Source organism: Helianthus annuus, chromosome 16, assembly GCF_002127325.2.
Source record: "Helianthus annuus cultivar XRQ/B chromosome 16, HanXRQr2.0-SUNRISE, whole genome shotgun sequence".
Classification (NCBI taxonomy): Eukaryota; Viridiplantae; Streptophyta; class Magnoliopsida; order Asterales; family Asteraceae; genus Helianthus; species Helianthus annuus.
In genome coordinates this window covers 29,260,865-29,332,953 of record NC_035448.2, presented here as the reverse complement: position 1 = coordinate 29,332,953, position 72,089 = coordinate 29,260,865, and the positions used below count along the sequence as shown (strand labels likewise).

Below are 72,089 nucleotides of genomic sequence, written 5' to 3'. Positions count from 1 at the left end.
AATTTTAGGTTTATATCCCGAATAAATTTACTAAATGTGTGAAAACCTATCGACACATCATTAGTGAGATTGTTTAACTCATTTAGACTTTACAAATCTTTAGCATACTGTAATTGTCTAGCCGATGTACTATCATTTTCCCTATATACACAAGCTCTTTTTTTATTTTATCATGTTTTTGTATTTTTGCATTTTTTACTGTTTTTGTATTTTCTGAAAATATATCTATCTATACTACTCCCCCTAAATACCAAAACACGTAAAAAATCGACAAACCATTGCAGATTGTTTCTCGTCTTCATCCGCAACAGTATTCTCATCAACGCTCACAATGCCATCCAACACCGAAAGCAATTTCATACCATTAAGTTTTAACAAATATTGAAACCGATTTTTATCAAAAGCTTTGGTGTGCAAATCAGCCTTTTGTTCGTCAGTGTGGATTTTCTCAATTCGTATCAACTTTTTCTCGAAACAATCGCGAATAAAGTGATGACGAATTTCTATATGTTTAGTTTTAGCGTGATGTACTGGATTTTTAGTGATATTTATTGCGGCCTCATTATCAACAAACAGAGGTGTGTTAAGAAACTGCAAACCGTAGTCGCGCATCTGTTGCTGTATCCACAGGATCTGAGAGCAGCAACTGCTAGCAGAAACATACTCCGCTTCACATGTAGATAACGCCACAGACGTTTGTTTCTTACACTGCCAGGTAACCAATCTAGGTCCAAAGAACTGGCATCCTGCAGTTGTTGGTTTGGTATTGACTTTGCAGCATCCGAAATCCGAATCGGAATACCCTTCGAGCGTAAAATCGCCTTTTCTAGGATACCACAACCCCAATGTGGGTGTTCTTTTCAAGTAACGTAATATCCTCTTGACAATGATCATGTGCGAAGCTCTCGGGTTAGATTGATATCTTGCTGCGAGGCACGTTGGGTACATGATATCAAGACGTGAAGCAGTTAGATACATCAAAGAACCTATCATGAGACGATAGAATGTTTCATCAGCCCTGTCTCCGGTGAGATCTGGGTGAATCCCATGATTAGTCGCAAGTGGGGTAGCAGCTGGAGTAGAACTTGATATTCCAAATTTCTCTAGAATATCATGCACGTACTTCGTCTGATGAATGAAAATTCCCTGAGGTAGTTGTTCAACTTGTAAACCCAAAAAGAATTTCATCTCCCCCATTGATGACATTTCGAATTTTTGCTTCATCACCTGTTCGAAATCTTTGCACAATTTCTCATTTGTTGACCTAAAAATTATATCGTCTACGTAAATCTGTACTATCAGAAGATGACCATCAACGACTTTAGTGAAGAGAATGGCATCCACTTTTCCACGTATGAACTGGTTAGCGAGTAGGTGTTGAGACAAAGTATCGTACCAGGCTCTCGGTGCCTGATGTAGACCATACAACGCTTTGTCCAGTAGATAAAATTTGTTCTTGTGGATTGGGTCAGTAAAGCCCGGCGGCTGACTGACATAAACCTCCTCTTTGACCTTCCCAAAAAGAAACGCCAATTTAACATCCAACTGATATACTTTGAAATTCTTCCAAGACGCAAATGCTAGGAAAATTCTGATAGCCTCTAGTCGTGCTACAGGAGCATAGACTTCAGTAAAATCAATCCCCTCCTGTTGACTAAAGCCCTGAACAACGAGTCGAGCTTTGTTCCTTACAACCACTCCTCTGTCATCTCTCTTACACTTGAATACCCATTTTGTATTGATTTTCCTTTGACCATTCGGCAAATCCACAAGCTTCCACACTCCTAACTTTTCAAACTGGCTCCCCCTTAGTGTCTGAATCACCATGATTAAAAACTGGCATGTTTTCAGCTTCTTGATTATCATTCACCTCCGGCTGATTTCCAGGAGCAACTTCATCATCATGTTCACCAGCATTGCTAGGACCTGCTTCATCACCATTTGAAGTTTCCTGAGGTCTTCTAGAATACTCCACTGGGAACCTGGGCTGCGACTCATACTCTCGCAAAATATCCAGCTCATCAAAGAAATCTTCTTCTTCCTCTGATTCTTCTCTCATGTCAAATGAATCCCAAAGTTTGTCATAATGATAACGCCATGAATCACCAGGATTCTGTGGCGGCATAGTGTAACCTTGGCATTCAACATTTGCAGCTTCAATAATCCGCTTCTCACTTGGAACGAAGACACGTAGCAATGGATTGGCATAACCAACAAATATTCCTTCAATGCTCTTCGGACCAAACTTTCCATGAGGCTCTATAACTGTACAGGGTGACCCGAACGGTTCTAGATACTTCAAATTCGGTTTGCGGTTATTGATTAGCTCAAAACACGTCTTGTTGAACTTCTTGACAGTAAGAACCCTGTTGAGAGTATAGCATGCGGCGGACACAGCTTCAGCCCAAAAATTAATCGGTAATTTTGAATCTGCGAGCATAGTTCTAGCCGTCTCGATTAGCGTCCGGTTTTTGCGTTCTGCTACTCTATTCTGCTGCGGAGTGTACGGAGCACTAAACTCATGCAGTATACCTCTTTCATCACAAAAATCTTCCATCTTACTGTTTTTGAATTCAGTACCATTATCACTTCGAATTCTACTGATAGGCCTCTGGTACAGATTCTCAATCCTTTTAAACAACGCCATTAAACTGTCAAACGTTTCGTCTTTCGTTTTGAAGAACGAAACCCACGAAAATCTGGAATAATCATCAGTCACGACCAAACAGTAGTAATCTCCTGTAATACTCTTAACATTCACTGGACCAAACAAATCCATGTGAAGTCTTTCCAATGGTCTTGAGACTGAATTGACTTGCTTTGTAGGGTGTGACTTTTTCTTCTGTTTACCTTTGACACAACTAATGCACTCCCCTTCCAGATGAAAACCTTTGACATGAACTCCTATCACCAAATCATTATTCACCAAGTGATTCATCTTCCTTAGGTGAATATGCCCCATTTTCCGGTGCCACAATCTTGATTCTTTCTCAGTTGCTCTGGACACAAAACAATGAGCCTGACCCGTGGTTGTAGTAGCTACGCTCATGTCCAACACATACAGATCATTGACTCTTGGTGCCCTCATGATGATCCATTCCTCAGGTATCACAAATCCCGGTTTCAAGATCAAACATTCTTTGTCAGTGAAGTGAGTAGTATACATTCTGTCACAGATCTGGGAGATACTCAGCAGGTTGTTCTCCAGCTCAGCGATGTAGTTAACTCTCTCAAACGTTACGATTCCGTTGGATAAAGTTCCTTCACCTATAATCTTTCCTCCTTGATTACCCGCAAAACCCACGTAACCTCCATTAATGTTTCTCACATCATACAGCAATGCGGTCTTCCCTGTCATATGTCTCGAAGCTCCACTATCCATGATCCATCTGGATACAAGTTTTGGAAGATCCTGCACATAACAAATCATCACTTAAACAACTTCAAGAAAGATGTCGATTCATGCTTCGCGATCCAGGAAGCTCCGGCAATTCAAACTGTTTAGTCAAACATGGAGTCCACCCAGGCCTCATCAGCCTTAGGTGTAACCTTGACTCTCGCAATTTGAATTTTGAAATTTTCAGCCTTGAGAGGTGGAAAATTTGCATCATAATCAACCGTAATTGATTCTTCAGCCTTTTTCACCTCCGAAGTTGAAATTTTCTTTTCAAGTTTTGGCTTCCAAACTTGTTGAGATAATGCAACCCTTTTGTAAAATTTGTTGTTTTGAATTACCAACTTCTTTACGGGTTCATTTTCCACACTTTTCTTCTCAACAACAATTGGTGTTTTACCCTTCACATCTACTTTCTTCTGTTGAGTCTTCACAATTTCAGTCTTAGGCTTCACACTGGTACACTTTCGTGCAATGTGACCAACTTGATTACATCTAAAGCAAGTTCGAGTGTCAACATCTCGACTTGTGCCTTCAGACTGAGACTGAGAAGCTCTTTTCTCAAAGAACTCTTTGTTTGATTTTGAAAAAATTTGTTTCTCTTCATCAGCAAGTGAACTCGAGCTGTTCACAAACTTTTTTTTCTCGACAAACCTCTTGTTTGGAACATTTCTTTTCTGATATGATTTACCCCCCTGATAACCACCCGACCAGCTGTTTCTGTTGTTATTATAAACACGCGGTGGATTAACAGATTTCTTGTTGTAAACTTTTTCTTTCTGAAACCTCATTTTACTTTTCTTTTGACTCAGATTGTTCACTGCTAACAACTCAACTTCGACCAGTTTGAAAACATTTGTCAATTTGTTCATGTTTACATTCTCGATCGGAAACTCTGAATCCGAAAACAACTTATCCGAACCCAACATCTTGTACATGACAAGATTTGATTCTTCATTTAAGTTGTTCTTGGACTTTTGTTTCGGAATGTATTTGTCCAAGAAACACCCATCTTCCTCAGTAGTGTCAGTATCCGGTTTTAGCACCTTTTCAACAACACTTTTTACCACATCATTTTGGACACTATCGTCATTGGAAAATGTGAACGTGACATCAATGTTCTTCGGAAGTTTAACTTCACTTTCTTCCTCGAGTTCAACCAACCCAGATTGCTTTTTCGTGTAGTTATCCAGAATCGACGGTGGAACTTTGTGAAAACCCACCCCGGTTCCATCAGAATACACGTCTTTGCCAGCTTTGTTTTTCCCGATGGGTTTGGGAACAATGTGCTGCAACACAAAGCTTGCGGAGCTATACCTGTTAAGCTTTAACTGGATTCGCTCGTTTTCAATTTCAGCCTCTTGAAATTTAAGTTTCAATTTAGCGATTTCATCCAGTTGTTTGTTGATTGATTCTTCTTTTATTCTCAGCACTGCTTTTAGATGTTCGTTTTCTTTAAAAGTTTTACCATTTCGATCATCACTATCTTTCACTGTGCTTTTCAGTTTTTCAAATTTTTCAGAAATCTGACGGTTTTCAAGAATTAACTTTTCATTTTCATTTTTAACCTTTTCATGTTCATTTTTATCAGTTTCAATTTGAGCAGTTAATTCTTTAATCCGTTCAGTTGAAGCTTTAACTGTTTTGTCACGCGCAAGAATCTGATTCTCAACGCTTCTGACCTTTGCTGTCAGATCTTTAATTTTCTCATCGTTGAGATACGTGACAGTGTTACAAAATTTGCAATCTTTGTTGCAATTTTTGCAATCAGCATTTCCTTCGATCTTTTTACCTGACGCATTTGTTGACGAGTTTGGATTGACCTGGCCTTTTGACTCAGACACGGAGTTAGAGCCTACCTCAAGTGCTTTAGCAGCTAGAACTTTGTCAGCCATTTTTCCCAGGTTCTCTGCAGTCAACTCCTGCGTTGTATCGATAATGCCGGTATCAATCAGCTTTGCTTTCTCGATCTCTTCTTTCTCCTTTTTCTCTTTCTCTTCTTTCTCATTTTTCTCTTTCTCTTCTTCTTTCATTTTCTCGGTTGGAGTTCCCCCCCATTTGTGCTGCCAATACTCATCATCTTCTTTTATCTCCTTGATGATGGCTTCCAGATCAAGCGTTTTGTCATCAATCGCAATATTACCATACTCATCAAGATAACACTCCCTGTCCGGATCCCATCTTCTCGCTCTTCTAGCTTCCAGATAGATACGAGAAATTCTAATGATTCTGTTTTCAGCAATCATTTTCCGATAGCTATACTTCTGCTCTTCAGTACGATCATCTTTCCACGGAATAGGTTCATCGTTTGTAGCCATGAATGCGCAACCAACCGCATCTTCTTCCGATAAAACATCTTTACTCCAATCATACCCCTCATCATCATAAATCACCGCAAGAGCTCTAGATTACTCTCTGTTATCTTCAGACTGCTTCAATCTAGGCGGTTCAGATTTATTCTGGTGATAAATCGCCTTCTTGTAATAATCATCTCTGAAAGGGTTTTCCGACTCATCAGCATAAGCATTTCTGCATTCTCATTTAAAGTGACCCTTCTGCTTACACTTGAAACACGTCACTTTGGATTTATCGAACCCCAGCTTGGTAGATGGACCACCAATCGTCTTCCTGCCGGTTATTTCCATAAAACGCTGTGCTCTACGAACAGCACTTGCCATAGCCCAACGAATATCAATTAGCTCCATTTCTTCAGGATCTATTTGGTCATAGTCCTCTTTCGTTAGGTTGGTGTTGCCGATCTTCCCAGCTACTAACCCTTCATATGATTCCAACACCGACGCCAAGAAGACCATTTGTTGCTTAGCCGACTCCTCGTCAAAATTCTGAGCATTCTTCAAATCTATTGCGATGTTGCATGAAAATTTTGCATCAGAATGACTTGCAGAAGATGAAGAACCACTGTGATAACCACTGTGGTTTCCACTGCTTTGACTTTCTTTGCTTGCTGTCGACACATTCTCAGCAGAAAATGCAGTTTTGGGAGAAGTTGCTTTTGGCATCATGCTTTTCGGATAATATAGATCCAAATTCTGCTGGTAAGATGAGTGAATGACTTTGTATGTCTTCTTCAACTCCAACTCGTGACTCTCGAGTTTCTCAATCAACAAATCTAACGTTAACTTTTCTGGTGCCTTGATGGTATTCTTCAACATCAGCGCATAGTATCTCCAATCCATCTCGTCCGGTAACGAATCGAACAATTTATCGATAAGCTTATCCTCAGGATATGTGATATCATGTCGTGCTAATTCCAGCTTCAGATGACCAAATCTTTCTATCATTTTACAAACCGACTCGTTCTTTAGACATCCAAAAAGATCAAATTCTTTTCTAAGAAGTTTTCGTTTGTTTTTCACAATTTCCTCGCTTCCTAAACATTTTGCTTTAAGTTTGTTCCACAGATCTTTAGCGTTTGAATAATCAATCAAAGAAATAATGTCTTCTCGGACAGATTGGAACAACAAAGCCACACATTTTTGCTCGGCTACAAATGCATCAATCTCTTCAGCCGATCTTAACGCTTCACCATTTTTGTTTCCATTTGCATAACCGTTCTTCAAACTTTTCCAGCTAGGAAATGCGAACGCCATCAGCCAATCTTCAAACTTCCTAGACCACCGACTGTACTCCTCGATAGCCATAAGCTTTGGGGGTCTATTGAATGTTCCAAAGGCACTTTCCGATTCCCAAGCTTCCTTTTTCTTTTCTTTCGGAGGATTCTCATTTTCTTTGCTTGATGAAGTATCATCGTTTCCGGAATTTCCCGTGAATGCGTATATGTCGCCGAATGGGTTCAAGAAAATATCATCCATCGTGAACGTACCTGCAAAATCAATCAACACTTAGAAAAATTTTCAAGTTTTTGAAAACTGTGACAAATAAGCGAAACAGTATGTGACAGATAAGTGAAAGCTGCAAGTGAAAGATAAGCGAAACTCCAAGTGTGTTTATAAGCGGAACCACTTGTTTGACAAACAAGCGAAATATCAGTAATCTTATAAGCGGAACTATCAAGTTGTCCTTTCAAGCGAAACCTACAAGCGGAAGTAGGTATTTCAAGCGGAACCTATGTCGTTTCAAGCGGAACCCTCAAGCGGAACGACCAAATAAGCGGAGCTAACTGGTTATTTCAAGCGGAACCTTCGATTGTCCGTATAAGAGGAACCTAGTTCTAACCAGTTTTCACCATGTTTTAGTCTGAATTTTAACTTGAAACTTTCTAGGATTTGATATTACTGTATTTCACACACTATAGTAAAAAATCAGACCATTTCAACCGTAAGAACCATTTCAAACTGAAAAAGTATGAGAGAAAGTGAGTAGAAGTGAGAGAATTCTGCAGATTCAAGCTGTAGTAGTATGAACTCCTCGTCCTGAGCTCTGATACCACTTGTTGGCCCATGTTCCGACCCTGAATAGTCAGTAGAGAACGTTCATCTTCAAGTACGAAGGCGGAATCATCGTAAATGAAGTAACAACAGCTTTCCTATTCAATTCCTTTCCTTTTATTGCTTTCTGAAGTGAATTTGACAGAGTTTCGGTAACAAAGCAATCACACAGTTCTGCTTCAATGTACAATCACTCCTCAACAGGTTCGCTTCAAATGACTATTTATAGTCTATGTGGGTTCGCTTGAATGACATGATCTACAAGCGAAACCTCCTTCAAAACCCTTGAAGTGATACCTCTATGACACATAAGCGGAACCTTCTATGAGTGTACATACAAGCGAAACTACAACAAAAAATATGTTTTTGACTTTCTAACTCCTAGTTTGACCTACATTGACCTAAGACGTGATGTAGACGTAGTCTACAGACATTCCATGCATATACAGACGTACATTTATCCATTGTTGACATTTTGAACACTTATATTCACATATTTTCCATGTTTGTCAACTTTAGTCCTTCTAGAGTATTCTTTCACACGTTCAAAGCTTATGACACGTGTCAATACATTATAGGACGTGAATTTTCGAGGTGTTACATCCTCACCCCCTTAAAAGAAATCTCGACCTCGAGATTTGTTAAAATGCTGGAAGTACTTTTTGTCGCATAATGGACTTAACTTCTATAACATATCTGGAGTCCTTCTAAGCTCCCAAAGTGACCCCTATATTAGGTGCATGTATCCTTTTGGAGCTTATTAACCTGTCGATCCTTAATCGATACAGGATGCTCATCACATCATAAATCTGCATATCATTATGCGATAGTGCTCCTTGACTTATTGGTGAAACACATCCTTCTGTCACTAGTGTAGAATGTATTGCGAGCTTCGCCAAGCTCCTTAAATAGGTTTTAGCTTATAAGCTACTTGATCTTGATACATTCGATTTCCTTCGAATGATTCTATATATATTCAGAGCTTAACTAGCCTGATAATTTAACAATTTGGCACACCCTTCCTGGGTGATATCTTTTTGTTGAACCTTATTCCTTAACAAGAATTTAGGAGGTTTGCTATTTTCATTAATCCTTGACTTTTCTGCCGAATATTGGCATCTTACAGATGGTTATGAATTTGCGTGATCTTATTTGTTGTTTCCAATGCAACTTTTAGATCCTGATAATTGGACTTACCAATCTATTGTCCTAACAATAGATGTTTAACATTCCATCTATACAAGGCCTCCAAAAGGGCAGCCTTGATGCTTATAAATCAACTATTATGGAAAATCTTATCTTAAGGTGAGCTGGTTATTCCAACCACTGCTTAATTAATTTTTAAGGAATAGCTAATCCTCGTCGTTAGTCGAACAAATCGATGATCCTGGGCAGCTGATGGTGAATTCTTAATTGTTGCCTAAATAGGGTTGCGGTAATCAATGCCTAAGCAAAATGAACCGTCTTTCTTATTTAACAATATCAAACTCTCGGAATATTGAGTTAGGCTATATGAATCCTCTATTTTAAAACTTACTTAATCGAGGTTTCGATTCCTCCAATGATGGTACTAGCTGTCTTGGAGATTTCATACTATTACAGCCCTAAATGGAATATAATTCCTAACTCTACTTGCCACTAGGAGGTAAATAGGGTAATCCTTGCAGGAGGTAATCAAGACACACGGAGGTTACGGAGATTTTCCAAATCTCGGGCTCTAGTTCATTCATTGCCTAGATAAGTGGCATACTTACGTTACGAGTCCACAGATTTAATCAAAGACGCTTACTTGGAAAATTCCATTCTGGATATCTTCTTTGAATACCATTAGTTAACTTTAGTACCATATGACCATTGGAATATCTTTGTGGTCCCATGCATTAAACCTCCATACTGATCAGGCATGGAAGCAATTTATGGAACATGTTAAGATACACCAATCCTCATATGGCGCTTTTGTCATACCATTTGGTATTCGCAATCGATAGAGATCAAAGAGATATCAAATACATATGCGGATGCACTTCCTCTAGAGAGAGGATGCCTCTAAAAATTTTATGCCTGAAGGCTTCTGATAGGAACAGAATAAATGGTTCTTATGATTTCGCCTGTAAGTTTTACCCTTCACTTAATAACTATGGTTCTTATGAAAGATTTTAAAAGTTTGCTATACTTATAGTTTATGAAGGATTTGGAACAAGTAGCATTCGACTCTTTGAACCTTTTCACGATCTCCTTCACAACTTTTCCAACAGCTGCGTCTTAGCATAGTTTGAAGAACATCCTTGGACTTCCTAAGGTTTACAATTGTAGTATCATTAGCATGCATCGCATCATCAATGGCGTGATTGACTGATGTCTTATCCGAGTTTGTCATACTCAAGATTTGGTTCCTATTACTAAATGAATCAATTCTTGGTTGCGATCTGACAACTGCTATTCCTCATCCTCATGGCCTTATATACTAACCATGGTTTCATTAAACCATACAGGCCAATATAGCATTAACATTCTTAATGAATGTTATTTAATATATATTAATTATACTTAGCCTTGGTCACAAAAGACCATTAATGGTATTTAAAGTTTGGTCCAAATCCATCATCTTTTTTACAGGGAATCAAAATGTCACATCTGTCTTTATTATAGTGATGAATTTGGATAGCTTGAAAGCTTGCCATAAGGATATCAGAAAAGAGTGATTCCTAATAGATATAAAATATCAATCTAAGATTTGTTGGAGCATTTTCTATCGTGTCGTCGGCCAATTTCTACCTCGCATTAAATGACCGGAGTCCTAATCAAGCGGAGATAACAGTTCTCAACATTTATCATTCATTATAGCATCATATGTGCCAGCATCAAATAAATTTTTGCATAAACTGTTTGATAAGGAAAGGTACCTGCTATGTAATTGTCATTCTGCACCATCTCCTGGGCGTTCATCATGTGTTTGTTTTCTTGGCCTCTTCGGGCTTCTTCTGATTCCTAGGGCAGTTGGTCTTGATATGCCCCTTCTCGTTGCAACCATAACAGGTTGCGTCTTTCAGTTTCTTGCAATCCAAGGTTTTATGTTCCTTAGACTTGCAAATCCCACAAGGTAGAGGCTGAGATTCAAATCTGCATTTCCCGAGGTGGTATTTTCGACAGGTTTCGCACCTGGTCTTCCCACCCGACTGCTGGCTGTCTTTCTTAGACCCGGAACTCTTCTTATCCTCAGAGTTCCTCTTCCTATCGGAGTGATGAGAATTCTCATCCTCCCTTTTACGCTTTCCATCTTCAGAGGCTTTGACAGCCTTGTTTCTGACCACATCGAGTGTGAGAGATAGCGACAGATCTGCCGCTGACCTGAATGTAGTAGGTCTTGAAGCCTTAACACTGGCTTTGATTTCTGGGGCTAAACCCCCAATGAAGCGAGCAATTCTCTTGGGTTCTGGTGTTACTAGGTAAGGAACCAGTCTGGACAGGGTATTGAAACTGGTGAGGTAAGCTTGACAATCTAAGTCTGTCATAACCAATGATAAGAAATCTGACTCAATCCTCTCAACCTCGTGTTGAGGGCAGTAGTTCTCCATAATGAGAGCAACAAACTGTTCCCATGACATGTTGTAAAGTGGGATCTTCCCAGCAGCTTGAACGAGAGCCTTCCACCATGCTAGTGCCTCTCCCTTGAACGATTGGGATACATACTTCACTACATCCCTCTCAGCACAGCCGCTGATATCGAAAACTGTGTCCATTTCATCCAACCAGGTCATATAATCAATTTCCCCTTTCTCCCCAGTGAAATCCCGGGGTTTGCAAGAAACAAAGTATTTATAGGTACAGGACTTGGTACGTGGTTCATTATCGAACACTATCCTCTTGGATGGAACACTGTGTTGAATAGATGAATGTCGATCATCATCATTCTTTGACTCATCTTTCTTTGAGGGTGGCTTAATATGAGCCTCAGAATGAGTCTTGGGGGCAGACTTAGAGTGGGGTACAGATGAGGCTTTACTATGAGTCCCACTATACTCCTTGAATTGCTCCTCTACAGCTTTAGATATAGCTGTATCAATCAATGTACGAAGTTCTCCTCTGGTTATATTAATCATATCATCATCGTGGTTTTCCAGAGGATGACTGTTCATCTCATCAGAGTCAGCCATGTAGTCTTAATTACTATAAAAAGAAAAATAAGGGCAAGGTTTATTTAGAAGCCCATACATTACTATCGTTCTTGACGATTTATTAACCATGTTTTTAATACACATTTCAGTTAATTTGTTAACTATATAATTGTTCAGGATCTTTATCATAATCCTAAATTTTAAGTTAATAATAGCACAGAAGGCCTAGTCACGTAGACAAGTTTAATTTTTATAAGCCATGATTTCAGAGAATCAAGGCATTAAGGTTTGAATCAAAGTCCATTACCTTTTCTTGACAGGGAGTTGTAGGCTACCACTGTCTTTAGTCTCAGAGGACGTTAATTATAGCCCGTAGGCACTCCATCCTTAAGGGATGATTATTTAAATAAGGGAATTTAGAATAACCCTTTTTTTAAGAATGACTTATGTGATTTTATCGAATCACATTTGTCACGACCCCCGACCTCATCTGGCCGGAATCGGTGCCGTGAGCAGTCCAGTGGTACCGGTGATTATTTTGAAAAACATTGCAGCGGAATTTCATCAGGACCGTGAGTTAGGAAAAATATCAGAGTTTAGAAACACCGGATTTTATTTAAAAAGATGGAATAAATTCCATGTTTTACAAAGGTAGCTTTTAATAAAAATAATATTTCTTAATTTGAAAATAAGCCACTTCTTGAAGTCCTTCAGTGTCGGATCCAATCGTTACTCCAATCTATTGTAATTACCTGAAACGCGTTTTAAAAAGATTTGGTCAGCAGGGAAATACTGAGTGAATTATTCTAGTTACTGGAAAATGACACATTTATTATAATTCACAGTGGTAAGATCTTTTACAATGTATCCTGATATCAACCAACTACCCACAGTACTTTACCACTCGATCCATTGGCCCATACGTCCAATGGTATCTGTGATTATGGTCATATCACCCAATGGCTGCCCCAATGGTGACGATTATCAAGTAATGTGCACAATACCCCACATACCGGCTGTAATTTGGTGATTCACATAAACTTAATCACTGTAAGTTATAATTCTAAAAATACTTTGGAGTATTGTAAACGATCACAAACTGTGATAAAAGAATTTATAAAAAGAGAATAACTCACAAATCATTATGCAGGATTGAGTTAACAAACTTCTTGATTCTACTTCTTTCGATAATTAGGCATGTACTTTATTATTCTGGATCTTCTGATGATTTAATAGTTTGTTTGATTGTAAGGGTGTAGTTGGGAGTGTTTTTGGTGGTTTAACAGAATAGAATACGTGTTGGTGTAAAACCCAAATCAAACCTTAACGGTAGTCATGAGATTCGAACCTTAACGATTTTCACAAAAACCGGGTTAATGATCAATACAGCAGTTACGATAATTTCCCGAGATCAAATTCTCACAATGAATGACCAAGTGCAATACTTCAACTCATTTATCAAAGTGACAAACGACAAAGTATAGTACTTCAACTCGTATATCGAATTATCGACAACGACAAAGTACAATGCTTCGGCTCATTTATCGGATTACCGACAAACGATAAAGCATAGCCCAATGTGGGCGGCACTTAAACATTCTTTGGATATATTGATCGCTCGGGAACTGAATCGTAATAGCGATCGAGTAATTATTGGTTAGAACACCAACGTATAGAGAGAAGAAGAAGAGAAATGAGCAAAGAAAAATGAATCCTAAGCTTCTTATTTATAGCAAGCAGGCAGGCAGCTCAATTTCATATTCGGTCGATGTGGAATCAAGTGACGTGCTTGCTAGCTAGCTTGACGTGCTAGCTAGCTAGCTTAGTTATATTAATTCAGCTGCTTAACTCGTTTTTCTTGTATAACTTTTAAAATATAACGTTTTATAAAACGACGAATATGTCTTTAGAACGAGCATATTTTTATCTACGTTTTAACCTAAGTTTCATTAAAACGGAGTAAGGAAAAAAAATAATATATTTTATTATTAATATTAAACGTTCTTATACGACCTCATATATATCTATTTTTAATAGACCTTACTTAGCTTAATTAATCTTGTTAGCTTAATTAATATTGATTAACTGATTAATTAATCATACTAAACTTAATTAGGGTTTCCTTATTGCATAATTATCATACTAAATATTAATTTTAGTGAGGGTTGTTATATCCTCCCCACCTTAATAAAAATCTCGTCCTCGAGATTTGAACTATGATATTTTCTTGGGGTTATGTTTCTTCTTTTATTTAAGAGGAATAATGTAGCGTGGAATGGAATCAAAAGATATTTTGAGGGGTATGAACATTTTAAAAATAAAAATGATTTATAGAACAATTGGATTTAAAATGAACTTACTTTAATCAATTGAGGGAGATTCCGATTCGATAAATATCTATTTGTGAATGGGAGTATGGAAAATGATTTGTTAATGATTATCCGAAAATCAATATCGTTTACTTAAATGGTACTGGACAACATGATTCAGTGTATTGTAATCTGAGTACATAATTGTACCAAGAATATGACAAATCAAACGAATGACTCATGAATAGGGTTTAACACAGGCTACAACTCTATTCGGATGCTACAAAGCGTTTGTAATGATTTGAAAGAATTCAATAATGATGACCGAATAAATTCACCGTTTTCGAAATTGTGAGTTTCAAGGAAGCGAATCTAAATTTTTCAAAAGATGAGATATTCCGATGAAATGATAAAGTTTCCAAGGTGATTATGTTTAAACCAAAAGATATATGATCTATAGATTTTTAGAATGAATGTGAAGAACTTTTTGGAATTAGTAAAATTCTTTGTCAGAAGAAAACTTACCTTGATTGGTACCTAAGGAAGACTTAGAATTGACGGGTTCAAAAGGAAATAAAAATGAATTGTCAAATATTTGAGGTATGAAAAATCAATGTGCTGAGATGAGTGAATTTGCAAAGATACACCAGAAGATGATAAAGTTAGTGTATTAGAGTTCCAAATTGTTTTAAATGGTGAAATAATGTGATAGTATACTATTAGTGACTATATTTTTCATGCTATGTCCTAGATATGGAAATATAATAAAAATAAGTTGTTTTGACATGACTAACCATTATATTATATTTGTAAAGCCAATGTAATATATATTATTTGTTTCGCATTTTTACTATATGTAAATGGTTACCACTTTCAAATAAATATTATTTTAGTATTTATTATACTATGTAAAATAACTTATATTTATTATGTAATATAGATTACAAAATACTATAGTGAAGTTATTATATTTACAAAATATTTTAGTATTATGATTTTGTAAAAGAATCACTATTATTTATAACGTTTAAATGAAAGTTGTGAATAAAAGGGGTAAAAGTATTTGTAAAATATTTTATATAACACTGGGTCAATTCTATGTGATTACTTATTTTTATTTTGAAACCATATAGCGTTGTAAAATGTAGTTACAAATGTTGTGGTGACTATTCTTTATGTATTACAATGTTCTTCTATCCCAATGTAGTTGCTGACTACTATATTATTCTTATATGGTTATTTTCTTGCTAGAGTGTTATAGTACATAGTTATCACAAAATATGTGATACATAATTATTTGTATAATTTTATTCGTCCCTCTAATTCTGGTATTGTTTTATAAAAATATGTCTTCTCTTTTTAGTACAAAGTAAAATATTTTTATATATAATTAAAATTTACTAAATAAGTATGATGACTTAATTAACTAGTCATTATCACGGCGGATATTGGTTAGTGCTGCCTTGTTTAAGCATAGGTGGCCAGTCCATGCCTAACTAAGGCTAGGCTATTCAATACATGCCCTTGATAATAACTCTAGTATCTAAAAATAATATTAACACTATTACTATTAATATATTATTACTAATAATAAAACTAATATTAATTACCAATAACAAATGCATAAACTTAAATGAGAATATACTTTAAACAAAAATATAATTTCTTTACCTTAATGGTTTTAACAAAAAAAATTTAATTACAGAAATACTATATTGTAAGTTTCTATATATAATCAATTAAGTTTATACAATGTTTTTCGATTAATGATGATAAGGTAAGAAATATCACGAAAGGCTCGATTGGTTGTAAGGACTACGGAATTTAGGACATGAAATGGTGGATTATTATCTTAGCACATAATTGTGTTAAGATTGCTTTTATAAAATAAATTAATAAAGCGGATTCAATATAAATAAATAATTAAATCTTAGATTAGCGCAATCTTCAATTTTGTGAAAATGTCATCACAAAGTGATCGTGATCAAAGAGATGATTTGATGAATTTGAAGACTAAACAAGCATATTATGGTTTAAGAGAATTGAAGTGCTTGTTAGGACTATTTTGAATATGATGGTTTCAATCCATCATATGGGACTTCGAATTGAGTACATATTGTGAGCAAGTTCACACAATTGAACTTGGTGTAAACAAAACGAGTTCATGTATTAATAAGAAATTTTGGGATATGTTTACAACAAAAACCATGTATGCTAAAGGAAATTGAGTTTTTCAAGAAACTTATTGACTCAATATCAAAGAGTCAACGTTTTGCAATAAACGTGGTTTATAAATGCAAAGATTAAGTATAGTGATATGATATTTGAACTTTTGATAAAAATAATAAATTGGAATGAAGCCCTCCAGTGATCTTCATAAATCAAATGAACCACATACGCAACAACAGTGTATGTGTAAGGTGTGGATTTATCAAGAAATGAAATAGATCAATATTTGCTACTATGGAAGAAATCCTCATGGTATGATGACTATTAGAGGAAGTAGGAACGGAAGTCAACTCTTTATAGGCAGAAGTCAGAATTGCAACGAAAGAAATATAAGAACTTCTTATTTGGAGTTTCGTGTGATAACTATTTGTTAAATGACATTATCAGAGAATGTCGAATGAAGTGAAATGAAATAGGGAATGTGCAAAACTATATGACTTCTTTTGTAGTACTAATAATTATGACTCAGGTTAGACTATGCACCGATGTTTGTGAAATGTTGTTCCAACGTACCTCAGCGAGATTTTGATTGTTTTGTAAGATCATGTGGCAAAATACCGCTTTTTGATTAGTAGTACTTTCACCGACGGAATTAATATTGGTGTTATCGTGCCTAATTTATATTTTTCAAAGGTCTTGCCTTGGAAGTTTGTGTGTGATAAACTTTGACGTCTGTGGACGTAAAATTTTAAGTTTCATGTGTTTTCTTGTGCATTAGCACAACTTTAGATGGTTCTTACTTGCGTTCATAATTTATGGCGTTAATAATTTATGGCAACGCATTGGTAATTCTTATATTTTTGATGGTGTCCCAACTTAATGGGTTTCCAGTATTATTTTGTTGCATGAGTTACGAGGTAGATGATCAAACGAAAGAATGTTTGATATCAAAATTAAAGATATATGCGAAAGATTTCTGATAAAGAAATCTATATACATATGCTTGTGCTTTATTCTTAATTGACTTTTGGAATTCCTTATAGATATACATATCTATATTATATATTTCATATGTTGTAATATACATACCTTTCATAGGGTTAAATGTATATAATAGATTCATATTCCCAAAAACCAGTTAGATATTTGGTCATGATACTATTTAGGGAAATCTTGTTACTGGTTTGACATACCATTTATCCCGTCTTGTCCGGTTCGCGCCGGAGCGGTAATTTCAGTATATCCGGACAAGCTGGAGAGTCTGCTACTCTATATCCAGTTTTGCCGGAGAAAATTTCCTATTTCCCATAAATAGTATCTTTTTCAAAAAGTGCCTTTTTTATTAGGGCTTTAATCCAGAATCAAGGAAATTTATATTTCCATAATATATTTTTATTCTTGACCAAGTAATACCAATAAACAAGAATAAATAGCAATTAAATGCTATTGCCTGCTAGTTGTTATTCTTATTGAATACCAATTATACTTATTTATACTCATATAAGAAATTTTATCTTGAAGCTTATATTAAGACAAAATTCTTAAGTTCGAGTCTAAATATCATTCAGAGTGCTATCAAATAATATTAAGTTTCTAACTTTCCGTTTAAGCTTAGGTATTATTATAACACCTATTTGCGTAAACAAGTGGCTTAGCTTATACTAAGGCATCTTTTCTTATGTTCAAGTCTAAATACTATCAGATGTGCTACCAGTTAAGTTAATAGCAATTTCCTAACTCTTATATTTAAGCTTAAGTATTGTTATCACAACACTTATAGGCTTAAAGCAGTGGCTTAGCTCTGATACCACCTTCTGTCACGACCCCCGACCTCATCTGGCCGGAATCGGTGCCGTGAGCAGTCCAGTGGTACCGGTGATTATTTTGAAAAACATTGCAGCGGAATTTCATCAGGACCGTGAGTTAGGAAAAATATCAGAGTTTAGAAACACCGGATTTTATTTAAAAAGATGGAATAAATTCCATGTTTTACAAAGGTAGCTTTTAATAAAAATAATATTTCTTAATTTGAAAATAAGCCACTTCTTGAAGTCCTTCAGTGTCGGATCCAATCGTTACTCCAATCTATTGTAATTACCTGAAACGCGTTTTAAAAAGATTTGGTCAGCAGGGAAATACTGAGTGAATTATTCTAGTTACTGGAAAATGACACATTTATTATAATTCACAGTGGTAAGATCTTTTACAATGTATCCTGATATCAACCAACTACCCACAGTACTTTACCACTCGATCCATTGGCCCATACGTCCAATGGTATCTGTGATTATGGTCATATCACCCAATGGCTGCCCCAATGGTGACGATTATCAAGTAATGTGCACAATACCCCACATACCGGCTGTAATTTGGTGATTCACATAAACTTAATCACTGTAAGTTATAATTCTAAAAATACTTTGGAGTATTGTAAACGATCACAAACTGTGATAAAAGAATTTATAAAAAGAGAATAACTCACAAATCATTATGCAGGATTGAGTTAACAAACTTCTTGATTCTACTTCTTTCGATAATTAGGCATGTACTTTATTATTCTGGATCTTCTGATGATTTAATAGTTTGTTTGATTGTAAGGGTGTAGTTGGGAGTGTTTTTGGTGGTTTAACAGAATAGAATACGTGTTGGTGTAAAACCCAAATCAAACCTTAACGGTAGTCATGAGATTCGAACCTTAACGATTTTCACAAAAACCGGGTTAATGATCAATACAGCAGTTACGATAATTTCCCGAGATCAAATTCTCACAATGAATGACCAAGTGCAATACTTCAACTCATTTATCAAAGTGACAAACGACAAAGTATAGTACTTCAACTCGTATATCGAATTATCGACAACGACAAAGTACAATGCTTCGGCTCATTTATCGGATTACCGACAAACGATAAAGCATAGCCCAATGTGGGCGGCACTTAAACATTCTTTGGATATATTGATCGCTCGGGAACTGAATCGTAATAGCGATCGAGTAATTATTGGTTAGAACACCAACGTATAGAGAGAAGAAGAAGAGAAATGAGCAAAGAAAAATGAATCCTAAGCTTCTTATTTATAGCAAGCAGGCAGGCAGCTCAATTTCATATTCGGTCGATGTGGAATCAAGTGACGTGCTTGCTAGCTAGCTTGACGTGCTAGCTAGCTAGCTTAGTTATATTAATTCAGCTGCTTAACTCGTTTTTCTTGTATAACTTTTAAAATATAACGTTTTATAAAACGACGAATATGTCTTTAGAACGAGCATATTTTTATCTACGTTTTAACCTAAGTTTCATTAAAACGGAGTAAGGAAAAAAAATAATATATTTTATTATTAATATTAAACGTTCTTATACGACCTCATATATATCTATTTTTAATAGACCTTACTTAGCTTAATTAATCTTGTTAGCTTAATTAATATTGATTAACTGATTAATTAATCATACTAAACTTAATTAGGGTTTCCTTATTGCATAATTATCATACTAAATATTAATTTTAGTGAGGGTTGTTATAACATTTTTGTCAAGCATGTAAATGATGCTTTCAAATGTTAACAAGGTTTTGAATCTCTTATATAGGTTTTACTATCTTGGCCATGTCTGCAATTGACATTTAGGCTAGGTTTTACCTTTAAGATTCTTTTAATATTTAACGCAGAACAATCCTAAATTGAAATGTTAACGAGGATCTGAATCTAATTGTGGAACTACCGTCTTGGCCTTGTCTTAATGTGACACATGGCTAGGTCTTGTCCTTATAATGGTAGATCTTATAATATAGGAATGATATTTTAAATATAATCGTTCCTTTAAAATTTAAACAAGTATATGGTTGCCCTAAACGGGACTTCTACTGAAAATGACTCGCCCATGCAAGGGCTAATCAGAAAAATAACAAAGGAACCAAATAAGGACAAAATAAAACGAATTAGGATTTGTCCTATATAATTGTCTAGACTCAAGAATGTGCAACTGTGTAACTGAGATTAAATACAAAGGCTAGCGTTTAATTCACTCAGTGTTGGCTCTGATACCAACCTGTCACACCCCGATATTTTCACGTTTGACCGGTGGGCCCGGTGGGGAGTATCGTGACGTAGTTGATATCATCATAGTCAAACAACACAATATATAAATGCACAACGGAAGCAAAAGATAAATATATTACAATCCGAATATAAAGTAATATCAAGTATTACAACGGAAAGTAAAGGATCCACAGGCGGATCTTAAAACATAAACATTGTTCAACAGACTTTAGACGCCTAGATCTTGCAAGATTCCTTATTAACGCCCTGAGCTTCCAGCCAATTACGTTCAGTACCTGTCACTTAACCTTTTTGGAAAAATACGTCAGTTTACACTGGTAAATACACTCAACCGACTCATTTGAAAAGAGTTTAAGAAAATTGATTTAGATGCACCAGGCACAAAATATTTTGACACTTTGATTAAAATGCACAAGGCAAAATTAATCTTTTATAACTTGGGACAATTATATAAATAATCTTGTATACAGATTTACAGGTTCGTTATACGTTCAGGGCCCGATGTTGAAACCGAGTCAAGATTAACAGACACGCCACAAGTATAAGCCCACAAGAGAGTGAGATACCGTTTCCCTTTAAGCAACTTTCAGTGTATGCCTACACCCCGTGCTTAAGGCGTGACCATTTTATAATACAATGATGTCAAGGATATCCGAGACATGGTCATTAACCCCTAAAGGCTTTTATTTCAAACAATACAGATTAAAACGGGTTAATTCAATAATTTAATCACAATACGATTAAACATTCAATACCCGACCAAGCGGTATTATTATAATACCGTATCCCAAGCCCGTATAGGGAAAATAAGTTAAGAGTATTTACCTGAGCTAAATATAAATTCAATCCCAGCCGTATATCAATTCAGCAAGCACAAGTACTTCTACTGGGGCTCTTAATCTGGAACGAAGGTTTTTAATAACCTATTAGATTTCTAACGGGTCTTTAATTAAGCCTATGCTTAGACCGGTTAGTTTTTTAAAGAGGAAGATACGGTTCAAACGCATGATAAGGCGAAGACCGGTTTAGAATGTGGTTTTTGACCCAACAAGCTTGTATGCTTGTTTAATATGGGTAACTTACACACATTCTGGATTTTGAGACCAAAAAGATATGGTTTGACCCGTTTCGGCTAATTTATGCAAACTAGTCACATAAGCCGATCCGAACGCGACAAGCGCGTAACGAGTAACCATAAGAGTCATATACAGGTTTCCTAAGTTAATATGCCTTAAATATGTTGTGATATCAGTAGGATACCTTCCAATATGCCCAAAACGAGTTTAATCTCAATATAAGCCCCGAAGGGGTATTTTGGTCATTTACCTAAGGCATATATACTACATGTCATACAACTAACTAAACGTCGTGACCATAAGGTATAACCTCGGAAGGTTATTCCCTATATACTATGGTCACCTAATGTGTTTGGTCGGATCCTAATGATCGACCAAACGGGTCGGGTTCGAAAGTATAAATGATTGTTTAGATCGCTTACCTTACGACCCTACATAAGCACTAAACTAAAAGTGACGAGCTAAGCATGTTAAAACATGCTTAACTAAGTTTAGAAAACAGGTTTGGTATCAAAACAAACGGTTTTGATACCTAAGAGTAGTTTGGTTACAAAATACGCAAGAATATGCATTTTGGCCAAAACTACGACTCGTCACTGAGCCTAGATAACGTGGTAATCAGTAGGTATAGTCACTAGGGACTATAGCCATCGTGATTACACTCACGTTATGAAGTTCAAACGAACTTTGCATTGACCATAAACTGGTCAATGCAGAAAGTCAAACAAAGTTTGACTTTAACGCTAAAACGAATAAAAGAACGAAGGAACACTTACAAAGGGTCCCCGAAAGCTAATCTTGATCCAAGTAACTCAGGTATGAAACAATGGCTTCAACTTAGAGCATTCTTAGATCAGATTTGTGGGTTTTGAAAGTGAATGGTTTGGGTATTTATAGTAAATGGACAACCGTTAGGATCGTTTCTAGAATACCGTGCTTTGATCTTGCCCCCACACTTGTTGCAACACATTGGTACCCAAGTTTGGCCCCCCAACATCAGGGATTAACATGTGGCATTGGCCTTTGGAGTGTTTAGAAGCTATTTACAATTGATTAAACAACTTTTTCTGGTCTGAAGGGGCCTCGCGTGACGCCAAGGGGGCTAGGTGTCACGCTAAGGTCCTTCTGATCAGCAAACAGTTTCCAAAGCTTCCATTTCAGTCCCCGTTGTGTATTAAGGCCATTTCCGACATGTTTAAGGCTCGTTAAGTTAACTTTAAGGCCCTAAAATGATGCCTAAACATTGTGGACATGAAACATGCTCAAAAATATCCCGGATGTCGGTTCGTTTGGTCGTACGATTGCGATGTTCGCTTAATTACGACGGAATGCGCATAAGCACGAAAGACGATCCAAATTGCGTGACGAATGGGTTTTTCTTATGCCAAACACTAAAATAAAATATTTTAGTGCTTACATAAAATTTTGGATGTCCAGGTGTATTCAGAACGTAAGTTATGCGCGAAAATGCAAACTTATGCACTTTTTGACGCTTTTAGTCCTTGAATGACCCACAAGTTTATTTTAGCACACTGAACCCCTTAAAGCCTATTTCTAAGCTATGTAAAGGATATTTATGGTATGTTTAACTTATGGTCATGTTCTGGAATGTTCGTTATAGTTCAAATTGGTATATTTTCGCAGTTTGTCAATTTTAGTCCCTGGTCCTTCTACACTTGATCTTAACATGATTTCTTGCACTTTGAGCCCTCTAACTTGACTTTTAAGGGCCTTAAGACATAACCAAACTTTGTTAAGTCCTTGGGTAACTTTATGGTTACCCAAAAAGTCATAAATTTCAACGTTGACGCTTTTAACCCCTCGTATACGAATATTGTCATAACTTTCTCATATGATAGCGAAACTTGGTGAAATTTTTATCATGTATTCTAGTGAGCATAATTGATCGTTACAAAGCTTCGGGTTTGCTAAAAGGTCACTCAGAGGTATACTTTAAACATGCTGACACATTTAACCCCTGTAGTTTGTAATCTCTCACTTTCTTTCATAATTAGCTTCATATGATCCATGAATCATTCGTTTAAGGGTATAAACATCATGTAGGGATATTGTAGGGTACATTTATCCATTGTTGACATTTTGAACACTTATATTCACATATTTTCCATGTTTGTCAACTTTAGTCCTTCTAGAGTATTCTTTCACACGTTCAAAGAGTCACACCAAATTAACCACGCTTCCGCAAAGCCAGGCTGTCAACATTGTTCAACAAACACAAACATCAACATAACACAAACACGGTTTAAGGACTGTGACTCAAAGCTTATGACACGTGTCAATACATTATAGGACTTGAATTTTCGAGGTGTTACATGTGTGTGTATGTTTAATGTATGAGAATGTTGGTCGGAATAAATGAGAGAGGAGTAAATGAGAGAGAGAGAGCTTTAAATGTGATACCTTCCGAGAGCCTGCCCTATCTTCACCCCTTTCTCCCCTTATATAACTTCAAGACCTTATCCTTCATGTGAGATATTTCCATAAGATGATCCGACGGATTCTAGCAACCTTTGGGGGGCTCAGACACGTGTCTGGCCCCCAACGGTGAGATGGCAGCTTCATTAAATGCTTCCGGCGGGGAAGTACAAGTTCCAGCCAAAGATCCTCTTCTAATCGAGCATTAAATGCAGTCAGTCTCCTTTGATTCTGATTTCTCGCTCGTTTAGTAAAAGGAGAACCTTAGTGAGCAAGATAAGCCACTGATGGGCTTATGTCTTGTTGGGCCTGCACGATGATAGCCCAAAGCGGGTAAATGGGATTTCCCATTGGCCCGTCGTAAGATGCCAATGCAGATGTGAAGAAAGTTGAGACACCAACTCTATGCCTTTATCAAGATGAATTGGATAATGAAGATTGTTTATTTCGTACCAACATTGATGAAACTGATGATCAAAGATGACATTGCGACGATACATGGGAAAAGACCTGTTTCAGTTCTGGACCGTTTTGCCCATCGTTTTCTTACATGCATTGATCGATCTATGGCTGTAGTTGTGTCCAAATTTAAAGCTCGAAGAGCTCTTTTTGTCTTGTTTTTTGTATTGTACGACGTTACAAAAAACAATTAGATATGTTTTTGGGATGTTTTTATTTTCTCAAGGTTTACATTCTGAAATATTTTTTGTTTTGGTAGTTTTGACTTCCTGGACAACTTTGATTTGTCTAAGGTGCTTGTCATTGTTGCATTTCTTGTAGCTTTAGTTCTTGATATAACTACAAATGTAGATGATGTCATTTTTGGTAGACCCAGTTTTGTTTATTTGTTATTTATTGCTTAATCTTAACAAATCACATGAGAGTATCAGAATAGTAAGATTATATATTTTGGTGGAGTGTTTAGAGGATCCGAAATGAAACGCATCTGGTCGTCATGATGGTAATAAAAACTCGTTATTTGATTCTATTATTTCAATGCCTTTTGTTATGGAAAAAGGGAATATGTCATAGAATAGTAACCAAGTTTCAAAAGTGTTCTAATTAGGTCACTCGTATCGTTTTTGTCCCATTTAGATAACTTAACAATCAAAACGAGTCATTTCCTTTTTTCTATGTGTCAAGAAAAAAATGAAGAATAAGATGTTGGGTCGGATTATTTTAATATATGAAATTATATTTATTAAAAATAAAAACACTTTAATTACATTAAAAATTAAAAAAACAAGTTACGATTCACGTCATCACTCAAAGTTAGCATCAAATAAAAGGGAAAAAAGAAACAAAAATCCACATCACCATGGTTACTTACGAAATGGATGAAAAAACCCTTAATTTTAATGAAAAATGAATGTTGAGTGACCTGATTGAAACACTTTTGAAACTTGAGTGACCTAATTGGAACACTTTTAAAACTTGGTTACTATTCTACAAAGTTACCCCTAATAAAAACTCGTTATTTGATTCTATTATTTCAATGCCTTTTGTTATGGTGTTTAAGTTGTTGCAGTAAACTTAAATTTGCTTGGTCCGAGTGGATGAAGAATCCACTCCTTTTCATGTAACCGTTTTTTTTTTTCCTTGAGGCTAGTCTTTTGCTAGCCGGGCGTGTGGTTTTTATATAGTTGTCTTTAAAAAAAACTTTAGTCAGGCTTCATGCAAGTTTATTACTTACAATGTTTTAAAATCCGGTTTTTATACCATACCGGATTTGACTCAGAAACGGTTTAACTGGGTGTATCGGGCGGTTCAACCGGGTATACGAAGCGTTTAACCGGTTCTACCGGTACAACCGGCTGGTTTGAACCGGTTTTTAAAACATATTTACTTCTTGATATAGATATTAGTTTTTTATGTATCTATTTTTATATAGAAAAGATAATATTTTTTGTTAAATAGTTATTTATTTATATTATTGTCAAGTAACTCACCGGTAGACCGGCTTGAACCTAATTTTGAACCATGCTTTGGCTTGTTATAATAATTAAAAAAAAGAAAAGGAAAAAAAGGAAAGACGCTAGAAGGAGGGCTTGAACCTCCGACCTTGTGGTTAACAGCCACACGCTCTAACCAACTGAGCTATTCCAGCTTTTCGAATTATTACAACTTTATTTATCATTAATATCTGTGTTTTAAATATACACATTCCGGTTTAGATTTAGCCCTTGTAAGATTGAGAGAATCGTAGCCCGTATTATTGTTCTCCATCTCTTCGACTTGCTAAACCTTATATCAACTAAAATTTTAAATGTACAAAGTTTAGATTGTACCATCTATATATACTAAAAGTCAAAATTAGTTCCTCATTTTCATTTATAGAAGAACTAAAGGTGTATTATTGTTTTGGCATGATATTTGACATTTTGACCATATGAATCATCTCTGGAAAGTCTCGAAATGTTGGATGTTTCAGTTAATAACTTTACAGGTTTGGTTACGACCGCTTTAGGTGATCTTGAACCTTTAAATAGTTTGAATCTTTTGTTGAATCGGTTCGTTGGGGACTTGCTAGGGTCGGTGGTGAAATGTGTTAGCTATAATTTGTTCACGGTTGAGATTCCGGATTGGGTGTTTAGTTTACGATTAAAGGGTGTAATTATAATTTGTAGGTATATGTGGAATGGTTTTGTTTTAAATGAAACTAGAATATATACCCGCCGCGCGTTGCGGCGGCGAGCGGCGTAAGTAACTCAATTATTCGATTGCAATCTGGTTTATTATACAAAGTCTCTGACCCATGCACTTGTTGTAGATTCTACAGGTGGTGAAAAGCCCAAGCATTGATGCTGGTAGATGTGGACTTGGTCAAAGAATTGCACATTGTAGCATGTTTAAAATTGAAATTTAACACATACTATTTCAAGAGTTTTCTTTACAAAATCCATTAATGCTATGTAATATCCATAAAAATTTAGAGTCCAACCTGTATTTTTATTAATACTAATATACTATGCTTTCTAATTCGCCTTCTAAAATAATTATTGCTCCTCCCTTGTCAATGCTTCTTCTTCAACTTCACAATCTCTTCCTGAGTTCGTTTTTCTTTGAAACCATCTCCCCATCATCATCTCTGAAAAATTAAACAACTTATTTAAACTTGACTGTTCAAGTAAATGGGCCAAACGGAAAACTGTTAGCCCGATAAATGACCCTCATTTGACCCATTACCCAACCCGCAAAACATCCATTTTTCCAAGTCCGTGCGATAAAGAAAATGCGAGTTTCTCAAGCGATGAAGAAGATGCAAGTTTCAAATGGAAAAAAAGTGTAATCATACCTTTGATTCCATTTCCGCTTCCTAGTGACTTTCCTTTGAATCTCAAAATCATCAAACACTCTGCTTTTTTTCAACATTATTGTTATATAATGAATGTTGTTTAAATGATTAACACACCATAACAATCAGCAAAAGCAATTATCACTCACTCGCCACTAAGAACACGTTCTAAAGCAATATCACTCACACGCCACTAAGAGCTCTAAAGCATCATCATCTCTAAACAATTTTTGCAATTCATTTTCTTGACCGCATCATCAAATTTTAAATAAAAAGAAAAGTAATTAACAAAAAGTGTGCGAATTTTACGGGTAGAATCACTGCATCATGCGATGCGTGCCTAGCCTCTGATGTGACCAAGGTGTCCAATCTGCTCATAGATTAAAAAAGCATTGTGAGTTTCATAGTTAAGTTAAAATCAAGAATAAATATTGTTTAGTTGAATTATATGCAAAAAAGATGAAGTTTTACTCTTGGCATGTTGTCAGACATTAAAAATCTTATGCTTTGGTAAGATTTAGTTTTCTGTTAGTCTACTATTTCCATATTATATTAGTTTTCCACTTTGTGTTTTGAGACAAATAAACAATAGAACTATCAGAATGAAAATTTAATGATCTAAGTTAATCCAATCTAAAATCTTATAAATAATAGGAAACCAATAGAATGGTCGACTTCCATTTCAGATTCTATACTTTAAAAGAAAAAATATATATACCAAGTGATACTGGCTAAAAGAATGTTAATCGGCATGATTTTTTAGCAACAAAGGAACTAAGCTTGAGTATTTGAGGTTGTTCATCAAATCAGTTGCAACGGAAGTTCAGTGACCAACTCATATTCTTTATTGTAATTTAACAAACACACAACATAATTTTTTTTAAAAGACAGAATTAGGACCAACCATACCTTAATTTATCTTCCGCTATCCAAATCATCGTCATCGGCATTCCAATAAAAAAACATTCTATACTTCATCCATCTTCATAAGATGAGTAATAATCTAATTTGCACAAACAATTTGTATGTAAACAAAATATATGAGCACATTTTAAAGGAGTCAACAAAACAATCAGATTCATAAATTAGAACTCTAAAAATCATACCGGCAAAGAACGACGACAAGAGGCATCTAGTTTTGCACAAACAATCTATATAAAAAGAAAATTACATATGAGAAGAAACAATCGAATTAATCATAAAAATAAAGACGATTGCGGAGCCGTAGCCAATGTCGGTGGAAGTCTTTGCATTGGAGAACGGAATGTATTTAGCCAATAGACACACACATACATACATATATACACACACACATGAATAGAAATGTCAAGAAAGAGTTGTGCAAGCTACTGTCGCTAATATAATAAAGACAGAATTGAAATACGAAACACATAATGATTACATGTATTTAATATTTGTTACAATGGAAGGGAAAAAAGGTTAAGAAAGTCTTATGAATTGATGCCAGTTCCCAAAGATTTGAAAAGATCAAAACTCTTTAAACACTTGATTAATTAGTTAACAATCCATACTTCTAAGGATATACTGATTCAATGTATCACATTTTGTACTCCTCATATACATAAAACAATCTTTTAAAGCTTAGAGTAAAACCCCAAATGCAAATTTATCAAGACAAATTGTCGAGCAATTGGCGTGCATTAAGAAGAACCCAAAAGAGAGGCAAACTTTAAGCACATATCATATAATAAAGAACAAACCATAGATTATGATACTGAAACTAAGGTGTAGAAAACCGTCGCTAACCTAAACAAACAAAATCATAGAAGAAGCAGCATCCAAAACCACTGCAGGCTACCAACAGAGCACATCGCTCGATCCCCTTTACTTACGTCTTTTCCCTAACAGGCATATGCATATGTCAATTTTTTAGCTGCAAATACATTCATATCTCGAGCAATACTTGAACACGATCCAAACAGAATTCATTATAATCAGATTGGTTGAACAGTTGACCAAAATCAAACCAAATATCTAGAACTTTGAAAGAAATAATGAATGATTTACCTGCTCAAACTCTTGGATTTCGGCATCTTTGTAGAACCCTAGCTGTAATGTGTACAAACCATAGGTGTAAGGTGGAGGATGTAGTTTACCGTGGTTTGTGGTAGTTTGCAGTGGTGAGAGACATCCATCTTTCTCTCTTTATTTGTTTCATTTCTTGAGAAGATAGCAAGGAAGATGTGTTTTTAGTCAGTAAAGATTGCTTTCCAAAACCACAGTACAACCCATGATTGCATTATTTACAACTTATATTGCATCATATAATCTTTTTTTTTAACCACACCCAAAGCTAAGGGTACAATCACCCTTAGCCTAAAGAAGTTAAAGGTTGATGTAATTTTGCCTATGTGTCAACTCCTAAGGTATGCCATGTAGGATATGCTGATGTCATAATCTTTATTACACATTACAATTAAATCAGTTTTAATTAACAAAATTTTGGCTCCATATTCAAAATTTAAACATGGCTCCAGATTCAAAATTTAAACAACAGACCTATAAAATGCTAACTCTCTCTCTCTCTAAAACTCATTTCAAAAGTTTCCAATCCAGAACTCTCTCTCTCTCTCTCTCTAAAACTCTTCCGTATAATATTTCTCCTTCTCACATTCATAACCAAAATATCACATTCTCCAATCAAATTATCGTGAAATTCGGCAAGAGTTTGAGCAATCAGATCGAGGAAACGTTTCCGGAATGGAGAGACAAGTTTCTCTCCTACAAAGACCTCAAAAAACGCTTGAAACTCATCAAACCGGTGGAGAAAATGGGCCACGACGGTAACCGTCCGGCGAAGAGGTTGCGGATCTCCGACGAAGAGTGTCCGGTGGCTGCTGTGGTGAGTTGTGGAAGGAAGAAGTTGATTTCGTGCAGTTGTTGGAAGAGGAGGTTGAGAAGTTTAATTCGTTTTTCGTTGAGAAAGAGGAAGAGTATATCATCAAATTGAAGGTATCAAATCTAGATTTGTTATAATTCTGTTAGTGTAGATGATAGATCTGTAGTTGTAGCTACTTTTTTTGCCCTAATTCTGTTATATGCTTTATTAGGTTATGTTTTGATTAGAAAATTAGTGTAGATGATAGATCTGCAGTTGTAGCTACTTTTTTTACCCTAATTTTGTTATATGCTTTATTAGGTTATGTTTTGATTAGACAATTAGTATGTTTAGAGTTCAATTTATGAGAGATAGTGTGCTATTTGAGCATGACAATGCAATAGATTGAATTCATATTTCATAGGTGTATATATGTGTATAGTTGTATGTTGACTGTATACATACAAGTATACAACCAAATCAGTGTCTAGATAGAGTGTTACTTTATCAATCACTTATTACAGACATGAAAATTGTAAAACATATGTTTAGAGTATACAAGTATATTGACTGTATACATACAAGCAGTGTTGCAGAAATCGGCCTAGGTGGCCGATTAATCGGCGCCTAGGCACTAGGCGGCCACTTACTGCCTAATTTTGAGCTAGTCGGTCAATTAATCGGCCATGGTCAAAGTCGGTCAAACGCGGTACCTAGGCGGTCCTAGGCGGTCAAAAATCGGATTAATCGGACTATATTAATCGGTCAAAATCGGTCCTAGGCGGTCAAAATTGGTCAAAATCGGTCAAAATTGAACCATACTATCTGAAACTTGAAGTATTTATGTGAATTTTGAAGTATTATTTTTATATTATTGGGTATATATATATAATTTTGAAAAAGATACATATAAAAATCCCATTCCGATTAATCCCGATTAATCCCGGTTAATCCCGATTAATCCCTAGGCGGTACCTCACCGCCCGACTAGCGCCTAGAGCCTTCTACAACATTGCATACAAGTATACAAACAAATCTGTATGTGTATAGTAGGTCATGTTTCAATTAGACAGTTAGCATGTTTAGAGTTCAGTTTATGAGACATTGACAATGCATGAGGTTGAATATATGTATCTTAGTTAATGTTAAGCATGTAGTGTGTGGTTGTGTGTATACATAGAGGTTTAAAACAAAAACATATTACATGTTATTTCTCTGTTTATGTGTTCAGTTTATCATTCACGTATTGCACACTTTAAGACTATAAAATTTTTTATCATGCTGTTACATAACAGTGTTCATATTAGCTAATTTCACTAGGTTATGTTTGGCAGAGTATTATGAGCTGAAATTACTAATTACTAATTTCACTAGGTTATACCTCGATCTTACAAATGGTGATGAACGAGTTTTTGATTGAAAATTACTATGGTTGTGAGTAACAAGTTGATTGTTAATTTAGGTAATGGGGATTTCTGTGTCATCATTATGTATCTGTGGTAGAAGAAGAAAGAGTTTCAGGTATGAGTTTCAGTTTTATATATATATATATATATATATATATATATATATATATTCGTTTGGATTGCTGTTCATAGATTTCGAATTAAGAGTTATTAGTTATTATAAAGGAAGATATGTTCTTGCTTATAAAGGTGAAGTTAGAATTGATGACAACGTTATTGGATTCACCCAACGTCGGGCCTGCTCTAAATGTTGCAGAAGATGCTTCTAATGCGGTTGGGTTTGTAGTTAATGATGATTTAAGTCAAAGTCAAACTAGTCTGAGAAAGAAAAGGCAAGTTACTTGAACCATTATAGTGTCGGTGTATAACGTTTCAATATGCCAAGCGTGGTGGTGATTAACGTTTTGGTTGAATTTTATAGGCGTAGAGCGGAAAATGCTGGAGAGTCGGAGGCTTGCAAGCGATGTAACTATAAGAAATCCAAGTTTTTGAAGTTGTATGTTCTATAAGTTCACTGTGTTAATTGTGAATATGAAAGCATTATTATTACGATATTAATGTTTGTGATTGTAATCCTGTTGTATATAGGATGTGATGTTCAGGGAACTGATACATTCTAAAGGAACCCGAAACTGCTGGCTGCTAAATCGAGGGAACAATGTATCAAGGTTATAATGTTTTAAATCGTCAAGTTCTTTTAAGTAACCTAAATATGATTTTACAATCTGACACAATTGCATTTTCGCCAAATTATGTAGTCTTCGCTTATGACAGCAGTTTTGAAACCACTGTTGAGTTAAAATAGTGGTTTGTGGAGAAAAACAGTGGTTGTTACATCTAACTCAGAAGCCATTTGTTCAAACCACTGTTTAACCCAACAGCGGTTTCAAACATCTGTTTTCTCCATAAACCACTGTTTTAACCCAACAGTGGTTTCAAGCCACCGTTTCAACCTAGCAGTGGTTTAACCCTTGTTGGGTTAAAACAGTGGTTTATAGAGAAAACAGATGTTTGAAACCACTATTGTATTAAAACAGTGGTTTGAACAAATGGCTTCCCAGTTAGATGTAAGTTTGGTTTATCTTAACACTGGAGATTACAATTTATTATAATTTATAATGGAAATTACCAAATTTTCTTGTCGCAGGTATGCCTTCAAGTCGCAAACCAGTTGGATCAAGGTGTGTCAAGATTCTGCTGATAAAAATATCGACATATGGTTTCCGGTTGGAAATTTTTTAATATATTATATCTTTTATTTGTAGGCGGTCCGAAACTTTCTCAAATCCTCTGAATCTTAGGAGAAACGCGTCTTCGTCGACTAATATGGAAGAGCTTGCTACAAAATGTCCGACAAATCCATGTAAGTTATTTATCTAAAACAATCCATGTAAGTTATTTATTTGGTTCATGAACGAAGGTTTCTGGAACAGACAACAATGAATAACTTTGTGTTGATTATTGAAGAGAATCGTTGATTATTGAAGATAGATTTTAGGACAAAGAGGAACAAAATAATTTTTTGTTTCATCAAATTGATCTCTAATGTGTATCATCTGTAAAATGTTAATGACTTTAGATAATTATATTGGTTTATCTATTCATTATTTGACCAGTTGTTTGGAAGCTTGATTAAAGATGGGAAAATCAAGACCATGAACAGAACTGAAGTGCTAAAAATAGTTGGCTTATTTATTACATGTAAGTTTTACATTTCTTCTAGATTTGATGTTCACGATACCTGAATTTATGTGTTTGTTGTGTTTTTACAGGGTGGACTTCTATATTGACAGTGATATAGGTTAGTTTCAATTTGTTTCTCAATTGGTAATTCTACTACGTAATGTCGTGTTCAAGTTATGATTGGAATCTTTAGATGATTATGCCAGTTCTGTTTTAGCTAAAAAAAAATCTAGCACATATCATCACTGATGTGATATTTGATTGAATATAAAACCATTTTTGGGTTTGCTTTGCGGTATGTCTTGATGGTTTAGTCGTCATCAAGGTTTAATTGAAAACTTATGTTGGTTTGCTTTGTGGTCTTTATATTGATATTGAATGCGAGTTTAGATATTTGGAGACTACTAAAATGGTTGAAGTTTAGGCAGTTTTAGACATAATATTTTGAAGACCAGCATTAATCAATTGTGTGAAGCCCATAATATTTTGCTAAACTGGTCTAATAGGTTGCTTGAAGATATGTGATGTGATAATAGGCAGGGGCATTTTAGTGTTTTTGATCGAATGGGTGTCAACTAGCCGGAAGAGCTCTTAAAATTCAGTTGTGAGTTTTGCATCTTCTTTAACATTTGCATCTTTTGTCTTATGATTATAACATGAGATATAGCTATAGGCATGATCTTTGTGCAGAGTAATAACAATGTGTCATGAAAACATGGATTTAATACATAAATGACTATAAAGGCATGTTTTGCATAGTATAACGATCTTTCTTTTTTAACAGCGCCAACGTATGCATATTGTCTTAAATAAAAGCATTTACATTCTACTAAAGGACATGATGGTGTGGGTCACCAAATGTTAATGCTCAAGAAGACAAGCCAGCTTTTGAAACAGGTCAGAACACCTTCTTTTTCGACTTGTGAGGTTTTAAAGTTGTGATCTTAGTAGATCTGATGGAGATAAAAATTAGGCTGGCAACTAAGTAAATCATGAAGGAGATAAAAATAGTTTCGGAACGCGTTCTCACGTGGATACATACGTGTATGCTTTAATTTTATATGTGAACTACTCAAACAAGCATAACTAATGCTTTTAGCTAATTTGCCAACTATTCATATACGTCAAATCATTAATTTTTCGTTAGGTGCTAAAATTAAAAGTTCAATTTCTTACAGGTGAAGGAATATGACTCAGTCCGTTCTAGAAGCCGCAGTCGAAGCAGAGGCAGGGGCTATAGCAGGAGTTGAAGCAGGAGCCTAAGGTTGGAACAAATTTTATTGCACAATTCATATTGTATTTTTTTTTATCTCGTGAAAATTATGGGGTTTTCCCCATCAATCATAGTCTGGTACACTAAGTTCGATCACCAGAACTGTTTTAAAGGTAACTTTTTGTATTCAGTTCAAGTCTCTAAAATGCAGCGAATTGACATTCGGTTCCATCTTTCAGATAGATTTGGTCTAGATTTTGTGCGGAAAGATCGTTGGCGTGGTGCTGCTCAACGCTGATGGATTCTTGTGTGTTGATTTTGTCATTTATCTAGATTTGGGGACTTTTTAGGTTTAAATTGATTTTTGATGTGATTACATTAACGTAGATACACTGGCTGTGTCTTCTGGATCTGATATGTTTGGATTTGAGCAGCAGTAGAGGAAGCAACGAACTGATAAAACGGGGAAAGTGTCACCTAAAGAGAAAATGTCAAAGACTTCAAGTATGTTCATTCTTTTAATTTCTTTGAAATATATTGTCACAAGTTTCTAAATCAAGATATCTTTACTGCCGCTTTCGATTTTGACTTTCAATGAATAATGATGGCCCTGGTAGCCTTTATTATTGTCTCATAAGTTGTTAAATTTAGTGTTTCACATGGATATAGTTTCTGATAATTTTTTTGCTATTACTTCAAAATAGTAGAAATTTAAGTAGCACCAATAGTTGAAATTTAAGAAGCACTAATGTTGTAACGAGTAGGCAAACAAGCAATAGAAATATGTAGCCCTTATAGCAATAATGTAAATCTCAACAATGCTATGAGAAACTTTACCCAAAAAAAAAACAATGCTATGAGAAAGTATAGCGATGTGAAAACCGACACTTTGAGTAATCACTTTCAGGTCAATGATCTTGCCGATGCAGAAGTGTTTACGGCACTTTGAGTAAAGTAATCGATTGCGATGTGAAAACCGACACAACTTTATGATTATCAATTACTTACCTTATTTCTATATCAAACATGTACACTAAAACAAACTGTCTTTAACATTCTTTTATAAAGATATGTAACTAAATGCAAATAATTTAAATAATATATTATAATCTGTTTTTTAGTATTTGATTTCGATCGTTATTAAACATACCTGTGTGTCACACGGGTGTTACAACTAGTTTATAGTGTATAATGTATAATATAATGTATGGGTAAAACTATGGTGGTAAAAGCACATCTTGTATGTAAAATTTGTTATCTGTGTGTGATTGACATATGTAGTAATGAGTGTAAGATGTGTTGGTGAAAGTTAAATGTATAGGTTAAAGTAACTATGCGATGGAAAAAGTACCATGTGGTAATATATAGTGTAGGTTGAAGTATAATTGCTTAGGGGAAGGGGCACCCCTTTGCGCCACGTCACTCAATCTATCCACTACTCTAAACTACCTGATTTAGTGGCGCCACTACCCTGAAATATGGACCCTACCATTTTAACCCCCCTCCCCCCTCTCTCCATACACACAACTCTCTCTATCTCTCTCATCTTTCACACTTAAACCATCGGGTAGTACTTAACCCACCCCATACCCGCCCGCCCACCCTACGCGCACCATCGGCGGCGGTGTTTGGTGCGGGTAGGGGGTACCCGCTACCCCTTAACTCGGGTGCCTCGTCCCCCCTTAGGTATAATTAGAATATGTATGTATATGATGAAAATGTATTTGGTTGAAGTGAAACGTACTCTTGGACATATCACGACTTTTTTCGTCTTTATTGTTTCCGATTGATGTAAAACACATGCCAATGTCAACTTGGGCATATCGCGAGCTTATTTCTTTGGGTTTTCCGTTCGGTTGCTATACTGAGTGACGATACCGTAACGAACCAAACTGATGACGATATATGTTGAGCCACGATTATGCGAACCCATAGTTGCATATTCATTCTGGCTTGTGTATCTCACTTGAATCTCATAATTATGTGTCTTATATCTAATAAAATTACATGGGAAAAGATCATAGTATGAACTTGTAAACATTGATCCCTCATGAAAAGTTTTTCCTGAATCGTTCATGCTTCCAGATCCACCATCAAAACCTAAATCGCTTGTTATTAACTAATCCATAGATGATAACAAACAAATATGTCCAACGAAAAAATGTAAAATACTGAAATTGTAGAGACGATTATAAATGAGCGTCCGTTGTCAGGGTGAGCATGGATTTATTCAGTTTTGGGCTAACCAAACCTAAAACGGATGTTTCAGTTCTTATATTATCAATACCGATTGGTTTGGTTAATTATTGAAAAGATGGTTAACAACGAGTTTGGACGTTGGTGGATCCAAGATAATTTCAACTAATAAATCCAATTATATATTTGGCCAAATGAAATATTAGCAATCTTTTCTAATTTCCAAAGGTAAAAGAGCGACAACTAATTCGCATTTATAAAAAAGTCATAACAAAAATTCTCAAAGATATAACATATTATTTATTTATATAATAAAAAAAATAAACGTGGTTTTAGGTGGTGCTAAGTATTGTCTTAAATTGCCCAAGAGTCCATTTCAACCACCTTCTATGCTATCTTCATATTATAGGTTGTTAAGACATTATGAGGCCCATGTAAACCTTGTAGTTTTTAATTATTAATAGCTAGTATTAAGCACACCGCGCTGTGACGGGGGCGAACACCAATGTCACATTATTGTCAGTGATCACCAACACTGAAGTTGCGGCGTGTTAATGCGAAGAAACTAAACCGAAACGTAAAACATATAAAAGAATAACTAAGTCGATCTATGACCCGCGCGTTACGATAAACCTGTCAAACGAGAAAAATAGACGACGTTAAAATGTTTAACCACACACGCACGTTACATCACGTTAACTCACAAAATTTAGAACGGAACGTAAAACGAAAATTTTGCGAAAAATGAAAAGTATAAAGGACCAAAGTTGAAAGTAAAAAATTCAATTTTTTTTAAAAAAAAACCCTCAAAGCATAAGTTACAAAACCTTTGTGCCTAAAACGTGTTGAAAATTATAATATTAGAAAACTCAACCTTTTCTAAACAAGCAACAAACTCAACATATGCGCACCCCCTTTCCATCGATTCATCTCCACCCGCGGCAGTGGCGAAACCAGAACGATTTAGTTAGGGGGTCATCGTAAGCTTATATTCTATGCTGATTCAAATTAGGGGGTCCATCTCTAAGTTTGTTCTTCAAAAACTCAAAATTTATAAATAAAAATTCAAAAAGTTCCAATGACCGGAGGGTTAACGAACCCTCTTGACCCCCCTCTGGTTCCGCCCCTGACCCGCGGCAATGAAGTGGTACCGATCAACTTTGACCATTTCGTTGGTTGATAAGGTTACACAATTCCACTCACATGATTGATATTACGAACCAACTAGAAACAATGATTGATATTACGATTATAATTCCTGTGGTATGTTTGGAACTCTGTAATTGAAGATAATACCCACGATAAATACCGATCTTTGTCTCTATCTTTATGTGTTTTAAATGAGTTGTAAGATATTTTTTAGATGTGTCTAAACTTCATGCATGAAGTAGAACCAAATACCAAAATAAAACAAGCAATATGCAAGTCTTTCGCACATATATAACTTTTTGTCAAATAAACGTATGTTTTTATGATGTTACGGTTACAAAAGGTGATATGAGACGTATTGTTTTAAATACCGGTATGAATCGGCCGGTTAAACCGGATATCGGACACGAGTCCGGTACGATAAACGCCGGTAAAACCCGAATACGGTATTTTTATATACCGACGGTAAATCCGGTAGAAGCGGTCCAATTCATTGAACCGGTTTGCATTATCTTAAGATTTGATTCTCTTATTTTATTTAAAATTTTGATATCAAGGTATTATGACCTTCCATAATTCCAGTAATTAACCTAGTGTCTTCTATTCCAATATTTCATTGTTGTTGAAACTGCTAGCTACCTCGTACAATGCAATATTGTTTATAACTAATAAAAATACTTTTAAAATGCTTAATATTATACAATAAATTAGTTGTTTTTAGATAAAACTATGACCAGTTACATAAATCCTAAATGAGATTGGAGTGTTTTTCGAGATGAATTTGTATTTTATGGAATAATTGGGTTAATTAGTAACTTGGTTCAACCACCTGCTACAACCCGGTTCAACCGATTGAACCATTTCAGGAAACACAACTTTGGTTTCTCCATTTTATGCATTTTTCTACATTGATAAAAATAAACTCCTTAAAATAACTAAATAATCGACTAAATACAATAATATATACATGTTATAAATCTAACCACAATGACATTTATGTGAATGAAAACAAGGAGGTGATCACCAATTCTTTAACTAAAATATTGTTCAACACATCCATAAACATAATCCATTCCAAGTTTCTTTTCCAAATTAACACAAACAAATAAAACAAAACTAGATCTAAGTTGTGTGGTCTACTAGTTTATCGGGCCTGAACCGTACTAAATTAAACCATAATTAGGGGCAGAATCAGGGGGGGTCAAGAGGGTCAGATGAACCTGGAATTTATTGAATTTTTATATATAAAATCAGAGTTTTAAAGAAACAAACATAAAATGGAACCCCCCCCCCCCCCAATTATAACATGTAAGAAAATAAGTTTATGATGACCCCGACTAAAAAACTCTGGGTCCACCACTGACCGTAATGTAAAAAATATATAACCACGGACCAAACCCGCTTTCTAAAGTACATAAATGTGAAAGGGAATCTCTTTAGACACCAAAAGGAATCGTAATCAAACCAAACCAAATCGAACCGTATTACATTTTGGTTACGAATGAATTCCCTCTTGGAAACCGATTTTTGTCTATACCTATATATGTATATATATTTATTAGGATGCAATGCAAATATGCAATTAAGCTTGGGTTATATAATATAGATATAGATGGGAAAACATCCTCTGGCGTGACAATACCGGCCCCTATTAAATGTCCGGGAATTGTCCCCGTGACATCTTTTCCTGCTCCTTCATTAATTCAGATTCCAACTCCCCCCACTCTTTTCCTTAATTCCATTGTTTGGGTGGTTGGAATCATTAATTCTACTCCTTCAATGCTACCACCACCAACACCCTTCCTTCTTCTTATTCCCATTCCTATTTATTTGCTTTTTATATACTACTACTTACATCAATATATGTATCCTTTAGGAACTAAGGTTTTATGCTTTTGTTGAAGCAGTCGAACGAGATATTGGTTCGGTTCAATAAGAACATAATGTTCAAATGGCGTGTTGAATGTTGCTTTCTGATTGAGCCGTGCCAATATCACGTGCATGTTGCTTCTTATCGTCTTGATTTTTTTTAGACTATTTGTGGTTAGTTTGTATAAAAAGGTAAGATGACTAGTCATTTCATTTTCTCTTTTTGTTCTTTTTATTCATAGTCATGGTGATATGGTCAAGTGTATATATGTTGTGTGTTTATATGTTATAATCTTTTGCAAGAGAAGATGAACTATGATTAGTGGAATGTATATGAAAATGGTGGGGGCGCCCTTTTGTGCATTCTTCTATTTTATGTTTTTCGATATGAAATTAGAGTTACTAATTGTGGTTGAAGGAATTTGTGTTGATAGCAAAAGGATTCGGATAGAAAACATCAAATAATCTCGCATAGTTTTTTTTTTCTCTAGTGAAACTTATATATATTTTTTAATTCACTGGCTTGATCTCAACCTTAGAAGAAAATTATAATCCAAACCCATGTTTTAAAATCTAGTTTTTATGCCGTACCAGATTGGGCTAAAAAACGATTTAACCGGTTGTATCAGACGGTTTAACCGGATATACCGGGTGATTAAACCGGTTCTACTGGGCTGCTCAACCAGTACTACCGGCCGGTTTAAACTAGTTTTCAACCAAACTATAGGGTTTTCGTTTATTGAACCAGTTTAAATCTTTTCTCATTTTTCATTCTTGGCTTTTGCTGAAAAGGGACGTAATTTCCAAAAATAAAGTATAATTGTATGATATTTTAAATTTAGTAACATTTAGTATAATTGTATGCTATTTTAAATTTAGTAACATTTGCTATTTTAAATTTCGTAACATTTTTTTAATGTGTGACTTGAAACTAATATCTTCCTCTCTTATGGTGTTTTAAGGTTTTATCTTTATTAATGGACCACCACCTCATTGGATTGTAACATTTTATCATTGATCAAAAGCTAATGTAAGATAGTTTTTTTTGAACGACAAATTTCTTTTATTTTTATTTCCTGTCGTCTATGAGACTCTCAATGCCTTCCCCTCTCAAACCTAAGTGTTTTAATATATTTTTTTTTAAATCCGAATAATATAGAGATATCAATTAAAATTGGATTCTTGCATTTAAAATGCATGGAAGTAGACACAAACTACGATATTCATTAAAGCATTTGAAATTCTTCCAAAACATTAATTGTTTTATTTGTTTGTTGTTTTTAAATAAAAAAGAAAAACCAGAATTATGTTTCCTTTTGTATTTTTTTTTTTTTTTTGGAAAAATTACAAGTTTTTTTCTTTATCTTTATACCACTTTTCAAACGGTGTCCTTTATTAGGTATTTTGTTGCAAGTTTAGTCCTTTACACCTAACCCAGTTAAAAAACCCTGTTAATTGTTGACAGACGGTGTCCTTTACTAGGTATTTTGTTGCAAGTTTAGTCCTTTACTAGGTGTAAAGGACTAAACTTGCAACAAAATACCTAGTAAAGGACACCGCCTGTCAACATTCGTTAAAAAGGACACCGCCTGAAAAGTGGTATAAAGATAAAGGACAAAACTTGTAATTTTTCCTTTTTTTAACTAAAGTTAAAACGTATTTATGAAGTTCTTATGGGGTTGTTTAAAGTTAAAACGTATTTATGAAATTCCTAGGGTGAAAGGGGTGGTCACCTCTTGAGGAGAGGTAAACTCTTCACCGGAGCCGTTCCAATGTTTCTGGAGGCCCTAAGCGAACTACAAAGTCAGGGCCTTATTATTGGTATAAATGAATTGAGATTGAGATTTGAGACACCGAATAACCAGAGCGATGATTTTTCCAAATATCGGCCCTAATTTCGCTCAATCCGCAATCAATTTCACATTGATAAGCCTTACGGGCCGGCCCTGCTCTTCACTCATCCAATCGCATCTTGTCATGTCAATTCCACTCTCTAAGTCCCCTCTTGCATTAAAACATAAGGGGTGATCATCTTTTTTGGGAGAGGTAAACTATATTTTTTTAAATTTAAAAAAAAATTGTGATTGGTTGAAAAGAGTGAGCCTCACCATTATCAAAGTCTTCCTCTTCTTCCCCTATGCGGTGAGTAGTCACCGAAATTAACATCCCCGCGCGGTGACTTTCCCGTTGGCGGCCGTGTTCCCATCTGTAAAATATATATATATATATATATATATATATATATATATATATAGGGGGCTGCTAGAATGAGAACCACCCCGAGTTGTAAGAACCGCGAGAACCACACCATCCGGGTCGCCGTTTACCATGATTTTTTTTTACAACTAGATGTGTGTATTATAAACACAGCCGTAAAAAAAAATTTTAAACGCCGCGGCCAAGGGGGTAGTTTTTTACACCACAAGTTTGGTGTTTTTATTTTTTTTTCTTTTTTCTTTTTTTACACCAAACTTATGGTGTAAAAAACTACCCCCTCGGTCGCGGCGTTTAAATTTTTTTTACGGCTGTGTTTATAATACACACATCTAGTTGTAAAAAAAAATCATGGTAAACGGCGACCCGGATGGTGTGGTTCTCGCGGTTCTTACAACTCGAGGTGGTTCTTATTTTAGCCCAATTCTATATATATATATATATATATATATATATATGGGTGGAGATCATTTCAGAACCATTTATTATTTCAGAACTTACTTTACAACCAATCATTTAGTTTAATTTAATTTCCTTTTTATTTTCTTAACAAAGGGTATCAACGTAATTTTAAGTATTCGAATATATCCTTTGATTTAAAATCTCCTTAAATCTCTCTACTTTGACGAGCACTTGATATTACCTTTTGGCTATTATTTATGTGACGTGTTGGTTCATTTGGAAGGCAAGGAACGAGAGAACTTTCAAAAACTTAAAGAGACAGATAGATCTTGTGCGGGAAGAGATCATTTACAGCCTGTTTAGTTGGGTTGTGAACAGAACCAAGCATTCCACGCTTTCTTGGGATGAATGGGTCAGAAGTCCCTTGTCTTGTTTTTAGTTTTTCTTCATGTTGTTTTTTCTCTTGTTCTGTATTGTTGCCAGCTGCTAGCTACTTGCTAGTATGCTTGGTTTTTTAGTCTTAATATATTCTTGCTGTGCCTTCCAAAAAAAAAAAAAAATCCATTACTTCCTAAATTATCTCCTTTCTAACAGAAGGAAAAAAACAAAACAAAATAATTCGATTGGTTTCATCCTACTAATTATCACTTTTATAAGAAACTTACACATATACATACTATCGAAGAAAAAATAATGATGTTGTATATTTGTACATTACAAATCTCGTAAGATATCATGAATATACATTCAAATTTTTGTTTGTAGTTCAGATTTTTACACCAACTTTTCATTGTTTGTTGGTGCTTTAAACTTTTTATTTTTCTTTAATAAAGTAATGTGTTTTTTTAAGTTACATATATGTATACCACATATTTACATATATGTTGTTTTAAGTTACATATGTGTATTCCGTATATGTAAATTTGTTTTTTTTTAACATATGATATTCATATATGTAATACACTAGGTTAGAACCCCGTGTATTACACGGGTTGAATAAATGTAACTTTATATATTAAATAATAAAAAGTTATATCTTTATAAAACTCGTATATTTTACGGGTTAAATAAATGTAATTTTATATATCAAATAGTAAAAAAAAGTTATATCTTTAGAAACCATGTGTATTACACATATTAAATAAATGTAATTTGTATACTAAATACTAAAAACGTCGTATCTTTAAAAAAACCAGTATATAATCGGGTTGAATAAATCTACCAAATGATAAAAAAATTACATTCTTAAAAACCCCGTATATTACACACGTTGAATAGATCTAAAAGAGTTATATCTTTAAAAACCATGTGTATTACACAGATTAAATAAATGTAATAAATACTAAAAACGTCGTATCTTTAAAAAACCCGTGTATAGTCGGGTTGAAAAATCTACCAAATAATAAAAAAAAATTATATCCTTAAAACCCCCGTGTATTACACGTGTTGAATAAATCTAATTTTACATAGCAAATGATAAAAAAAAGTTATATTTTTAAAAACTTCGTGTATTACACGGGTTATATAAATGTAACTTTGTATAGTAAATAATAAAGGTTAAATTTTTAAAAACCCCGCGTTTTACACGAGTTGAATAAATATAATTTTGTATAACAAATAATAAAAAAAGTTTATATTTTTAATAAATTAGGATAACATTTAATATTAATTTATTATTTATATATTTAATATAAGATAAGTAGGAAAGATAGGTATTTGTTTTAAAAATATATTGAATTAACAATTTAGATTTGAGGATAATATTTTATTAAAGTATGATAATATTTTATTAAAGTATGATAATATTTAATATTAATTTATTATTTATTTATTTATGTAGTTAATATAAAATAAGTATATATTTGAGGATGCCTTCAATGAATGACACGTGTCCAAAAGTTGGTTTCTTTTATTATAGTAGATAGATTATTTAAAAGAGGTTATATTCTATTTGTTGACAAATTTTACGTTTTTTTACCAAGTAATATGTTTTTTTAAGTTACACGTTATGTAAATTACTTCATATGTGTAAACTACTATAAACATAGATTTACATATATGTAAGTATTGTATCTTTTGCTTTTTACACTAGTTTTCGTTTTACTGACTCAATGTTCAAAGAAAAATAAAGTAAGCTTAAAAATAATTAATTGACACATAAAATAAACTTAAAAATAAGAGAAAATGCCCGGATAGTTCATGTGATTTCGCCTTTTTTCACCTATAGTCCCCAACTTTTTAAAATTACCTGAATAGTCCCCAAGTTTTCATTTTTTGTTCCCGGATAGTCCCTGCGTCTAACTTCAGTTTGTTTTCTCTGTTAAGAGTGTGTGAAATGACAAAAATACCCTTTCCTTAAAAGGCCAAACCATAGGGACTATCCAGGCATCTTCTTCATTTTTATTTATAAAACCCCCCTCTCTCTCCCTCTCCACCATCACCCTCTCTCTCCCTCTCCCCCACCTCCACCATCACCCTCTCTCTCCCTCTCCAATTCCGGCGAAAGTCCGGCGAGACCATGACGGCCGGCCACCGCCCGGCGGAAGCGACTCACGACGGTGGAAGGGTTTTCCGGCCGTTTTTCACGGTGGAACCAGGGTGTACCCCCCTTAAACCGCACCTCCCGAGTCCTTTTCCAGCGTCTGTTTTCCGATTCAAGCAGCGGGGATGACACTTTCAGCTCCGGCAGCCGCGTTTCAACAGGTTCACTCCGATAACAACTGAACTCGTCATCTTCTTCATCTCGTTTTTCATTATCCTTTTGGGTGCACCCCTTTTCTGGTTCCTTACGTGATTTACAGGTGGTGTCGATAGTGGTGGTCGATGGAGACGACGATGGTAGATGGTGGCGGCGTTCCGGTAACAGCACCGCCGCTCGCGGCGGCTTTGGTTCATACGGACTTCAAGTTTTGGTTTCATGTAGTTCAAAGCAGGGTCTCGTCGGTCCAGGTTTGGAGTCTCGGCTAGTGTCTCGGTTTGATACTAGGTTCAGTTTCTACTCGGATCAGATTCAATGTTCGGTTCCAGTTCGAGTCTCGGTTCAGTTTCTGACAAGTGATTCCGGTGCAGGTTAGTCTTGGTTCAGGTTTTAGTTTTGAGTTTACTCGGTTCAGTCTCCGGTCAGTTTCATTTTAGTCATTTTTGTTCGATTCGTTGCAGGCTCGGTACAGTGGTGGTGACTCCGGCTCGAGTGGTGATTCGGTTCAGTTTAGGTCTTGGTGCTACTCGGTTCGGTTCCGGCTCGGGTTGATGGTGGAGGGTGGAGGAGGGTGATGGTGGGTGGAGGTTGAAGATGAAGTGTGGTGGTGGGGTTTTATAAATAAAAATGAAGAAGATGCCCGGATAGTCCCTATGGTTTGGCCTTTTAAGGAAAGGGTATTTTTGTCATTTCACACCCTCTTAACAGAGAAAACAAACTAGAGTTAGACGCAGGGACTATCCGGGAACAAAAAATGAAAACTTGGGGACTATTCAGGTAATTTTAGAAAGTTGGGGACTATATGTGAAAAAAGGCGAAACCACAGGGACTATCCGGGCATTTTTCTCTAAAAATAATTAATGAACACAAAAATAATCAGGAACGATAATATAGGAGATATTTGTTTTTTTCAAAAATTGTTTGTTACGATAATGCCCTTATACCATTTCAAATTGACTTAAATTTTTCTTTTAATTACAATTATACCGTAATCTATTTCCATCCATTGATTAAAAGATCTATGGCTTAAAATGGTTCTTAATAGTTCCTATTAAAATGTTGGTACTGCAAAGAACCCAACCCGTATATATATATATATATATATATATATATATATATATATATATATATATAGTGGAGAGTTCAAATGAGAAGAAATTTTTTGTAAGAATAAAAAAGAACAAATTTCAACCAATAAGAATGATTCATTTTACTTCATTTAATTTTTGTATTTAATATGAGTGTAAGGGTATATTGGTAAAATTAGATAGATCATTAATTGTTAGTTTTTCTTTTTAATAGCTAACTAAATTAAATTTGTAACTTATATTCAAAAAAAAAATATATCTTTTCAAAGAAAAAAATTAATTTAAAGTGTAGGATAAATTATGACGTGTGTTGGATGAATTACGAGTTGTGTAGGATAAATTTCAGTATGTGTAGGATAAATTTCAAAAACGTGTAGGATAAATTTTGATGTGACTAGGCAAAAATTTTAGTGTGGAGGATGATAGTATTTATGACTAATTAATTAGTAAACAATAATAATAAATGAGATGAGAGAAAAACAATTTAATGTTTTACAATTGTACCCTTTGTTCTTTTTCTTCTCAATTTAATTTTCTTCTCAAATGAACCTCCCCCTATATATATATATATATAGGGAGCCGCTAAAATGAAAACCACCCCCAGTTGTAAGAACCGCGAGAACCATTTTCCACCAATCAGACTTTGCCAACATAAAGGGTAGTTAGGTCATTTACTCCATATGTCATTTCTTATCTCTCCTCTGTCACTTTTAAAAACCTGACCATTCTCTTTCTTCATTTAACATCTCTTCTCTCTATTTCCTTATTTTACTCCTAGATCTTGAAACTTAATCTCTCATCTCTCTCTCTTAATTCTTTCACTCCATCATCTCCCCAGATCTGTTCACCACCCATGAAATCTTTGAAGTTTTGTTCACCATCATGAAATCTTGTTGCTCTCTGTTGAAGATCTGTTCACCCATCAATCCGCCGCCCACAACCACCCTTCTCCGCCGCCCACAACCACCCTTCTCCGCCACCCACAACCTACCGCACCACCTTGCCACCGCCCCTAGACATGATGAAGGGAAGAAGAAAGGGGTGGCGGTCACCACGGTCGATGACGGCCGAATACCGGTGAGATGATTGGGTGTTTTAGCTAAAAATGATGGGTTTTCTTTACTAAATTGGTAAGAATTTAAGCCTTTGATTCCCCCTGTTGTGTTCAAAACGGAGATGTCTGTGATAAACCTTTGTCTCTGTTTTTGTTGTTTGAATCTTTGTTTGGAGTGGTGGGTAGAGGTGGTTCCGGTGATTGGTTGGTGGGTAGAGGTGGTGGCGGTTTTGATTATTTTGGTGGTTTTGTAAAAAACAATAGTCTGTTCATTTTGGTGGGTTTTGATTATTTGGGTGGGTTTGAAATTTGGTGGGTTTTGATTATTTTGGTGGGTTTGATTATTTTGGTGGGTTTGTAAAAATTTGGTGGGTTTTGATTATTTTGGTGGTGTGGCAGTGGGTGCGGTAGTGTGGTAGTGGGTTTGGTGGTGTGGCGGTGGTTTTGGTGGTCTGTTCATGTTCATGTTCCTTTTTGGGTTTGATTCTGTTGAATATGGTGCTTTTTGAATCTGTTGAATCTGTTTGAATCTGTTGAATGTGTTTTGAATGATGTTCATCAGGTGCTTTTGAATGTTTGAATATGTGGGTTTTGATCCATTTTGGATTTGGGGCGATGATGATGAAAAAAAAAAACCTGTATATTTTGATGACGAGGGCGCGGCAAGGATGGTGAGGGTAGGTTTTTGAACCTGCAACCCTACTTTTGCAGCCTCTGATTATCGGAAAATCTGAGCCAAAACATCGTTTTTTTTAAGATTCCACTCGTTTTTTTTTTATTTTTGTTTGTTGGGTTTTTATATTTTTTTAGGCGTCGATGATGATAACAATATATCTGAGACACCTCCCAAGTTTGCGATTTCTGGGTGCGTTCGTTTTTGCGTAAAAATTTTTTTGTAAAAACAAAATTAAACCGTAAACTTTTTAACATAAACCGTAAACTTTTTTAACCTAAAACGTAAAAACGTGAAGCGTAAAAAGTTTTACGTAAAACGGAAATCGTAAAAAGTTCTACGTAAAACGTAAAAAGTTTTAACGTAAAACGTAAAAAGTACAAAGTTCTACGTAAAACGTTAAACGTAAAAAGTAAAAAGTTTTAACGTAAAACGTAAAAAGCTTTACGTAAAACGTAAAAAGTTTTACGTAAAACGTAAAACGTAAAATTTTTTTAGTAAAACGCAAAAAGTTTTACGTAAAACGTAAAAAACCGGCGCGTAAAGCGTAAAAAAACGTTAACGTAAAAAACCGGCGCGTAAAACGTAAAAACGTAAAAAACGTTAACGTAAAACTTTTTTACATTCCGTAAAAAAACGCTCGTAAAAAAAACGGGGCGTAAAAAAACAGCGCGTAAAACGTTCGGTAAAAAACGCTCGTAAAAAAACGGGGCGTAAAAAACGTAATATAAAAATCTGTTTGTTAGTCATTAAAAAAATTATCATTAAAATTTGAATTTCAAATATTGTTTTAATATAAAAATATGTTTTTTAATAAAAAGTAATAAATGAATGGGACAAAAAAGACATTTAAAAATAATATATATAAAAATACAAAAAAAGCAATTGTACCTAAATACCCTTTAACAGTAAATATTAAAAACATAATAAACATAATAAGACAAAAAGCTTTTAATATTAATATTAACTACTTTTAATTTCATCCATCCATCTAGTTGATCAAAGGGTTAGAAAGTGGTTCCCATGGTTCTTACAACTAGAGGTGGTTTTCATTTTAGCGGTCCCCTATATATATATATAGGGTAGGGATATGGTAAAAAGTGTTTAAAATGTGAGAAGGGTAAGAAGTGTTTTAAACCATTGGATATTTGATCTAATGGTTGAGATTAATAGGGTATAAAAATGTAAATTGTGTTTTAATTAGAGGGACCTTATGTAAAATTGAAGGGCAATAGTGTCTTTTTCAATGTTTGAAATATGGTAACCGTAACCTACACAACTAAAAACACCTACATTCACTCATTTTTCCTTAAATATCGGAATTAATGATTCACCTTAATTGTAAGGAAGTTTTTGGTTGCATATTCTTCATACGTTATCATAAAGAGATCTATAATCAGATTCATGGCTTGGTGTTCTAAAACAACAGGATAAATTGACTATGATTCAAGTCATGGTGTTTTATCTGGAGACATTGTTCATGGCGTGGTGTTTTAAACATCTATGATTCAAGTCATGGTGTTTTATCTGGATACATTGTTCATGGCGTGGTGTTTTATCAATACAAAACATTCCCAGATTTTAAAACACCATGACTATGATTCAAGTCATGGTGTTTTATCTGGAGACATTGTTCATGGTGTGGTGTTTCAAACATCTATGATTCAAGTCATGGTGTTTTATATGGAGACATTGTATAATCAGATTCATGGCGTGGTGTTTTAAAACAACTGGATCAATTGACTATGATTCAAGTCATGGTGTTTTATCTAGAGACATTGTTCATGGCGTGGTGTTTTAAAAATCTGGAGACATTGACTATGATTCAAGTCATGGTGTTTTATCTGGAATCCAGAAAACATTGTATTGTGATTACATCCATGGTGTTTTAACATCTGGACAATCAATACGAAACTTTCCCAGATTTTAAAACACCATGACTATGATTCAAGTCATGGTGTTTTATCTGGAATCCAAAAAACATTAAAACACCAATTCAAGATCGAAGCTGTATGTATATAACCCTTTAAAACACCAGAATCGAAGAAGGGCGTAGAAGTTAAACAACTGTATTGTCTCTAGCGATTTCATAAGACTTCTTGTATTTATAATTGATGAAGAATGATACGTAGATAACAATCGTATTGGATCTTGCAAAAAAAAAAAATACAAAATTCGAATCAATCCCTAAACATTCTCATCGCCAGTTATTTTTTTTCAGTTATATTGGAAATCAATTAATTGACAAGAATGTACAATTACTAATATACCCTTTTGAATTAATTAAGATGAGGGACAATTGTCATTCCCAAATTATTTCTTACACTTCTTACAAAAGATGGACTTTGTACAGGATCCTCTACCTATATATATATATATATATATATATATATATATATATATATATATATATATATATATATATATATATATATATATATATATATAGGGCAGGGTTCCAACGTGAACAACCTCCCAAGAGTGAACTGCGTGAACAGATATGGACCCTTGATTTCCTTTTTAGTTGTTAAGGGTAAGATTGTAATTATATAAAAAATTAGATTTAAATCATTATTTTAATAACTGAATTAAGTGTACAGTAATTCACAGTAATTCTACTTGGATATAAATAGAACAGTACACATGTGTGCTTAGCATCGTACATATGTGTACAGTAATTCACAGGTGTACATCAACATTCAATACAAAAAAAATCTGAGATATCACAAAAACAGACGATATACACATGTGTACATCGCTTAAAAAAGAGGGCAAAATCAGAATGCACATGTGTACATCGCATTTAAACAAAGATTTATTTTAGTAATTGAATTAAGTTACATCTTTCCTAATCCTTGATTTGATTTGTGAGAGATTTATGCAATCAATTTAAGAGGATAATTGATTACTTGATTTGTGAGAGATTTATGCAATCAATTTAAGATTGAAATTACACATATACCCTTTTTGTATCTAATTAAATGAAAAAAATTAACCAAATAATTACCATCATGCCACTCACTTTAATCTCAAGATCATAAAAATCAAGGGCCCAGATCAGTTCACGCAGTTCACTCTTGGGATTTTGTTCACGTTTGAACCTAATCCTATATATATATATATATATATATATATATATATATATATAGGTAGAGGATCCTGTAAAAAGGCCTAAAGTGTGAGAAGGGTAAGAAAGAATCTCAGCCATTAGATCTTTTGATCTAATAGTTGAGATCAAAAGGGACCAAATTGTAAAATATTTTCATTAATTTGGACTGATTTGAAATATATAGGGGCAATATAGTCTTTTAAACCCACTAGAAATTAGGTAATGCACATGTAACGTCCCCCGTCTTTTTTAAACGTCAATAACTTTTTATACGTAACTTTTTTTTTAAAAAAAATTACACCATAATAACGAGCGTTTTTTATCTTTAATATGAGTACCATATTGCTATACTTATATAGAGAAAAAAATATGTTTCGATCAGATGTTTAGTCAATGAATGGTGTTATATACTTGCTGAATGGTGTTATATACTTGCTGAATGGTGTTATATACTTACTGAATGGTGTTATATACTTGCTGAATGGTGTTATATACTTACTGAATGGTGTTATATATACTTGCTGAATGCTGAATGGTGTTATATACTTCCTGAATGGTGTTATATACTTGCTGAATGGTGTTATATACTTCCTATAATTAAGGTGGCGGCTATGGGAAGTTTTTAATTGATTGAATTAATGATAAAATTACTTGTTTACCCTTTTCAATTAATTTAGATCTAATGGCTGAGATTCTTTCTTACATTTCTCACACTTTTGGTCTTTTTTACAATAACCTTACCCTATATATATATATATATATATATATATATATATATATATAACAAAGATCCGTTAGGAACCACCCTTTATTGCGAGAACTGCGAGAACCAGTGTGAACACAAACAGTAATTCCTAAAAAATCTAAAAAACACCCAAATTTTTTTTATTTTTTTACTATTTTTTTGGAAAAATCGCTATAATTTGTTAATAAAAAAATAATTTTTTTTTCAAAAAAAAAAAAAAAAATTCGAGTAACAGTTATCCATGCACATGTGCATATGTATAATTACGAATTAATAGTCAATTGTACTTTCATTTATACTACCACGTGTAATACACTACTTTTTACGTTAACAATATTAGAAATGCACATGTGCATCTATATGTATCAACATGAAATAAGGTGTTTTGGTACACTACTTTCTCTTTCATGTTCATTCCATCCATAATACGCAAGCATGCACATGTGCATTTTTGTCATTTCTTTGACAAATTCCGTAATTTATTACACATATTAGACAATTGCACTTTCATTTACACCACCATATGTAATACACTACTTCTTAAATTACCAATATTAGAAATGCACATGTGCATTTATATGTATGAACATTAAATAAGGTGTTTTGGTACACTACTTTGAATACACTTTCCCTTTCATCTATCATACCATCCATAATACACTATCATTACCTCCTACCATCCATAATACAATACCATTACCTGCTACCATCCCTAATACAATACCATTAACAATATTTTCACTTTATTACATGTATGTAAACACCATTTATACCATCCAATCAACATATTACATCATAAATTGACAACTATAACAAAACCATCAACCACTAGATATAACTAACCAAAAAACATGTATATGGGCCTACTTCTCCATTCAAAATCACAAACTTTTTGTACCAAAACACGTTATATCATGGTTATACCTAATGATGCACATGTGCATTTTGAATATTGATAATGTAAAAAGTAGTGTATTACTAATGGTATTGTAAATTAAAGTGCAATTGTCTATTCCTGATAACGTATTACCGAATTTGTCGAAGTAATGATACATATGCACATGTGCATGGATAACTGTTACTCGAAAAAAAAATAGTTTTTTTATGGTAACGAAATATAGCGATTTTTTTTTTAAAAATATTAAAAAAAAATTTTTGAGTGTTTTTTTGATTGTTTTAAGATTTTATTTTGTGTTCACATTGGTTCTCGTGGTTCTCGCCATAGAGGTGGTTCTCGCATGAACCTTCCCCTATATATATATATATATATATATATATATATATATATATATATATATATATATATATATATATTGCAGTTTATTTAATTTACTTATGAGATGTAGTAGTTCATTTTTGAGACGTAAGCATTGAGTTGAAAACCGGACAGTAAACTAATTGCTCTATCGGTTTACTAGTTGAATGGATATTACCGTTCTAAAAATCCATATAAACTCATTAATAATTTATAAAACTAAAAAAAACAGATATAAATAAAAAATAACTTATAGATTTTTAGGTTGTTTTCTAGATATTATATCATATCAAACATGGGTGTCTTAATAAATCAATTAACAATTATTATGTGTAACAATTTTGGGGGACTAGATCAAATGATAACTATATATACATTTGAGTACCGAGAGAATCACTATCAACCTATCAAACTAGTTTTATACCTGGTCAGTGGCCAGGTGTTTTAATGTTATAATGACATAAGTATTTTTTTTTTTTTTTTTTGCATTCTAAACAAAATATTATTTGTTTAAAAATCAAATCTGCATCTTCCTTTCCTTGATAATGTTTAATGCGATCGGGATCTTAGATAATACAAACTTAGATAATTAACTAAAATTAGTATAAGGATGTCAATATTTGGTGGCCACTAGATACTTGCAAAAGAAGTTAAATAGTGTCAAGAAAAACTTGAATTTTTAATTTGATTCTTAGACTACAAACAAAAAATTAAGCAACTTCAACCTGTTGCTAAATAAATCATCCACTCGCAGTGAAAATATGCATTCGTTTCACACCTGAGAAATTTTGTTATGTTCTCCCTCACTTCCGTTTTAATAAACAGAAGCAATATCATGTCTAGACTGATTGCCGAAATGGCTAGCTGGTGTTCAAGTCACGGGAAACGGAAAACCATATCATAAATAGTTGATGTGTTAATTCTGGTTACAAAAACATTATTATTGCATCAATAATTAAAACCTTCTAAAAACGATTTAGGAGGTTGTGTGCACTAAAAGTTAAAAATAAATTGGGGACCCGTTCCTGTCTAGCTAAATCTTTTAATATGACTCGTTTAAGAAAAGTGTAGTTGGAAGTTCGATCAAATACAAACCACATTTCGTATACAAACCGTAAGAAATATTTAAAAAGTGTCATATGACCTCCAACCAATTAAAGAGAAATAGTAAAAAGTGTCATGCTTGGTATCTTGATGATAGGACTGTCATTGGAGGTTCAGAAGAGGTGGCTAGAGTGTTGGACATCATTAAGGTGACGGGTCCAACATTGGGTCTTGAACTCAACATTAAGAAAACTGAGCTATTTTGGCATTCTTGTGATGGTAGCAAGTTTCGTGAAGGGTTATTTCATAAGGACATCGGGAGGCCATTAGTCGGGGTGAAGCTTCTTGGGGGGGGGGGGGGGGGGGCTGTTAGTAGAGACGCAAGCTTTATTAGTGGGTTGGCAAAGAATAGAGCTGCTAAGGCGGTAGATTTGATGCGTCTTCTACCCAAATTAGGTGACCCGCAGAGCGAACTACTCTTGCTTCGATCCTGTATGGGCATTGCCAAGCTTTTCTTTGGCTTGAGGACGTGCCAACCTGTACACATGGAAGATGCAACATTGTTCTTTGACAAAGGTTTGTGTGAGGCGATTGAGGAATTGGTGGTTTGTGGAGGTCCTTTCTTTGGAGACCTCCAGTGGCGACTTGCCTCTTTACCTATTAGATTTGGGGGATTGGGGTTGTATTCGGCTGTAGAGGCTTCATCCTATGCTTTTGTGGCCTCGAGGGCCCAATCGTAGGTGCTACATGACCACATCTTAAGAGACAGTGGCATATGTGGTATGGATTCTGATTATGTTTGTGCTTTGGCTTGTCTTCGTGATACGATTCCAAGCTTTGACTTCAGCGGTTTCACTAATAAGGACACCGCCCCCCCTAAAGCCCAACATGCATTAGCGAGTGCTCTTTTTAGTAAAATTGTCCACGAAATCGAAGTACAGTTTGACTTGACCGTTAGACAAAAAGCTGTTTTTGAGTGTCTCTGAGCACCACATGCACAAGATTTCCTTCTTGTTATACCTATAGATGGGTTAGGCCAGCATATGTCGCCAGTGGAGTATCGTACTATCCTTAAGTATCGCCTCATGATTCCTTTATTCCCAGTTGATGAGATATGCCCTGTTTGTCATAAGGCGTGTTTGGATTCCTTTGGGGAGCATGCAGTTCACTATAGAGAGCTCCCGGGGTTCAAATACCGACATGATTTGGTTAGGGATGTCCTTTTTGACATATTCAGGTGCGCTGGTATTTCTGCTAAGAAAGAGGCTCCCGTTAATTTCTTAACAGACCCGTTGGAAGGGAGATCTACCCTTCGACCAGCTGACATTCTGGTCTTTGGATGGGTAGGAGGAAAACATGCCTGTGTGGATCTAACAGGGGTTTCCCCGCTTATGGGCCTAGGGGGTAGTGCATTTACGGTGGGTTGGGCTGCTTTAAAGGTTGCTTCGGGTAAAGTGACCAAACATGAGAAAGCGTGCCTTGACAACCAACACGTGTTTATCCCATTTGCTTTTGATACTTTTGGTTTTCTGGCGCCAGAGGCTGTGGAACTACTTAGTCGAGTTCAAAGGGTCATGCATAGTAATGTTATGACCCCGAGATCTATGGACGTAGTTTTTAAAAGGCTTAGTTTTGCTATTAAAAAAGGGGTAGCGGGGCAGCTTGTTGCCCGTTTACCAACTATCTCGATGTAAATTCATAATACATTAATAAATTTCACTCGATATAACCTAAATAATATCAATTATATTGAATTCCCTATATAGTTATACTAACAAGCAATCAATTCTTTATTTGGATTCTCATTTTGTTTTCAATGTGCTGATATAATTTTTCATAAAGAAAAGTACTGATATCATTCACATATGTGCTATAAAATCAATAATAATAAAAGCTTTGTAATAACAATTTAAGTCTAGGGGTATTATTGTCTTTTTCACACAAACTTAACAAAGAATGGATGGCCGTTAGAGTGGTATTGTTAGAATTTACAAACTATTAGATGATAAATACAATTTTTAAACTATTAGACTGAAAGTCTAAAAGTGTTAAAATTAGCAAACCATAATTTTTACTTTCTTTTTTTAACCATCGCACTTGCATTGGTTTATCATACATGTAGCCTAATAATTAAAACAGTGAAAAGTTACAAAGAAATAAGAAAAACTGTGGCCACATAGTTTATAGATTTTCTCTTAAAAATTATATTATAAGTATTTGGTGTGAATAATAAACACATTTAATAGTTTTTTATTTAACTGTTAATTTTATTTATTTATTACGTCATTCATATTTATATGGTATTACTTTGCAAGTTGTTTGTCTATAGTTGGTTTGTATATGATGATTAGTGGGTTTTTTTATGCATGGTTGTGTTATACATGATGCTTAGTATGCATAATTTTATAAAGTAATTATAATTATATTTAATTATAATACTTTTTTCACTTTCAACTTTGTTCTCATATACTTTTCATCTTTTACATATTTTCGTTTTACGTTTTGGTCTAAAACAAATTTGAGTTAACACGCCACAACGTGTGTGTGTGTGGCTCAACGTTTTTACCTCTATTTTTTCATGTTTAACGATCATGTTATATTTTACGTTTCGGTCTAATTTTTGCGCATAAACATGCCGCAACGGCCGTGCATGGTTCAATGTTTTATGTCTACTTTTCGTGCGTCTAATTTTTTTTTTCGGTTTTTTCTTTTGTTTTACGATTATACCAGTGTTGGTGGTCGCTGACGACGATGTGACATTGATGCTACTTGACACAATTTTACGCTCTTGTCACAACGCGAGGGGCTTAATACTAGTTCATAATAAATCATTCGATTTTAAAGCACAGTTGAACTAAGTGGATGAGAACAACTACAAGGGTTGAGCCTACGTTTAAGCCCAGAACAATTGTCAGCAACTGTATATAAAATAACAAGCCAATAAGTTATTGGGTTTAAGAGCGAATTTTGAAGCATTAAGTACGAATTATAGATGGGCTATTGGGCTTAAGCTTTTCTATTTAATTATAGTCTCATCTTTAAAATTATGTTTGTAGTATCTTTAGAAGTAGAGGTGCACATATCTATTATTTTCAATGCCCGATTCCGGGTATAAAACTGGTTATGGGGTATTAAATGTAGAGAAAATCGGGTATTTAATAACCCGAACGGTTTTTGTTTCGGTTCTTGACCAAATAAACAATACCATGTGTACTGTTTTCGGTATGGAACAAGTTCTTCAGGAATTGGGTATTATAACATCCTATTTCGGGTATTGAAAAAAACCGGTTCAGCCATTTTCGAGTGTTTCTAGAGCGGGTTTTTTTTTTTTTTTTTTTTTTTTTTTTTTTTGATCTTGAAATTACTAAACCCAAACATCAACCAATTATTTATACTAAGTTTGGGGGTGGGGAATACATTTAAAACAGTCGTAATTGAGATTCTAACAACTCTATAGTCGTTAGAAACATGCGAATATCGGAAAAAAACGCTAGCAACGGTAATAACAGGTTATACCTAGTAGCGGGTATTTTAATACCTGGGTTTGGGTATAGAACCGGTTTCGGTTCCAGGTATAAGTCGGGTATGAAGCGGGGTACGGTTCCGTTTCCGGGTATTAAGGTTCAAATGTATACTCCATGTGTACCCCATGGGTAGGGTCGGTTACCGGGTACGAGTCGGTTCCTTGTTCATTGCTTATGAATATGAAATCATTGATATCCAATTATTGTCTATTGACATTTGTTCTTGCAATTTTATATTATTTGTTGCAACAACAACCCGTCAGGTCTATCTAGAGTCATCCAAGAATTAACAAATTTTTATTTGGACCACTTGGACAAGGAAAAACATAATAGAAAAGACTCAAATTTTAAAAAGGGCATAACTTGGTTACGACTTAAGTTTAACTCAACTGTCTCACCTGAATTTATTGATTAAATGCTCCGATTCTGTCGATCAAAGTTTTCCCCCAATTCCGTCAATATTTGATACTTTACTTTTTAGCCCAAAACACGTGATCCTTGATTGAATCCATTTACGAGTCTATTGTAGTTTTTAATTGCAATAATAATGTCATAAATTCGGTAAACCTATGGAAACTCACTATAAAAGGTCACATATTGTATTGGTTTATCTATTCATAAATATATCTACTTCTTTTGATAATTATTCTATGTGTTTATTTGCTTTCACTCTGCGTCACTAGGTGAATGAGTCGGGTCAATGCTCCATCTTGTATCACATTGTTAACCACTAAGACCAAAGCCTCGAGAACCACCGTACCATCGGACATGCAAGTCAAAAAGTCAACTGACAACATTTTTTTTTTTGAAAGGAAAACTTCATTAAAACAGGCCAACCCCGAGAAAAAGGACGGGGGGCCTAAACAAAACAACTATACAAACTTACACCACTCTACCCAAGACATATCTATACATTTCGATCTATTGGATAACCACAAAAACCCAAGCGACCTAATAGAACAAAATACCTCTTCCACTTTCGGAGATTTCCCGTTGAACACACAATCATTTCTAGCTTTCCATATTAACCAACACGAGGTTAACACAATTCCTTGGTAAGCCAAAGAAAGCTTACCCTTCAACCCACAGAAGCGATGAGCCACCAACACATCTTTGAATGAAAAAGCCATAATAAACGGAACCTTGCACCAAGAACTAATCTTTGACCAGATAGCCGTAGCAAAACTACAAGCCGTGAACAGATGATCGGCCGATTCCTCCCCCGACCCACACAACGGGCACGTCACTTCCCCGACCTGAATATTTCGTTTGCGAAGCTCCACCTTCGTAGGCAATCTCTCCATCACCGCCCTCCAAGCGAAGACGTTGCATTTAAGAGGAATCCACTTGCACCACTCCCAAATGAATCTGCTAGAATCAACCTCCTTAGATCCAACGAGCACAAAAGCCGATTTCACCGAGAATTCCCCGGAGTCCTCCGGCAACCACAACCATCGATCGTTACAATCAGAAAGGTTGACGTCACGCATTGGTGGGTAGGATTTAGGTCGAATGTCACCGGCAATTGTTGGCCACCAAACCCATCTTTATTTGGTCCTTGAATAACATTGTCAAGTCCCACTTTATGAATATGATACCATTTTCTTTCCATTAATTCCATACCTAATTCTTTTCTATATTAATTAATGCTCGATATTATTAAATTCTAGTTGACCAAATAAAGTCAAAAAGTCAACCACAAGACAAAATTTAAGGTGTAGTGTCCCTGTAGTTGCAGCAGGTTGCCTCTCACTACTGTCAAATAAATTGACCATAAAACATAAACAAAATAATTAAAAGTTTATTTCAACCTATTTACACTCAAATAAGTAAATTTGGGTTATGTTTTAATCGTTAATGAATCAAACCAGTAACATAAACCGGTCAAGTGGCTGAGGAGTGAACCCGGGTAAAACCTATTGGCGACAAAAAAATATTAATGAGCTAACCATATCTAAAACGACAGGACCAAAATCTTAACCAACTAACCAATCTAAAAAAGGATACCACTTTGAAATGAACCTGTTTTAACTAGTCACCTTAAGATCTTCCGCGGGTTTTATAACCTAAAGAAATAACTACAAATTTCAAAAATTAAAAATAATATTATTTATTATAGAATTAGAAATCACTATGGCAATTACAACTTAAACCAATATAGCCTTAAAACTGCTCAAGTGGGATTATAAATAAATTTATAATAATCAAAAATAGAAAAAAAAATGTGCAAAGAGCAAGAGCCTCTTGCTTTGCTTGCATTCCTCTATTTGTAATATTTTTGAAGAAATCTTGCATAGCAGGGCATCTCTTCAATAAGCCTCTTCACTCCAATGGTGTCAAAATATACATTTTTTTGTGATCTTTACAAACCTTGGCTTCGGTTTCTTGATCTTTATGTCTTTCCAAATTTAGAAAGAAAATGCAACAAATGAGTAGTCTCAAAATGTGGCTGACCAAACAGCGTTTTCGCCTTCGCCACATCGTTTATGTACTTCCTTCATTCTATCAACAGACCCACAGATGCCACTACAAGTCCAGTCAAATGATGCTACGCATATGTTTCCGGCTTGAGCTTTCCATTCACAATCTACAAAACATGGTACCGTTAGCCAAAATTAGAAAGTGTTGTTTGTGTCTAAGGGATGTTTGGGATTGTTAAATGTTATCGGATTATTTGCGAGTGAAGTAAGTTGTTTTAAATAAGAGTTGCATTTTTTAAACAATAAATAATTAATAATGTTAATAAAAATACTACACCAATTTAGATGTGGCAATTTCGAACCCATGTGTGTCGGTTTAGGTTATGTTTTAATCTTTAACAGGTCAAATAAAAATTAGTCGAAAAGGAAAGAGGCCAAATAGGTTGAAAGTTGGTTAAAGTATATTTTTAATGCATAAAACCCCGTACTTTTAATGGAAATCACGAAGAAAATAACTAAGGACTTTTGTTGAATTTGCAAAATAGTCCATGGACTTTATTTTTCATAATTAACAACTTTTAAAACTTAACGATAAAGTCCCGCCACCTTTTTACTAGCGCAAAAGTCCTTTTGTTGCATGATTAAATCCCTGGACTTTCCGATATTTTAAGGTTACTTATTACACGCTTAAATCCTTAAACTTTATCAGGACTTTCATGTTAAATTTAAATTTATAGGAAACTAAAAGTGAAAAAAAAGTCCATAGGCTTGTCACTTAAGTGATAATTAAAAGTCTATGCATTTCTTTGGCATCGTCGGTCGTATTATTAATGAACTTACTTGACACGCCAATAATATCGGCCCAACTGCCTCACACCCAAAAGTTACCCGTTTTGACCTATTACTAAACCCGTCCGTTTTACCACCTAAATACGTTCTATTCACTAGATCAAAAAGTTTAAAACTCTACCAGGAGGGGTCCCGCAGCATAATCTTCGATCATCAATATGCTCAACGTCAAGCCCGATAAACCATGATCCTAAAGAAACATCTTCATTTGCGTATTTGTGTAATACGTGTCTGTAATTATTTTTAACACGGTTAAAAAACCAACATATAATAGATAAATTAACAAATAAATAAATATATGAAAGCAAATGAAACTTAACTGGTTTAATGATATATAAGTAGCTAAATCTTTTGAAATGGCGTATAATTGTCCGGTGGCATGGCGGAAATACTTGTTTCCTGACTCACCAAATTTCCAATGTTCTGGTTCATGGTACCTCACTCCTCTGTTTCATCAAATATTAATAAGAAAAATGCAATAATTTTAAGTTCATTCGATATTTAAAATTCAAGATTATTATTATCGGGCTTACTTTTGAGCGAGTACTGGGCCAGACTTCATACATCCAATATATACTCTTTTCTTCTTCCTATGTCTAACTAATGTATGACCTAGTGTGGCTGCATACAAGCAAAATTCAAACATTTGGTTGTCAAATTTAGTACACAAGTAAAAAAACAGAAAAAAAAAGTCAAACTATGATCATTGTAAGTTATTGCTTTAAAATATATTTTCGACAGCCAAAACGAATTAATATCCATTTTAATGTAGAGTAAAATGTCATATTCATCCATGAGGTTTGGTCAGTTTTGCGACTTCGTCAAAAGGTTTGTTTTCCCGCATCTGGATCCAAAAGGTTTGAAATCTTGTCATTTTCATCCGGTCCGTTAACTCCATCCATTTTTCTCCGTTCAGTCAGGGGTATTTTCATCTTTTTTATTTAGTTAGTGTATTTTGAATGCTTGTACATTATGCTAAATGCTTAGTAAAAAAAGACCGAATTGCCCTTTAAATTAACATAAAAGACGAAGATACCCTGACTTAACAAAGAAAAAATAGATGGAGTTAACGAGCAGGATGAAAATGGCAACATTTCAAACCTTTTGGATCCAGATGCGGAAAACCAAACCTTTGGACGAAAGTTGCAAAACTGCCAAACCTCAAGGACGAAAATGACATCATACTCTTTAATGTATGTTTAAAGTTAGTTGTTTGACTTATTAAAGTCAAAAGTGGACTTTATGGGGAGATCAACTCATCAAAGTTACCTATGTTCACATGGACATCATCATCAACCTTGATATAAAATTCGGCATCCCACATGGTTACAGCGGTTGCAAAATATGTTTTCGTCTTCGCAGACAATTCTAGGTATCCCTCTACATGGTCCTGCTCGCAGTCATGCCGATAACGATTACTTATTGATGTTTCAACTAAAGGCAATAATTTGATATTATTTAAAAAAAGGCATACCAGTCTCAAGAAATCACCATGCTTTTTGTCTTCCGCTTCAATAGCTCGGTCCAGTATACCCCCTACCGTGGCACTAGCATGAACAATTGTAGAAATAATTCAGTTCACATATCTCACAAATAAAACATAAAAAAAAATCTAAATTATTAAAAACATAAAAAAATCTAGGCACATGAAATTCTGAAAAGTTTATGTTATCATGCTTTATTGATACAAAAGATATGTGGTTGATATATTTGGATTGACTATACCTTTAACCTTTTCCATTATTGTTACAAACTACCATTATTGTTTAAATCCTTGTTACATTATAGTTCGTAAAAATAAGCGATTTGGTACAAGTTATGATATTAAAAAGAGTTACAAAAGGTGTTCTATGTGCAGTTTTGTAGGAACAAAGGTTTGTTCGTAACGAAAGTCAAGTACAACCGGTAAAAAAGTCAACCACTCATTACAAAAGTTATAAAGAAAAAAATAAAAATAAAAACCTGTGGCCGATGACAAAACGCATTATAATGCCTTTCTCCTCCTCTAATTTTTTTCGTTTTTCACCTATATATTCCACGGTTAAAGAACCAAAGTTAGAGCAATAGATGTGGCAAAATGGGTGAATAAACATATTATTTCAATAACAATATATTGTGATAAAATCGAGTTTTATGCAATATAAATACACTATAAGTGACTTTGACATGTTTGACTTATTTGATCCGTTAAAGATAAAACGTAACTCAAATTGATTGGACTCTCACAAACCTTGAGGCATCCATGTAGCGCGTACTGAATCTCTTCTTTTACGACTACTAAAAGCGGTATTAACTCCAACAACCATTAAATACTTCCGCTTTTCAGATGAACTCCTTGTATCTTCTTGTGATATTGGCGATCCATTCACAATAGATTCTTGGATGGACCTTGCTGCAGCTAATTCCATCTCTAAGCTTGATATTGTTTTATCTAATGTCCTATAAATTAATAAAAAATACAATTTATATTAAATAAAAACATAAATTTCACATATAAAATGCTCAAAGATTTCAGATAGTAAAACTCACTGTATTGCCTCATGAGTCTTAGATACCTCCCCGAATATTTGTTTCGGGTCGCGTTTGACATTCTTCATCTGTAATTAATCAACCCAAAAACAATCAATTTTATTGAAAATGATTAGAACTAATTTTAAAATAGAAATTAATATCAATATTTTCTTGAAAAAAAAAACATACCCTTCTTAGATCACAACCTTCTGATACCAACTTTAGACCTTCAGATTCTACAGCAGTTGGTCTTGTAACAAGTTTAGAGTCAGAGACTGCCCACATTCTGTAACCAATATTTTTTTTTACAATTTTTTAATTCAACACCTTTGTAAACTACTTATAAATAAGGGTTAAATCAGGGTTTCTTCTAGTTAAACTCATCAGTAAAAATATAAAGTAACTTTGACTTTGTAGATACCAAAATTACCAACTACCATTTTTATTTATGAATTTCCAAAAAAGGGTTATTAAGCATTTTGTTTTACAACAAAGTACATATTATGATCAAGTTTTAGAAACCAATGATGGAAACATATCTTCACCAACAAACTATAGTACCAAACATCATAAATAAGATAAATAAATAAGATAAATAGATAAGATCTGCAAATTTGTTACAAAAATTAAATAAGAAAACCATATGAACCAAACCAATGTTTTAAACACCGGTATGAACCGGCTGGTTATACCGGTTAAACCGGATATCGGACACGAGTCCGGTACGATAAAGTCGGGTAAAATCTGAATACGGTATGTCTTATGTACCGGCGGTAAATCCGGTTCTACCGGTTCAAACCGTTGAACCGATTTGCATTATCTTAAAATTTTATTTTCTAATTTTAATAAAATACGATATAAAGGTAATATTGACCTTCCATATTTCCAGTAATTAACAAAATGCCAATATTTTAATATTCCATCGCTGTTGAAACGGTTATTCACCTCGTCCGATATAACATTGTTTATAAGTAATAAAAATCCTCTGAAAATACAAAATATTTTACAAGAAAATGGTTTTTATAGATAAAATCATGATCAGTTACATAAATTCTAATAGAAATTAGATTATTTTTTGAGATAAAATTGTATTTTATGAAATTATATGGTTAACTAGTTACCCGGTTAAATCGGCCGGTTCAACCGGTTAAACCATTTTAGAGTCAAATCCGGTATGATTTAAAAACCTGTTTTTAAAACATTGAACCAAACAACAAATTCTTTGAAACTTTTATAAGAAAACCATATGAACCAAACAACAAATTCTTTGAAACTTTTCTAAGAGGAATAAAATCAAAGAATTGGTATAAATCTATTTAACATAAAAGAATATTTAAAAAGTAAAAAAATGAAAACTTGTAATACAAACTATTGAGATGATGTATGTACCTATTGGTGAAGAGTAATCCAGCACAAAAACTGCATATACACAAGAAAAGTGTCCATTTTTGTGATATAAAGTTTCTTGAAGCTTGATGGTCTCCTCTGTTCTTCATGGTTTTTGTATCTTGGAAAATTGTTTCTGTTTTCTTCACCAATGAATATGATTCATTCAATAAAACTCATATCTCAGATACCCAGATGAAGCAGATGAATACCAATTTAGTTACATAAATAATTTAAAATTTTTAGATGAAGAACAGACGGAAAGAGAGAGGTTGGAGTATATAAAGAGGTTCCCTGTACTATTCTAGTTGCATCTTTCTTTATCCCTTTGGTTTGTTCTTTGCTCCCTCTCTCTATATATATACATACATATATATGACATATATATTTGTTATACATCTCTCTGTCTTCTCTTCTTTGCAGGGAAGGGACTTCCAACAGAAGTGAGGGAAGACCCACTAACTACTACCCCCTGTACAATTCAAGAATTACCAAATGGTACCTCATTTCTCGAAGGATCCATTGCAACCTATTCGTGTGAAAAAGGGTAGTTAAAAAATAATTTAATCTTATATTTGCCACAATTACTTTATAACCAGCGAGGTTAACATTTGGTTTTATTTTTTTAATTTTAAAATATGTAAGATCATAAAAGACAAAAGGGAATACAAGAAACACAACCCTTAACTACATAATTTAGAAAAATAGAAACCAACTAACGATGAATTGAAATTTTAATATAAAAATGAGAAAATTTAAATAATGAAAACGAAATAACAAATATATTAAATGTAATATTGAAAAGAAAATCGAGTAAATTTGAAACGGGTACGGATTCAAATATAACTTAAATTTTTAGGGAGATGTTAATATAAATCATATTAGATAGCTTAAAATATATTCTTTTTGTTATATATTTAAGTTATTTTATTATAATAATCTAGTAATATTTTTTAGATTCATATGTATTATACGGGTTGAATATATGATAGATTGTAAAACGAAATATCTATGTAAGTTATAGCGATAATACGCAACATATACAAATAATTAAGCAAACCATGTTATAAAAACGCACATACATAATTACACAACTTATAATAATAATAATAATTACGTAACTTATATGATAATAACACACTATATTTATTATCACGCATATACATAGTTAATCATGCTATATGCACAACACATCCACTTAAAAAGGTCTTTTTTTAAGTATAACATTAGTCTACTCAAATTAAAAAGAATATCATGCTTAAAATTAGAGAGAATAAAATACTCAGCTTTATGGTTAATTTCTTTTATGTAAATAATATTATATTATTAATAATTATAAAAGAAAATTAATTTTTAAATTTTAAGAATATTTACATGGGTATTACATTATCTACTAAGATAACAGATATATGTGTAACTATCATATATAACTTAGAACTAAGTTAGAACCCTGTGTATTACACTGGTTACTAAATATAATTTTATATACCAAATAATATGTGTGTATATATATATATATATAGGTAAAGAGTAAAATACAAATGCGCTTATCGTACGATACGTACGTGATCATCCCAGTCGTTCGATCAGGTGCAGATCTGGTGCGAATTCAATACATATCGCATGTGAAAAAATGGTTAGCATGGGGTAGTGTGAAAAATGGCATGGGGTGTGTAGATGGACAAAATCGCATGTGGAAGATTTGAATATCGCATGTGAAAAAATGGCATGGGGTAATGTGAAAAATGGCATGGGGTGTGTAGAATCGCATGTGGAAGATTGAATATCGCATGTGAAAAAATTGCTAGCATGAGGTAATGTGAAAAATGGCATGGGGTGTGTAGAATCGCATGTGGAAAATTGAATATCGCATGTGAAAAAATGGCATGGGGTAATGTGAAAAATGGCATGGGGTGTCTAGAATTGCATGTGGAAAATTGAATATCGCATGTGAAAAAATGGCTAGCATGGGGTAATGTGAAAAATGGCATGGGGTGTGTAGAATCGCATGTGGAAAATTGAATATCGCATGTGAAAAAATGGTTAGCATGGGGTAATGTGAAAAATGGCATGGGGTGTGTAGATGGAGAAAATCGCATGTGGAAGATTGAATTCGCACAGCTCGTACAGTTCGCATGGAGGTATTAAATCGCATGGGAGATGAAGATCTGACGGCTAGGGTTATCGCGTACGTAATGTACGATAAGCTCTATTGTACGTTAACCGGCCTATATATATATATATATATAGGGGACCGTTAGAATGAGAACCACCGCGAGAACCACACCGTACGGGGCGAGGTGGACCAAATTTTTTTTTCAAAAACGTAGATGCATGTATTATAAACACATTCGTAAAAAAATTTTTTAAAAAAAATGCCGTGCGTGTAGTTTTTTACACCACAAGTTTGTGGTTTACGAGTTCCGTAAATTTACGGAACTCGTAAACCACAAACTTGTGGTGTAAAAAACTACACGCACGGCATTTTTTTTAAAATTTTTTTTACGAATGCGTTTATAATACATGCATCTACGTTTTTGAAAAAAAAATGGTCCACCTCGCCCCGGATCAAGTAGTTCTCGCGGTTCTTACAACTCGAGGTGGTTCTCATTCTAGCAGCCCCCTATATATATATATATATATATATATATATATATATATATATATATATATATATATATATATATATATATATATATATAGTGGACGGTTCAAATGAGAAAAAAAAATTTGTAAGAAGAAAAAAGAAGAAGTTTCAACTAATAAGAATGCTTCATTTTACTTCATTTAATATTTGTATTAAATTAAGGGTATATTTGTGAACTTACAAAAATCATTAATTTGTATTCTTCCCCTTTAATAACTAACTAAATTAAGTTTGTAACTCCTTTTCAAAATATATAGTTTTTCCAAATTAAAAAACAACTTAATTTAAAGTGTATAATAAATTACTAGTTGTGTAGGATAAATTACGAGTTGTGTAGGATATATTTCGAGGCGTGTAGGATAAATTTCGACTGTGTAGGATAAAATTGTATAATGTGTAGGGTATATGTAGGAAAATTTTGATATGTGTAGGTTTTGTAGATCATATGTAGCATAATTAATGCTTAGTTCACTAATTAATTAAAGAGTTAAAAATTAATAATATGAGTTATAAATGAAATAGTATTTTACTAATATGCCATTTCTTCTTTTTCTTCTCACATTAAATTTCTTCTCAAATGAACCTTCCTCTATATATATATTGTTAGGGAGGATTTTCAAATGATCAGTGATTCTCAATTACTGTTGGGTTTAGTGATCCTCACTTCTGTTTGAGTTAGTGATCCTCAGAAGTATTGCAGGACCAGGATCATGGATCATCATAGGGATCCTTATACTAACGACTGTCTGCTTTGAATATGATGTTGTTTTGCAGGAGTACGAGCTTGGACTTGGTCTTGGCGATATTCCTGGAGCATATTCCATATTTATTCCGCACGTGCATGGCTGAAGTGGACGTTATGGAGTTCGTGGAGGACTTGCACAAAATGCGGAATGTTTGTTAGCTTAGATATTTTTCCATTTTTAAAGGGGATAGCGAGCTAAATAGAAAACACTTGGCTATTTTTAGCTTAACACACACACTCGTAACTGCTCTCACCAGCTCTTGACAATTCACTTGGCGATTACACACTTTTGTGCACATTACACTATAGTGATCCTTGTAATTAGCTCGTTATCATCCGAAGTTGTAATACATTTCTTGTTTAATCTGAGTTGGTGATCGGTAGTTTTGCATCACCCGAGGTTTTTTATGCCGGAGATCATTCATTGATCAAGGGCTTTTTCCTCGTATAAATCTCTGTGTCACTTGTTCATTACATTTCAGAGTGATCCTTAATATTGTTCATTGATTCAAGCATCATACCTCACAACAGAAAGTTTGGTTGCATTATCATTGCCTGATTTTTGACCAAAACAGTTTGGCGCCCACCGTGGGGCAATTGGTGCTTCATTCCTAAGGAATCCTCGTTTTTGTGATCATTTCGGTTCGTTACAACCAAGAAGATGGATTCTTCAGCGAAGAACACTTCAAGTGCAATGTCTGCGGTCAATTCATCCCAGGGCGTTCCACCTTTGCCTCCACCACCTTCTGGATCCCAGAAGAATGCTGAAAAGAAACCGACTCCTATTTTCTCAAAACCTCCAACTTCTTCTGCATCTTATACTCCTACTACTAGTGATCTTTTTACTTTAATTTTGCAGATGAAGGATCACATACAGCAGCAGGATAAGACTAACAAAAGGATTCTCAGAGAAATTGGAGATATCAAGAAACAGAAGAGATCGGCAGAGGATCATTCCCCATTGATGCCCAGATCCTTGAATTTCGACACTCCGGTCATAACCTCTCAGCATTCTGCAGCTCCAGATGTCCAATACTTGGGTGGAACAAGAGGAATGCACTACGGATCCTCAGCAACGTCTCAGGCCTTAGGATCCTATTTTCAACCAGCAGGATCCTTATCTCAGCATCAAGGATCCTTCGTCAGCTCAGGAGGATACATGGGGACGCAGCAGGTTCAAGGATCCTCTCAGGTTCAAGGATCCTCTCAAGTTCAAGGATCCTCTCAGGTTTTCGGATCCATGGATTATCCTCCAAGACCCCCATTCATAGTGCATCAAGGATCCAATGCTCCGCAGGATCTAGGATCCTTAAGAAGTTTGCAACCTGGAAATTCTGATGTCCATCAAGGAGACTTCATTCCAATGCAAACCATTGCTTCTTCTGGTCCTTCGATCATACCAGAGCCCCGTCAATATGGATTCACATCCGGGATTCCAGCCTTGAATCCACTGGGAGGTAACACTTTCAATAATTCTTATACCACTAACCATGGCCTTATGCAGGATACAGGTATCAATCAAGCTAGGGCTAGAGAATTACAAAAGCTCAAGGATATGATATCCAGTGTTCCAGGGGTAGTTAAGCCTATTCCTGAAATTGTAGATGGGAGCCATAAAATATCTCGTTTTGCACCACCTATTTGTGATGCTGAGATACCCAAGAGGTTCCAGATACCAACCATGAAGTTATATGATGGCTCCACAGATCCTGAAGAACACATAGCTCAATACAGAGAAAGGATGGAGATTAACCCCATCCCAGAAAGGTTAAAGGAAGCATGTCTATGCAAGGGATTTGGATCCACCCTCACAGGATCAGCTCTTAAATGGCTTCTAAGTCTTCCTCCCTACTCTATTACTTCATTTGCTAATCTAGTTAACTTGTTTAATAACCAGATTTCTTGTAGTAGAAAGTTTGAACGATTAACTAGTGATTTGTAAGGATAACACAAGGTCAGAAGGAATCACTTAGAGATTATATCACTAAGTTTAGTAAGGAATCCTTAGATATCCCTAACTTGGATATAGCTACGGCTGTAGAAGCCTTTAAAATAGGTTTGCTTAGTGATTCATTATTCTATGATGATCTTGTTATGACTCCATGCAGGAACCTCGATGAAGTAAGAACCAGGGCCCTTAGGTTCATCCGGTTAGAGGATGACAAAAGGATCCAGGAAAGATTAGCAGGATCCTCAAAACAGGAAAAGCAAGGATCCTCTTTCAAGAACAACAAGTTCAAATCCTACAACAAGTCTGATAACCAGAATGTGCATGCAGTTGAACAGGAAGAGGATGAGGAGGATTATCCTCCAATCTCTGAATACTGTTTTTCTGTTGATAACAATGAACTGATTCTTGCAATGCAGAACTTAGGTGAGAAAGCTAGGTGGCCAAGAAAAAGTGATAAACCAGCTGCTACAAAAGACAAATCAAAATGGTGTGCTTATCACGAGGATTTTGGGCATCTCACTGAAGAGTGTATTGCACTAAGAAAAGAAATTGGTTACTTGTTAAGCAAGGGGCATTTAAAGGAACTTTTGGTACGAAAGAAGTCGAGAACCCAGGATCCTGAAAGGATCCCAGAAAAAGCTCCGGCACCTCCAGCAGATGCACAAGTTATAAACTTCATTTCTGGAGGATCAGACATTTGTGGTACTTCCTTTTCAGCAGCTAAAAGGCATGCCAAAGAAACCAAGATGGATAATGGAGACAGACCCATTCGAACATCTAGTGTTACCAAGGATAAAGTCATAACTTTTGACGAGGATGATCGTGTTGACATTCAGGATCCTCATCATGACGGTCTTGTTATTACTCTTTTTATTTCTAACCATTTTGTTCGCAGGATCCTTATAGATGGAGGAAGCTCTGTGAACATCATCCAGCTTGATGTCCTTAAGAAGATGAATATTCCTGAATCTGATATCATACCAAGATCCTCAGTGCTTGTGGGATTCAGTGGGGAGACCAAGAATACTCTGGGGGACATCAAACTCCCAATCTATATTGAAGGATTACATTCCTATCAAAAATTTTGTGTTATAGATTGCTTATCTTGTTGTAACGTTATCCTTGGCAGGCCATGGATACATGACATGAAGGCAGTCCCATCTACCTATCATCAGTGTGTAAAGCTTCCAAGTCCATGGGGAGTGGTGAAAATCGAGAGTGATCAGCAAGAGGCTAAGAATTGTTATACATCATCAATGAAGCCAGCCTCAAGACCAAGGGAGCAATAGCAATTAAAGTATCCTTCAAGAGATGTCTTGGAGGCAAGAGAACAGGGTGTGAAAGAAATCCTTATGGATCCTCATGATCCTGAATCCAAGATTTACATAGGATCATGGATCCTTGGCAAAATAGAAGAGGATTTGGTATCCTTCCTCAAGAGAAGAAGATCTACCTTTGCATGGAAACACGAAGATATGACAGGTATATCTAAGGATATAATTACTCATAAACTTGGCATTGACAGGTCATTCAAACCAATCCATCAGAAGAGGAGGAAGTTTGCACCAGAAAGAAATGCCATTATCCAGGAGGAGGTAGAAAAACTACTCCGAGCAGGTATGATAAGAGAGGTTAAGTATCCAAGATGGTTGGCCAATGTGGTTGTTGTTCAAAAGAAAAATGGAAAGTGGAGGGTATGTGTCGATTTTACTGATTTAAATAAGGCATATCCCAAGGATCCTTTCCCATTACCCCACATTAACTCCATGGTGGATGCTACCGCGGGTCATGAACTGTTAACTTTTATGGATGCTTCATCTGGATTTCAACAAATTCAAATGGAACCACCTGATCAAGAGGATACAACCTTTATGGCCCCAACTGGTATATATTGTTATATTGCTATGCCATTTGGACTAAGAAACGCAGGTGCTACTTATCAAAGGCTAGTCAACATGATGTTCAAGGATCAAATTGGACACACTATGGAAGTCTATATAGATGACATGGTGGTTAAGTCTAAAAAAGTTGAGGATCACCTTAAAGACCTGGAGGAAGCATTTAATATCCTTGATAAATTTAATATGAAACTAAATCTTTCC

The 72,089-nt window shown here is 34.7% G+C and overlaps 2 protein-coding genes, 2 long non-coding RNA genes and 1 other non-coding gene across 16 annotated transcripts; 1 reads left to right on the top strand and 4 right to left on the bottom strand.

The window, feature by feature from the left end:
• Positions 1–25,995: 25,995 nt before the first annotated feature.
• TRNAN-GUU lies at positions 25,996–26,069 on the bottom strand. Its single transcript has one exon. It is a non-coding gene; the product is annotated as a tRNA-Asn (tRNA).
• A 739-nt stretch (positions 26,070–26,808) lies between these two features.
• Positions 26,809–29,601, bottom strand: LOC110916817. Of its 11 annotated transcripts, XR_002580052.2 has the most exons (6): positions 29,286–29,601; positions 29,025–29,119; positions 28,364–28,408; positions 28,167–28,260; positions 27,258–27,627; positions 26,809–27,050 (listed from the first exon to the last, which is right to left on the bottom strand). It is a non-coding gene; the product is annotated as an uncharacterized LOC110916817 (long non-coding RNA). The 11 variants fall into 11 exon arrangements; XR_004884291.1 differs by lacking the exon at positions 28,364–28,408 and having other exon boundaries at positions 29,286–29,504; XR_004884290.1 differs by having other exon boundaries at positions 28,167–28,408; positions 29,025–29,180; positions 29,286–29,470.
• A 4,138-nt stretch (positions 29,602–33,739) lies between these two features.
• On the top strand, positions 33,740–34,249 carry LOC118488342. Its single transcript, XR_004884283.1, has 3 exons — positions 33,740–33,849; positions 34,030–34,142; positions 34,219–34,249. It is a non-coding gene; the product is annotated as an uncharacterized LOC118488342 (long non-coding RNA).
• A 24,111-nt stretch (positions 34,250–58,360) lies between these two features.
• On the bottom strand, positions 58,361–58,968 carry LOC118488184. The gene is made up of 2 exons (XM_035985398.1): positions 58,447–58,968; positions 58,361–58,399 (listed from the first exon to the last, which is right to left on the bottom strand). Exons 1-2 carry the CDS (start codon positions 58,966–58,968, stop codon positions 58,361–58,363), a joined length of 561 nt encoding a protein of 186 aa, XP_035841291.1.
• A 604-nt stretch (positions 58,969–59,572) lies between these two features.
• LOC110915747 (probable beta-1,3-galactosyltransferase 2) lies at positions 59,573–65,122 on the bottom strand. 2 transcript variants are annotated; one of them, XM_022160502.2, is made up of 11 exons: positions 64,648–65,122; positions 63,448–63,544; positions 63,277–63,344; positions 62,978–63,186; positions 62,710–62,773; positions 62,222–62,294; positions 62,017–62,137; positions 61,281–61,368; positions 61,068–61,193; positions 60,869–60,978; positions 59,573–60,065 (listed from the first exon to the last, which is right to left on the bottom strand). In XM_022160502.2, the coding sequence occupies exons 1-11, from the start codon at positions 64,752–64,754 to the stop codon at positions 59,917–59,919; spliced, it is 1,212 nt and encodes a 403-aa protein (XP_022016194.1). In that variant the 5' UTR covers positions 64,755–65,122; the 3' UTR covers positions 59,573–59,916. The 2 variants fall into 2 exon arrangements, with proteins under 2 accessions (XP_022016194.1, XP_035841654.1); XM_035985761.1 differs by having other exon boundaries at positions 63,448–63,508; positions 64,648–65,060.
• Positions 65,123–72,089: the final 6,967 nt, after the last annotated feature.

What these genes read in the sequence shown, in the direction of transcription:
- LOC118488184 (XM_035985398.1), bottom strand. Translation starts at nt 58,968, where the DNA reads ATGCGTGACGTCAACCTTTCTGATTGTAACGATCGATGGTTGTGGTTG. An exon ending in AATCTCCGAAAGTGGAAGAG is followed by an intron (nt 58,400 to 58,446) that starts GTATTTTGTTCT and finishes GTTATCCAATAG; the next exon opens with ATCGAAATGTATAGATATGT.
- LOC110915747 (XM_022160502.2), bottom strand. Translation starts at nt 64,754, where the DNA reads ATGAAGAACAGAGGAGACCATCAAGCTTCAAGAAACTTTATATCACAA. An exon ending in GGATTACTCTTCACCAATAG is followed by an intron (nt 63,545 to 64,647) that starts GTACATACATCA and finishes TATTGGTTACAG; the next exon opens with AATGTGGGCAGTCTCTGACT. An exon ending in AAGACTCATGAGGCAATACA is followed by an intron (nt 63,187 to 63,276) that starts GTGAGTTTTACT and finishes ATTAATTTATAG; the next exon opens with GACATTAGATAAAACAATAT.